Raw genomic sequence first — 72,089 nt, 5'->3', positions numbered from 1 at the left:
TAACGTTGCTTTTACGTCCTTACCTAGCGTTGCCCCAATCTTAATGTTTTTGGGTTCCTTATCCACTAACCTTGACAACTCTTCCGGAAGTTCATCGTCTTCCTCATCCCCTCCTTCAGCCTGATTAGCGAGAGCCTCGAATTTGTATAGATTCTCAGCAGTATTATTATCGGTGGTGTCAGAAAGTGATCTGCACATGTTTTATGTTTGTTTTCTTTTAGTATGCAGATGTGAACGTGCTTTGTTTGTGCAAGAAATTTATTTGTCATTTTCAGAAATGGGAAAGGAATAAATGCGAGAAAAGACAATATTTTCAATACCAAAATGCAAAGACAATTTTATTAATAAACTTCGAACTTGAAAGTAAATGGGGCCCTTACAAACTAGCTCTATGCTTCGGGCGAGGCATGAGCGTTATTGTTTTTCTTTATCAAAAAGGGGAAATAAAACACACAAAAGCAAATCACTTTGAAATGAAAACTATCTCCGGTATCTCCAGGCTTGTCCAATTCTGAAGCTGTTCTCCTGGCCTGATCTCTCGAATGAAATTGGATGTCCCTTCTTGAGAGTCCTGATTGGACACCATAGCCACATGCTCATAACCGCCAGTCACAAAAGTTTGCATTATTGGGGGAAATGGTCGTTCTTCTTTCTTAATGCTTGTGACCTTGGTGGGTTGATATCCTAACCCCAGGCGATCCTTCTTCTCCAAAACTTCTGGCAGCTTGCCCCAGCCTTTAGTATCTGCGTCTTGTAGGTCTTTCCATGAGGTTACCGCCCTTCTTATCTTCTCCACTGGTAGTGTGATAGCAGTTGCAATTTCTAGAGCTTGAAATGCGGTACCCAATGCTTCGTCTCCAGCCTCAATATATCTGTATGAGTTTAGATTGCTGACAAATATATCCTCTTCTCCATTGATAGTTACTATGGAGTTCCCATTCACAAACTTTAGTTTCTGATGGAGGGTGGAGGTGACTGCCCCAGCTGCATGGATCCAAGGACGCCCTAGTAGGCAGGTATAAGCTGGCTCGATTTCCATCACTTGGAAGTTGATGCAGAAGGTGTGGGGACCAATTATGACAGGAAGGTCTACTTCTCCAAATACCGGACTCTGTGATCCATCGAAAGCTTTAACCACCAGACGACTAGGTTTAACCACGAGTCCCTCTAAGGCTATCTTATCAAGTGTGGCTTTTGGCATCACGTTTAAGGATGACCCTGTGTCGATCAAAACTCTAGCCAGATGAGCCTTCCCACACTGCATGGAGATATGCAAGGCTTTGTTGTGTGACTTTCCTTGTAGGGGTAACTCATTGTCACTGAAACCCAGGCATGCCCCAGCAGTTAGATTGGCCACCATCCCATCAAATTGATTGACTGTGATGTCCTTAGTTACATGGGCAGCGTTTAGGATCTTCATCAAGGCATCTCGATGCTTCTCGGAGTGTATCAATAATGATAAGAGCGATATTTTAGACGGTGTCTGTTGCAACTGATCTACCACTCTATAATCACTCTTCTTAATCAGAGCGAGAAACTCCTCAGCATCTTTATTAGAAGTTTCTTTATCCTTAGGTTCAGCCTCGTCAATTGGTCTCGTGACAACTTGTTCTCCAGATTGTGTCAAGTTTCCACTAGACATTGGTTGTACTTGCGCAGTTTTGAATATGCGCCCACTACGGGTCATACCTCCAGGTCCAACGATGCTTGATACTGCAGTATTAGTATCGGTCTCGTATTCCCATGGTACCGCTTTCATCTTGTCCAAAGGATATGGTCCTCTGATTGGGATGATCTTGGTACGTTCTTGCGCAGGTATCATCACTGGCGGTCTAGAGCATGGGATAATCAATGGTTTCCTTGCCCCTTGTGCAGGTATCATTAAAGGCTCGTTTCTTTCCACCATCGCCACATATTCCTCTTCAGGGTGTTCCTCCAATTGGATCAATCCTTGATCCATGAGTCTTTGCAAAGTGTCTTCGAAAGCTTCGTTATGTTCTAGGATAAACCCCTTTATAAGAAGATACCTCTTAAGTGCATCTGTGGGGGAGTTCCATTGTCGAACCAACTCTTGCTCATTGACAACTTCTATTGCATTGACTGCGCCTTCATGGTGTGGCATTGGATTTGTTTTCACATTGGGTTTGTCAAAAGCAATTGCTCCTGACTCTATCAAGTCCTGAACCTTGTGCCTAAAGGCCCAACATTTTTCCAACGTATGTCCAGGAGAATTGTCGTGAAATTCACACCTCTCATTCGGGTTGAATCTGGGTGGAATCTTTCCTGGAATTAGGGGTGGCATAGGTCTAAGCTCTACCAATGATTCACTCAGCAAATATTTTAGTATTTCACTCTTGGAAGTGGGTAGAGGATCGAATTTCCTCGGAGGACCTTGGAACCTGCTTTGTTGAGGTGGGTAGGACACAGGAGGTCTAGGCTCTTGATGCACTACTGCGTTGGTCTCCCCTTCCTTCTTTTTAGCGAAGGTTGAGGTGGGCCTTTTTGAGTGATAAGAGTTAGATGATGCTCCTTGTATTTTCCCGCTCTTAATTCCGTCTTCTATCCTTTCACCAATAACCACTAAATCTGAAAACCCTGAAGACACACTCCCTACCATTTTATCGTAGTATGGCCCTTGTAATGTAGCCATAAACATTTTTACGAGTTCTTTTTCCAACAGGGGAGGTTGGACTCGGGAGGCCATTTCCCTCCATCTTTGTGCATACTCCTTGAATGATTCCTCTTTCTTTTGTGACAAATTTTGGAGTTGCATCCGATCGGGTGCCATGTCCAAATTGTATTTATATTGTTTCAGGAACGTATTAGCAAGGTCGGTCCAGCTTCGGATGTGAGACTTCTCTAATTGCATATACCAGTCAACCGATGCTCCACTCAGGCTATCTTGGAAAAAATGCATCATCAGCTTTTGGTCATGAGCATAAGCAGCCATTTTTCGCACATACATGCGCAAGTGATTCCTCGGACAAGAGAGTCCCTTGTACTTTTCGAAGTCGGGTATCTTGAATTTGTGAGGAATAGTCAAATCCGGCACTAAGCTCATTTCATAGGTATCCACATCGAAGACATCATATCCTTCCATTGCTTTCATCCTTTCTTCCAGCGCCTTGATTTGTCCACTCTCCTTGGAATTCTCCCCAGAATCAACGGAGGTCAGCTTTGGTTGAGGGACTTGATCTGTGTCATTAGTGTCCCCATACTGTAAATCCAAGTAGTCCTCATCCCTAAGCGGATTGTTGACTGGAATGCGAACGGTGCGAGACGCCCCTTCTTTCTGAATAGCAGGGATAAATCCTTCTTGAGAAGCCTCTCCCTCTTCATGAGTTGTGATAGTCCTTTTTGAGGAGTGGGCTTTTGCCTTGTGAGGGTCATGACCCTTAACATATCCTAGCAATGGGTTGCCATCTTTAGGTATCTCTTCATACTGATCATGAACTTCCTTAGCTTTATCTTGCTTATCTTTGAGTTCTTTCATGAAGCTCAGCACTTGGGCCATTCCTCCCTGGAGGTCTTCAACAGTACCCTTTAGTTGGGTCATTTCCTCACGAAGGGCGGCCTGGTTCTGTTCCAATTGTTCCATTGCCCTTTTCTTTTGAGATCTTGTCTGAATTAGCGGTTGAGTTGCAATGGTGTGACTGGAGATGAAGATAGTTTTTCTTTAATGCTTTGGTAATGAAATATGGCATGCATGATATGAATGTTATGCTTATGCTATGTTCATGTTTTATCCACATTATTATAGTAAATATACATTCTTTCTTTTTTTATTTTTTTCTTCCTTTTTTTTTCTCTTTTTTTTTTGCATATATTTATTTGGTGAATATTATAGGAACAACAAGTAAATGCGAAAATAAACACACTTTATTAATTGAAAGGAAACACCACTTCATTGTTGGTTTACAAAAAAGAAAGGAAACTGAAAATTAAAAATACTTAAAATAACTTGAATCAAAAGTACTTGGAATAAAAGCAACAAGGAAATAACATAAAACTAAGAGCGTCTTTGGATGTCTTCTTTGAACTTGTCCACCATGCTCCTACAAAGCTCCATAAACTCTTTGACGACTTCAGGAAGGATGATGGGAGAAGATTCTGCTCTTTCCAAACTTTTTGGAATATCCAGGATTAGATCATTACACAAGAAGACTAGCTTAGCATGATCCTCACGACATTTTTCATATTCTTCGAGCATCTTGGGAACCATGCTCACATGCTCATTCGCCGCAGAAATAATTGAATAAAGTCTTTTCCAATAATCTTTTTCTTCCAAGGCTGCCTCAAATTCCTCTTTTTGTCTTGTGAATACTTCCCTAAGTGACACCATAGCTTGAAATGCCCTTTCATACTCACCAGTGCGCTGTAAAAGTTCTTCCTCCGTGGTTAATCTTCTTGCATGTTCTTGTTGTCCAGCATTGAGGGCTTCTTGAAGATCATATTTGAGACCTCTTATTTCATCCTCTTGATCTTTAGTCCTATCAGTTAATTCAAAGATCACAGCTTCCAGATTCTTCTCAGATTCTGTTTTGTCATGGGAAGCCTTTTCGTAACGCCTTCTCCACCTTGCAATTTCCCTATCCGCTTGTTCCAACCTCTCATTATGTGCTTCCAAATTAAAATTAGCACTTAGAACTCCTTCGGTTGCACGTTTCCTCTTACCCCTTTGTCTATCATTCTCCTCCTTCATTGCTTGAAGTTCTTGATTTTTCTCTTTGAGGTCAAAGCGTAGTTGACTTTTTTCGTTGGTAAGTTGATGCAAATCAAGTTCTAGTTTCTCTTTTTCCTTTTGGGATGCCTCTAGGGCAGCCTTGATCCCTTCTATCTCTTCGATGGATAGAGGAACAGGATCGGGAGAATCAGGCTTGTATGCGGGATCCACAACAAAAGGTAGCAAAATCTTTCCAACTCTTTCTTGAACCCATGTGGTGTAAAGTGCTTTTGCAATTGCATTCTTTGGCCCAAAATATTTTCTTTGAACCTGACTCCAAGCTTGAATCACTCTTTTCAATGTTCTTGGTGCACCCTTCCCATTATCATGCAAGATCAATTCTTCTATTTGTTGCTCCGAAGGTTCACTATCCATAGAATGTCCTAATTGACGCAATGCTAAAACGGGGTTATAATTAATACAACCAAGAGTCCCCATTAATGGCACATTGTCGAAATCTCCACATTTGTAAATGATCCTATCAGATTTTAATTTCTTTGCATACCATAGGATAGAATCAGCTTTAAGAGCCCTTAGCTTTTGAGACCACTCGTTCCTAGCAAGCTCTTTGATAAAGCAACTAGATTTGTAGAGATGAGAAGTCAACCAAGAATATAGCCAGTGGACACAACAAAATAGCATTCCTCTCTTCTTTTCACACTTTGTATGGATAGCATAGTAAATATTAGCGAGGATAGTCGGAGTAGGATCTTTTCCATAAACCTTAAAGGAAGTGAAAGCATGAATGGCAGCGGGATCAACATAATCAACATTTTTGGCAATAAGACAACTCCAAAAATCAAAAGAGCTAATAAATGTCCACAAATGTCCCATTGTTTCTTTTGAGCATACATTAAAGCTTGATTTTCTAAGTAAGATCTTTTGATCCCATGCACATCCCCATCAGTTTTATAATTAGTCTTCAATTCCGTAGCAGATAACCCCAAAGCTTTTGCCAAATCTGAAAAGTCAACTTCTTTACCCACACCAGTATAGAATTCTTTTTTTAATTTTTGAGAACCCCAAAGTAGCATCCATCTCTTCCAAAGTTGGAGCCAACTGAAAGTCTTGAAAAGTGAAGCACCTAAGCGGAGGGTCATAAAATTGAACCAAAGCAGTAATTGCTTCTTCTTGTACTCTCACCCTTAGCAAGTCCAAAATATTCCCATAGCGGATTACAAACCTATCCAAGGCACTTGATGGTAATTTCTCCTTGATTATTTTCAGCTTCTTGATATCCGGAGTGGAAACGGAAAGGTGAACAATGGTCTTCTTGGTGCTCATCCTTCCTACACATTCACCAAATAGAATATATATTTTTTACATTTATATCATATTTTTTATTTACTATTTTTTTTTGTGGATAAAACATGATGAGGATGCAAATGAGAGATGATGCATGCAAACACACAAAAAAAAGGAAATCATAGTAACAAAACAAATATATATATATATATAAAACAAATCAAACATATATAACACAATATTTTAAGAAACCCAGGTTCATAGGTTCGACGTAGGGGGCTCTAGGGAGCCAACCTTTTATGGGGAGTTCTAGAAGGTCTCATGGGGTCATTCGTAGCCTCCGAGACTCTTTGTCTCTTCGGATTTTAAAACGACTCATTTTATCCATGAGGTTCGAATTTTTGGGGTAGGTTCTCGGAGAGATCAGCTAAGTATCCAGTCCAGCCCTCAACAAAGTCAAGCCTCGTTTTGGACCTTTCCGAACACTCAACCCACTCCGAGTGGAGTTATCAGTGAGATTCGTAGGAGATTCGTACTCCCCTATTGATCTCAAAGTTAACTCCCACACTTAGGGTTTAACATAATATAAAGCAGCAATGCATATAATAATTAAACATTTCAAAGCAGAACAAATAAACAAAAAACAAAAACAAATAAATAATAAAAACATTAATATTTATTAAAAGATGAACCTCCCCCCAAACCCTAAAAATAGCAAGTTTGCCAAACCCTAAAATGCGCCACAAACCCTAAACCATAAACACGAACCATAAACCTAAACCCACTCAAGCCTTAGGAGCATAATAATTCACTAAAAGTGTTGTCCCCAGCAGAGTCGCCAGCTGTAGCAACCTGCCTAAAAATTATACTTAGAGAGTCGCCACCTATTCTGAAGGGCGAATAGGAAACCCTACACAGATAAGAGATTGAGGGTAAGTTATTATAATCAAGCTGAGGGAAGGTATGAGGCACCCTCAGCCCTTTCCTAAAGGCTAACAATCAAAGATTAGGGTTGCATGGCAGAAAATTAGGGAGAAATGTGGCAAACAGAATTTTAAGACATGATTGAGATTTTGAAGAGGGGGACTCGCCTTGTTGCCAAGTGCCTACGTACCTCCTTAGGGAGGATCAGAGTCTACGTAGTTCGGGAAGGGTTGTACGCCATTTAGAGTTTGAATTTGATTTGATATGGTTTTTTTTTGGAGGCTTTTTGGTTAGCCTATCGCAGTTTGTTTTGTCTTTGTAATTTGAATGGATTTTAGAATTATTAGGGTTTGTGGGCGTACAACCCTGATTTGTCACTATTAACCGCAATGATCAATAGGTTTGATCACCATGGTTAAAAGATTTGAAATTTGCATCACTACCAATTTTAATCGATTGATTCGATTATCACTAATAATGAATTGAGGTATATTTTAATAATTTTTATGGAGTTTTATATGCATTGTTACCCCTCGTAACCGATTGATTCGGTTAAAAAGAATAACAAATTAGATCGAAGGGAAGTCGATTAATCATCACAATCAATAAAATAATTGCAACCATTTAACCAAAATAATAGAAATTGATTATATTTAATTAAATAACATTTTAATAAAAAAATATTGCTAACCATAGCGATTAATCGATTTAATCGGCACGAATAACAAATTATAACTTTTAATAATAATATCAAATAATATTTTTAATTTACAAAAATAATTGTTATACATAATTAATTATATAAAAGAATTAATAATAAAAAAAACAAATATATTAATTAAATGGAATTAGTTATTGGGATTAGATTCAATGTGGTTGGTTTGAGGTTTATAGCATGGGGACCCAGTTATGGGCGTCAGATCTGAGGCTAGTGGAGGTTGAAGGCCAGATCTGGGAGGGTGTATGGTGAACTCCATAGGCATAGGCGCACAGGATCATGTTAGAAAATTCAGAAAAATAAATGGTGGAGGGGAGGCTCGAACCTGCGACCTCACCCTCCATGACACGCTTGGAAACCAACTCAGCCAGACGCCATTTGCGTTATGGAAACGCAACACTCACGCTATATACAAAACGCAGTAACTGAAAGTAAAACGCCCGCGCGAATTCAAACTGCCCAGTGGCACGCGGACACCTCATCATCGTCCCCACCCCACCTGAGAAAACCTGCAAAAAACAGCTACGAATTTGCTACGATTTTTCCGTAGCAAATCAAGAACACCAAAATAGCGAATCGGACCTGGGAGTATAAAAATACTTCGCGACACCCCTGTTCCATTCGTCTCGATCATACGAGCCTCCCTATATCCTTAATTCGTTCTAATTTTATCTCTATTGGAAAACCCCAATTTAAAACCCTGAAAGCTTAAATAGGCATCAATGGCAACACACAAACGAAACATGAAAACAGCCAACCAATCATCCAGAAATGTTCATGGCATTAAAACAAGCAAGATTATGCAATTAAATTTTAATGAGGACGCATATATTGTTCAAATCGAAGAGGTTTTCGAAACGGCTTACCTTGCCAAATATGAGGCAATTCTGGGGGTGTTGAAGCAGAGCAATGATCCAACCACGTTCAGAATCCCTCAATGAATCTTTTGCAACCGTTAATTCTTCTTGAAACCTCTTGAAACTCCAAAAACGAATCCAACCTCCTTGGTGATTTTTCTTGTTCTTGCAAGTGTGCCTTTCTTTCCGATTTCCTCCCCTAATCCCATGCTTTAGGTTCAGTACTTATAGGGGAACGAATTAGGTTTAGAAAAGAGCCCAAAGAATCCTTGAATCCAATCTTGCCATGTTGAGAAAAAATTGATTTTATTTTTTGGTATATAATCTTTCTATTTTGGTCACAATTTTGTATCAATCTTTTCTATTTGATTTGAGCACGAAAATCATACCATATTTTGCCATTAATGATGATTGGAAATCAGCAAAATATATTTTCTACCAAAATATTTGATTTCTTACTTATTTAAATCATTAAAATCAATTTTAAATGAAATAAAATTGTGTAAAAATCAAATAAAGTGATAGAATTCGTGGGACATGTCTTGGATAACTTATGGGCCAAGTTCAAATTATAAAAGTATGGGCCTATTTGTAAAAAACCCAATTTGAACCTCCTTTTTTCACATTTGGTCCTCCAAAATCACCCAACTTTGATCAAGCATATCTCATTCAATTTTTAAGCTATGAGGGAGATCTAATACTTTTTAGAAACCTCAAGAGGTCCTCTACAAGCCACTTTGGAATATATTTTTCATTTGAAGCTTTTATCTTGACCATATTCTCTTTGGGAAAAAACTGTTTCTGAAGGATGCCTGAAAATGACCTGTAATCTTTTGCCTTGTATCTTCTAAATGAAGCATTTCTAGCCTTGGCTTGTGAGACACAAAGTTGTAGAGAATTCAATTTCCTTCAAAATAGGCTTTGAGTGGGGAATTTCTGATGTTCCAGGTGAAAGTTATGCCCAGTCAAAGTTGGGTTGACTTTCTCCTAAGAAACCCTAATTTGAACCTTTTCATATTTGTTCATCTCTGAGTTTCTATTATTGGAATCATGATCAATTCTTGATCAAATGATGGTTATGCACCCCATACTTGATATTTGCCCAAATGGTTAAAGTTTGGATCATGCCTTGATTATGATTGGCCTTTCAATTTGGATCAGTTGGCTGTGAACTATCTGGATTATGTGAATGAGCCATGCCTTGAGATTTGAACCTTGTTTCTGTTGTGAGAAAAGTGTGGGAGGTAAATTTTGGGGTATGACAACGTGTTTGTAACACACAGAACCAAAAACCTTCAGATGACTAACACTCTGTTTCTCTTTAGTCCACTTCTCTAAAGGAACAATTTCCTTCAGCCTCTTCGTTGGACACCTGTTGAGCACATATGCTGCAGTAGCAACAGCTTCTCCCCATAGATTATGAGGAAACTTCTTCTCTTTAAGCATACTTCTCGTCATATCAAGCAAAGTAAGGTTTCTACGTTCAGCAAGACCATTGTGTTGAGGAGTATAAGGAGCAGTAACTTCATGCTCAATTCCATTATCATCACAAAACTTCTGGAATTCTGTAGAGTTATACTCGCCTCCACCATCCGTTCTGAGAATCTTTATCTTCTGACCACTCTGCTTCTCAGCCTTCACCTTGAACTTCTGGAATTCTGTAAACACCTCATTCTTAAACTTAATGAGAGTTACCCACGTCATTCTTGTGAACTCATCCACAAAAGACACAAAATACCTATTTCCTCCAAGTGAAGGTTCTGGAAATGGTCCATACACATCAGAGTGCACTACTCCCAGAGCATGCTTTGCTCTTGGAGCAACTTCTGATACAAATGGCAATCTGGGTTGTTTGCCTTTCATGCATACCTCACATGACTTCTCAGGCTTTACAATCTTAGGAATGCCACGTACGAGCTTCTTAGAACTTAGATGCCCCAGACTTCTATAGTTCAAGTGCCCCAACCTCTTGTGCCATAGCTTACTATCACCTTCTGAGCCTTCAGCACTCAGACACTCTGTTTCAGCTGTTTCTACAGTCACCTTGAATGTTCTGTTGATTCCCTATTCAAATTGCATAATCAACTTCTGATTTGAATCATACAACTTCAAGAGGTTGTTCTTCATAACAATTGAGAAACCTTTCTCAATGAGCTGACCCAAACTCATCAGATTGCTTCTGATTCTAGGAACATACCAAACATCCTTGATCAGAACAGTCTTTCCATTCTTCACTTTGGCTTTGACATTTCCCATACCTTCTGCATATAGGTACTTATCATCAGCACATCTGATCTTTGTCCTCCTTTCAGAGTCAAAGTCTATCAGCCATTGTTTGTTTCCAGTCAAGTGATTTGAACACCCAATGTCCATATACCACCATTCTGACGAACATCTTTTGTCCGACTCTGAAGCCATCAATAGCACAGGTTCATCATCTGATCCTCCTCTGGCTATATTTGCTTCTTCTGATCTCCTTCCTTTGTTTGCCAAACAGTCTCTAGCAAAATGGCCAAACTGTTTGCAACAGTAACATTGAACTTTCTTCTTATCCTTTCCCTTCTGATATCTCTTCTCATCAGAAGTTGAGGCTTCCTTCTGGAATCTATCACCATGTCTATGCTTCTGGTCCTTCTTGACAAAAGAAGCCTTCAGAGCTTGCTCAACTTCTCTCTCAGAAGTTCTCTCAGTCAGACGCAACTCTTGTGCTTCTAAACTGCTTTGCAACTCTTCTATTCTCATGGTTTCCAGATCTTTAGAATGTTCAATGGATACAACAATATAATCAAATTGAGGAGTAAGTGATCTCAATATCTTCTCTATGATTACTTGTTCAAAAAGAGTTTCTCCACAAGCCTTCATCTCATTAGTGATCACAATCACTCTAGAGATATACTCAGAGACTTTCTCATTGTTCTTCATGTTGAGATTCTCATATTGCTTTCTCAAGGATTGAAGCTTCACCTTCTTCACTGATACGTCACCACCGTAACACCTGACCAGTATGTCCCACACCTCCTTTGACGTCATAGAATCAACAATCTTCTCAAACACATTCACATCCACACACTGATGGATGAAGAACAACGCCTTTTGGTCTCTCTTCTTCGTCTCTCTCTGCACTTCTCTTTGTTCTTCCGTTGCATCCGCTGCAACCGGAATATATCCTCCAGTGACAAGATCTAGAACATCTTGAGCACCAAATAATACACGCATTTGAATCATCCATCTATTCCAGTTTTTACCATCAAGAACTGGAAGTTTGGTATTCAAGTTGCTTCCACTCATCTTTAAACTTGTGCAGACAAAAACAGATTTCACTCACAGTCACACAGTGTTTCCCAACCCACAAACAATCAAGAAAAATGTGATTCAACACAACTTTGTTTCCCAGAAACAAAATCAATCACACAGTCACACAAACTCACGTTCACTCGTGTTTCCCTGTGTTTGGAACCGGAGCTCTAGATACCAATTGTTGGTGCTCAATGAATAGAGATGGTGACAAAGAGAATAATAGAATAACGGCGCAAAAGAGATGAGAGAATAAATGTTGTATTCTACTATTAATGATAGCTATTACAAGGCTATTTATAAGAAAAGAAAAATCTTGCCACATAAGCCCTAAAACAGTAAACTTAGTGAACAAGTCTAAGGTACAAACAGTACAGTACTACAAAAATACTAAAGTACCCTTACTACTAAACAGCTAAGCTAATGGGACCCAGATAACATTTTCTGGTCAATACTATCTTCTGAGTAACCATCAGAAGATCAGTCCATCTTCTGAATATTGAATTACTCTTCAATAATTATAAATTGAAAGGATGATAAATCAAAAACTAAAATGTATAAAAGAAACAACATTCATTATATAGCGAGCAACTAACTTGGTTTTGAATAGAATAAAAGAAACATGTGTTCAATTCTCAGTTGTCATTATGTAAAAAATATTTTGAACCTTTAATTTAGGAGACAGAGGAAAGAATGTGAGGTTGAGGGTGCAAATAGAGGTCAAGGGTCCAATTTTTTATTTTCTCAAAAAATAATTTATTAATTTATTTTAAAAATAATTAGTTAAACAATTTAATTTTTTTACTTAAATTTGATTAATTGAATTGTTTATAATATGTGGTTAAATTTATCTATGGAGACCTACAAGTATTTATGAGAAACACTATTGATGGTCCTTGGATATTGATTGAAGACTTTAACGACATCATTCATTCGAGTGAACAAAAAAGCGGTAATTTTAATCATTTTAGGAAAACTTCTTTGTTGAATGTCTTTGATAAATGTAATTTAGTTGAAGTAAGCATGATTGATGAGAAATTCACTTGCATTAGGTCTTGCATTGGTAATCAAATGGTCTCTTGCAAACTGTAAAGCTGTTAAAATGGGCTAGCCCATATGGGCCGGCCCGCATGGCCCAAAAAATTATAGGGTTTGGGCCTTAAAATTAGAGTCCATATTTTTTAGGGCCTTTTTAACGTAGCTCTGAAAAGTCCACTACCCATTAGGGCTAGCTCATATGGGCCGTGGGTAGCTTATTAGGCCCGCATAATTTTAAAATTTTAAAACATATATTAATATTTATATTTTCTTACTCCAAAATAGCGTATTGATTTTTCTCACTTCACTAAATGTTATCTCTATTCTATTTAATCTTTCTCTTTTAAATATTATACATTAATATAATCAACATTTTTTCATCGTATTATATTAATTTTTCTCTTATAATAAATATTCAAGTACTTATTTTATACAATTTAGACATATATTGTATTTAGAAACACATTATAGTATTTATAAGAGATAATATAGTACTTAAAAATAGATTATGTTTAAAATAACATAATTTTTAATTTTATTTATAATAAATTTTATGGAGTTTTTATTTTAACTTTTTAAAATAAAAAACCCATTTAGGGCGGCCGAAGCCCATCTAGGGCGGTTTCGGGTAGTAAATCTCAAGTCCACATTACACAGGGCCTTTTTGGCCCAGCTCGAAAAAGCCCAGGACCCACCAGGGTCGTCTCATTTAGGGTCGGGTAGCCCTTTTTGACATCTCTAGCAAACTGGATATGACACTAGTCGACGTTGCTTAGTGCATGGCTTTTCCTGGTGTATATGTTGAGGTGTTATGTAAAATTCATTATGATCATAACCCAATTCTCCTTTTGCGTGGTCTTCCCCTCAAAAATCACATGTCACATTCTTTTAGGTTTGAGGTAGCTTGGATCACTCACCTGAAATACTTCAATATAATCCAGGCTGTTTGGGAAAAATTCCTAGAACGGATTGTAACTTGTCTAAAAGATGTGAAACGCGATTTTATCATTTTTAATGAGGAAACTTACTGAACAACTCCAACAATCTTTACTTAATAGGTGACGAAGGAAGAAGTTAATTATGAGTTGAATCAAATGCACCCTTTCAAGGTTCCTGGCCTTGTTGGATTCTAGGGTCTTTTCTTTAAACAATTTTGGGATATAGTTGGAGATGACGTTGTCCACCTTATATCATACTCCCTCCATTCTCTTTTATAAGTAAATTTTTATTTTTAGATTCATTAAATAATTGATGTATCTAGTCTATATATAGTCTAAATACATCACTTATTGGATGAATCTAAAAGTCAAAATTTGCTTATAAAAGAGAATGGAGGAGTATGCTTTTGTAACAGGTAGCTTGCACTCATCTCTTTCTAAGGCTATTATCGCATTAATTCTTAAGGTAGATTGCACCTTAAATTTTAAAGAATTAAGGCTCATTAGCTTGTGTAACACTATTTACAACCTTATTACAAATAGTGAATTTCTTATTCTACCAAATAGGATGAAAAACACCCTATGGAATTTTGAAAATGCCCCGTGGAAACAAGAAATTTCATTTCCGGTACGCATGCTTCACAGTACAATACAAGTCCAAAAGTCTATCCACCTTATTTTAAATAGAAAACATAATCAGAAATGCATTTCCGGTTCACACCCTTCACAATACAATACAAGTTAAAAAGTCTATCCACCTTATTTTAAAGAGAAAACAAAACTAGAAATACATTTCCGATACACACCATTTACAATACAATACAAGTCCAAAAGTCTATCCATCCTATTTTAAAGAGAAAACAAAATGCCCCCGCAGAAACCGAAAATGCATTTTCGGGGAAATAGATTTGTTATCAATTCTTGGTGAGTCCCAAAAATGTATTTCTGGTTTCCAGGGATATTTTTTGAATTTCACGTGGTGCGTAATAAAACCATAGGGTGAATTAAGAAATTCCCTTACAAATATTATGGTTAATAGATTGCGTTCTTCTCTAAATCAGATAGTTAAATCCTTATAGAGTAGTTTTTTCTCTGCTAAAGGGACAACTAATAATACCATTATCCAGGGTCGTCCCAATTAATCCGGGGACCCTGTTCAAATTTTTAAAAACGGGCCTAATAAAGATATTTGCGGCGTAGTTTAAATCAATTATGAAGTAAAAACACATCTAATCTATGAATAAAATTATTTGGCGATTCAATTTGATTTTGAATAATTAGTTGAAAAAATCAAATCTTATTCAATTTCATGTAATGTCATTTGAATTAATTTATTAATTTTATCGATCAATTTAAATTTGAATAACCTTAATTATACTATATATTACACATAAGGATTTATACTTAAATGATTTGCACTTTTGACTTTTAAGATTTATACTTTTTAAAATATACAATACTTTTGAAATAACAAAAAAAGTGTACAATTAATATAAGAATTTTTCTTAAGTAATAGAATTATGAATTTGTTTCTCTATGAGAACTCAGAAGTATTAGAATTCCAACTGTCTTCACCATTGTTACGCTAGTTTTTCTTGTTGCATAGATTGAGGGGTTTAGCTCATTACATATTAAAATAAGGCTTAAATAGTCCCTTAGTCCCTGTATGTTAGCGAGTTTTTGAATTTGATTCATGTATCTTTTTATTTGTCTGAATCCTTATATCTCATGTTCATGTCGGCGTTAGTCCCTGGGGTTAAATTCCCGTTAAAAAAACTGACTAGGATAACGTTGCTAATGTGGAAATGATTTATAAATTTATGTGGTTAATACGTGGAAACATAGTGAAGGGGCCATAATAATGAGGACGGAATCAAAAAGGATACATTTTTGCATCAAGTTCATATCTTCTTCCTCTCTTATTCCTCTCTTCTTACAGATTTCCTCCTCATCTCAAATTCTATCATGGCAGCATCATCAGTAGGTAATTACACTGAGTTTCAAATCCCATTTTGTGGTTGCAATAAAGCAATGAAGATGTTCATCTCAAATTCAACCGAAAACCCTAAAAGAAGATTTTGGAAATAGTCAAATTTGGGATTAGGTTGCAAGCTATTCATATGAGATGATGAACTTGAACACGTCACATCAACTGAACCCAGAAGATCAATTGGATGCAATTACTTAGAGGTAGTTCAGGAACTAGGTTGCATTATTAAAGAAATTGAAGCTAGGAAAAAAAGAGAAGATGAAATTGAAGTTGGAAAACAAAAGGAAGAAGGCCAAACTGCTCAAGCTTTTGTTGACTCTTTCACGATGTTTGTTCCTTGTTTACCAGAAATGATAGTGAGATTCAAGTTCATGGTATCTGTAATTTTTAATTTTATTTTAGTCCATAGAGGAAGATTATATGTTTGCATTTCGTCCCTGTAAGGATCAATTATTGAATCAACCAGTTCTTATACTAATTTTGGCTATCGTCCCTATATGTTTGGAACAATTTGTATTTCATCCCTATTTACTAATGTTTTTATTGTATTACATATTTGTTGGTTAATGGTTTATTTGTAATTCATCCCTGTATATCATGTCTTTACATATTAATGTAGAACATAAAGGCTTATTAAATACAACAACGCCAAACCATACTTAAACCATGATGATGTTTGAAGTCTCAGAATTATATAAAGCCAAAAATGGTATATAATTATATCTAAAAATATAACAAAAAGACATACCATGCATAAACGAGTTTGATGGTATATATCTCATAATTGAACATAATCAAAAGGTTACAAAATACACCATAATAAGTTGCTTAATCAAGACAATTCCATAGGTTGTAATGGATCACCTCCTTCTCCTTTGAGTTTTTTGGTTTTAAGCACCCTTGTCCTGTCACTTCTTCTTAACTCCAACTTTCTTGCAACTTTTGTTTTGGTGTCTTCTTTTTCTGTAAAGTATACAATATTAGAGATACAACAACATCAAAGAATAATTCCAAATCATAATCAACATGTATAATAAACTCGACTGATCTTGAGATGGCATCCATTAACACCAATGAAAGGCCTACAAGATTCCGTGAAGCCTTTCTTAAGCCCATTGAAGCTAAAATAAAAACTGCCAAACCTTGGTTGGAGTGTAGGTGCAATCCTTTCCAGATTAATTTTACAAGTATTCCTCGGGTTAACTCTCCTTAACTCTGCAGAGTATCTCCATAAAAGGTTGCACTATTTCACTACATCACCTTCAATCAATACCTTTGCAATTTGTTTGGCCTTCCATGCCTTGCTCATAGTTATACCAACAATAAAGTTACTCCTTATTTCAGAGACAATATCATGAATCTTAACACCATCAGAAGATGCCATTCTAGCAGCCTGTTAATAGATAAAATTAAAGTTTTTGTATTTCGATTATCAACAAAATACATGCAACATGTTGATGGATGTCGAAGGAATTTGAGTTGGTGCTATAGATAGTAAGATGCTTTTGAAGGCTTTAATTTAACAATAAATGGCGTATGTTATAAGATATTCAAAAAAGCATTCGGAAAAAGATATTCGAAGAAGTCAGTTAAAGAGTCAAATATTGACATATTGCGTCGATCAAGCAAACAACCCCTACAAAGAAGTTATCAGAAGTTATTAAAAGTAGTTATCCAAAGGGACATGTGTCAATCTTAAATTAATGAAGTTATTAAATAAGACACTTGTCAAAATATTAGATGTAGGAAGTTATTTCTTTTTCTCTATAAATAGTTGTAATTACTATGTATTAGGGGTTGGATCCTATTTTCTGAAAAAACTTGTAACACCAACGCCGCAGGGGCAAATAGGTTCAAGGTTGAACAGAGATGGATTCCAGCCATCCTTTACATTTCTAACCAATTTAAGATTGTTTTGTTTATTTTCCTTTTTATCTTGCAATTTTACATTTCTTTTCTTTTTCTTTCCTTTGAATGCTCACTTTGGTGTTATTTCTTTTAAGTTGCCTAGGACAACTTGTCTTATAAAAGTTGTTGGAAGCAATTCTAACACTAATAAGAACGTGATTTTGTTCTTAAAGAATGCATGAAGTGATATCATAAATCGCGAGACTTGAACAAATATTGTAAAAAGACTTTTATCCAGTCCTAAAGTGTTGATGGATAATGATTGTTTACATTACAAAAAATTGGTGTAAACATCGCCACCGTTTTAGCAACTTTATATGCGTAAATCTTAAAAGAAAAAATAAGCTGATATGTTATTTAAAGTAGATCTTAAAAATGACTGTGATCATGTTAATTAGGATTTCTTAGATTTTTGTTTGAAGTGAAATAAGTTTCTTCCCATTAATTATGGAGTGTGTAACTAGATCCTCTATGTCAAGTGTAGTGTACCTCCAACCAATCATATGATTCCATCTCATTTAACACATTTAATTATTTATTAAAATACTACAAATATTTGTTGTTTTCATAGTATTTTACAAAGGAGGTAACCTTACCCAACTTTTTGAGTTGGGTAAATAAGAATTCACCTTCTATATATCTTCACATCTCTTCTTTTGATTATGGGTAGTGTACCTCCAACCAATCATATGATTCCATCTCATTTAACACATTTAATTATTTATTAAAATACTACAAATATTTGTTGTTTTCATAGTATTTTACAAAGGAGGTAACCTTACCCAACTTTTTGAGTTGGGTAAATAAGAATTCACCTTCTATATATCTTCACATCTCTTCTTTTGATTATGGGTAGTGTACCTCCAACCAATCATATGATTCCATCTCATTTAACACATTTAATTATTTATTAAAATACTACAAATATTTGTTGTTTTCATAGTATTTTACAAAGGAGGTAACCTTACCCAACTTTTTGAGTTGGGTAAATAAGAATTCACCTTCTATATATCTTCACATCTCTTCTTTTGATTATGGGTAGTGTACCTCCAACCAATCATATGATTCCATCTCATTTAACACATTTAATTATTTATTAAAATACTACAAATATTTGTTGTTTTCATAGTATTTTACAAAGGAGGTAACCTTACCCAACTTTTTGAGTTGGGTAAATAAGAATTCACCTTCTATATATCTTCACATCTCTTCTTTTGATTATGGGTAGTGTACCTCCAACCAATCATATGATTCCATCTCATTTAACACATTTAATTATTTATTAAAATACTACAAATATTTGTTGTTTTCGTAGTATTTTACAAATGAGGTAACCTTACCCAACTTTTTGAGTTAGGTAAATAAGAATTCACCTTCTATATATCTTCACATCTCTTCTTTTGATTATCTCAAATGAGATGATGATGCCTAAATATGTGTTTGGATTGATGGCGAGATGACGATGATACCATTTTTATATCACAATAACAGAGATTAATGTGTTTCACAATGCTAAAAACTATAGTAATGAATTTTTTTATCCAAACAACTTATTTTTGATGCATTTGAGACAACAATATATTTGACCTTTGAGGTAGAATCAAAGACATTTGTAAATCCGTATAGAAATGGATTAGCTATTGAGTTCAGTCCGCGTGGAACGTGTGTGCCCCCTCCGACTGTGGTCCTTATACGAAACCATTACCGACCAACAAAAGAAAACAGTACATGTGTGGCACATAACTCCAATCCTCTTTCAAGCATATGTTAGGTTTAGTGGTTACACTATCTTTTCATTTCATTCAATGCATTACTCACACACACTCACTCACCGTCTTCTTCTTGTACTCTTTCAATTAATACTACGTGTCCTAGAATTCAAATATTGACCCACCACTTCTACACACAGTGTCCAATCAAGATCTATGGTTTAACGGCTTAGATATGCATTCCTCTATTAATGTTTCATTTTAATATTAGTTTTAAGATTTTCCGAAAATCTTACCTACTCAAGTAGTACAAATCATACTATAAATAAACATGAGATATGTTAGACATGATATATGTTTCAAACTCAATGAATACTTGAGTGATGATATATTTTATTTTTATTTATTTTATGTGTGAGCTGTGTTTTAGTGGTTCACGAAGACTTTTGCAAATTTTTGGAAGTATTTATAGCTGTCTACTAATGTAGTTCACATCACAATATCTTATGAGAGAAAATAACGTATCTATGTATCTAACAATATACTTAAACACTGCACAACTAAAGCTAAGATAATCATGAGTCATAGTTAAATCGAGTGGAAGTTAATAGAGTTAAGATTTTATTTTTTATTTTTAAAGTAAATGTATATTTTTTTATAGAAAGATAGGTATAAAGAAGTTTAAAAACAAATAATGTAGTAAAATTAACTTGATAGGGAGATTTACTACCTAATAATTGTATCTCTCTCTTGGCAAATAAAGTTCTCCATTTATTTAAAAAATATAAAAATCCTAACATATTTAATTAAATAAAACATTCTTGGTTGAATGTTAGATCAATAAACTTAAAAGTAATCATATGATCTAAAATAAGAGATGTATGGTTTTTTTTACAGATAATATAGTTCTACTCGGTGTTCGGTGAATCGAAAGAGAATTTAAATGAGATATTGGATAAGAGCTTTAGAAACACATAATTTTAGCTAAACTAAAATAAAATAGAGTATATGAAATGTAAGTTTAACAAAAGAAGAAACCTTTCAAATCTAAAGTGAAAGTTGAAGACCATATGTTCTCTTAAGTCACACGGTTTAAGTATATTAATTCCATAATAGAAAACGATGGGAAAATAGAAAGGGATATAAATCATCAAATTTAAGTTGGGTGACTAATTAAATGAAGAGGAATTTCAGGGGTTTTATGTGACATAAACATATCGCTCAAGCCGGGGTAAATTTTTTATCGGACGACAGTAAAATCTATGCTGTTATACATGACAAAATGCTGGACAGTTAAAAATCAACACGAGAATAAAGTAAGCTGTGTTTTAAAAATCGGACCGGACCGGCCGGTCAGACCGGTCGAACCGGGAATCTGCCAGGTAACCGGTCTGGTTCAATAGTCGGATCGGATATGCTATCAAACCGGTGGGAACCGGTGAAAACCGGCGGTTTAATTTTTTTTTTTTAAACTTTTTTTTAACATTTCTTTTAAACTTTTTTTATTAATATATTTAGTAGTGTATTACTTAAATAGCATTCTCACATAGTTTTTTTCATTAGTGACAAGTTAAAAACTTTATTGTCTATTTGTTATCTTTGCTAATAAATTTTCTTAAATAGCATAAACATATTGAATTTTAGTTGATTTTCTTTTTAGGAGGATCCTATTTTGAATTAAATTTGGTACACATTGGAGTTATTTTGTTATAAACTATTCAATTAGATTATGTTGTAATTAGACTTTGTAATTTTTTACTATTTTGTTATGTGTGATATCTTTGTTTAAAATTTAAATTTAAGTTATGAAATTGTGAATTTATGATATGATATTTTTAAAAAATTTAAAAGCTAGTTATATTTTTTTAGAGACTGAATCATCCGGTTCGACCGGTTTTATACCTATATAATGACAGGTCTATTCAACCAAGTTATCCGGTTTAATCCGGTTTGATCGTGCGGTTCGACCAGTGACCCAGTGGTTCGACCGATAAACCAGTGATCCAGTACCTTCACCGGTTCGATGACCGGTCCGGTTTTTAAAACACTGAAGTAAGTATAACAGAGATAAGGATGTTGCATTGAATATGTGTTAAGACTAGACATGATATGATTATAAGTGAAAATATTATATAGAGTGTTGGGGTAACACTTTTAGTAGAAAAGATTGTGAAAAATATGTGGTTTGAGCATGTAGAGAGAAAACTAATAAATTATATGGTAATAAAGAGAGTAGATCAGATGAAGAGAAGTCAAACAACTAGAGAAAGATAAAAAAAACTTAAAAAAACTATAAGAGAAGCTATTTAGAAATATCTTAGATTAACTATTTGAATAAAAACATTATGACAGAAAGTTAATTCACGTAACCGATAATATCATTTAGTAGAATAAGACTTGATTGTTGTTGTTGGTTGTTTGTTTTATACTAATAAGTTTGGATATTTAATTGTTAATAAATATAGTTTGTTATTAAAAAATAGAATTAATCAATCAATTTTTTATTATCATAATCACTATTAGAAAAGTTTAAATATAATGAAAAAAGTTAAATTTAGTGATCAATTTTATTTTTTATACATTTAATTTTTATCCTTATTTTAAAAATAATATAATCTCGTATAGTCTTGCCTTGAATGGAGAATCACATTAATATCATTTATTGACTTTGTCATTAAAATCACCACTTTTTCAACTTTAAAGAAATACAAATTAATATTATGTGGAATGAGATATAATTAAATTGGTTGATGGTTAGATGAAGAAGTTGAAGAAAATCAAATAAAAATGTTGAAAATTTTATTCACAGCTACAACACGTACTAACACATATTTACATTTGTCATTGAAATAATGTGTGGTAGGACTTTTTTGTACAAAATATTTGTTTGCACCTAATTATTGAATAGTTTAAGTATTTTAATTTCATTCCAAAATATTAGTAATAATTTACCTTAATACATACCTAAATTGGAAATATAATTAATAATTAAAATAATAGCAACTTTTTCTTTTTTCTTTTTTAAATTTAAGTGAAATAATAAAATAGACCATTTATCATTATTATGGAAATTCTTACACATCTTCGTGTCCAGACTCCAGACCATATCAACCAACTCACACCATTGATAAATTCAGAGCGTACGCAATAATCCAAATTAGTAGGTGAAACTAAGTATAAAAAATATGCAACCACAAAAAAAAAAGAGAGTAATATCCACTCCTATTAATATTATTATTAAAAAATAAAAACGTATACAATCTCATCACAAACTCAAAGTCTATTTTTTTTCTCCAACTTTGTTGACAAAAAAAACACAAATTGGCATTTTCCTAATAAAACATAATTATTATTAGTGATTGTGTCTGTCTTCCAACAACATGTGCCTAATTTTCAACCTCGAGTCATCCACGTCAGCGGGTAGCAAACATCTCTTTGGAACAGAGTTGAATTTTAATTCTCTAGCTCTGTTAAAATTTAGAGTAGGAAATGAGAATTGTTTGAGGATTCAAATTTAAAAGAGGCAAAATTCGGCTTCGGCCTGCATCGTTGCCATGCCTATCTGTTCAGTTTAATCTTGTTTAGTAAAAGATTGAAAAAAGTGGAACGAGGCAGGTGGATATAGTTGAGACTGCGGATTTAAAATTTTACTCTATCCTGCAAAATATAAAGGGTGGGGTTATATGGACTCCTAGATACTGCAATTTTAAAAGTTTAAAATATAAAATTTTATATTAATAAAAACCTTAAAAAAAAGATAATAGTGCAGAACAAATATATTAGAGGGAGCTAATGTAAATTCGATCAGTTCCACATTAAAATGTGAATAAAACAGACATGTCTAATAGAAGGAATCCATTTTACCATCCAAAACTGACGTGGTATGTGATCATAGCTGAATTTTGCTGCTTAGAGTCTTCTCTTCATTCCCCTTCACACGAACCTTCCTTTTATTTTAATTATTTATTATTTTGACTAGACTCAATTAATTCAAATGTCTCAAAATCAACATTATATTCCCACATCTACAACCTATAAATAACCACCCCATACTTTATTCCTACACATCATTACAATCAATCTCTAACCATTCTCTCAAACTATAAACACAACAACTTCAATTTCTTTGCTATATAACATTACATTTACATTCTCACACTACTTTAATCATTTTTTAAAACTATACAGTTAATAATGGGAGTGATGAACTTGGATCAACCACAATTGTTGTCAAAGATTGCAATTGGTGATGGCCATGGTGAATCATCATCTTACTTTGATGGATGGAAAGCCTATGACAAAGATCCTTTTCATCCATCCAAAAATCCCAATGGAGTCATCCAAATGGGTCTTGCAGAGAATCAGCTTACTGCTGATTTGGTTCAAAACTGGATAATGGATAATCCAGAAGCTTCAATTTGTACCCTAGAAGGAGTTCATAATTTCAAACATATGGCCAATTTTCAGGATTATCATGGTTTACCAGAGTTCAGAAACGTAAGTAGTTAGTTAGTTAGTTACAACAATACATAGAATTAGGGATTTGATTAGTGTTAATTGTTTGATTTTGTGATCTAATATATAATTGGATCTGAATTTGAACAGGCTGTGGCGAAATTCATGGCAAGAACAAGAGGAAACAGAGTGACATTTGATCCCGATCGGATCGTGATGAGCGGCGGAGCAACCGGAGCTCATGAGGCTACGGCGTTTTGTTTGGCCAATCCTGGTGAAGGCTTTTTGGTGCCTACTCCTTATTATCCAGGGTATGTACATTCAATTCAATTCAAATTCAACTCTCTTTCTTAGTCTTAGGGTTTTCAATTATAATTAATCTCTGCAGTTGCGTGCAGACAATACCTGATTTCTGCTAAAAAGAATTTAGTAATTTACACAATAATGAAGTGTAGCTTTCATATGTTCAACTTAAATAATCTACCTATTAATTTAAAATTCCATTTATAGTATTGAATTTTGATGGCACTGACTTTTTCTCAAGAGAATAATTTGCAATATTTCAACTTCAACTGTGTTGGGCAGCCCTAGTAAACTATCATATTCAAGCCATCCATGCAATTTTTTTGTTGTTGACTTTGTATTCATCTTATGCACACCAAAAACTTTATGTTAAATTAATCATTATCATATACTTTGCTGACATCTACAACTTAACTATTTTTCTAATGAAATTTTTTGATTTCTTAATGCAGTTTTGATAGAGATTTGAGGTGGAGAACAGGAGTTAAACTTGTTCCAGTTGTCTGTGAAAGCTCAAACAATTTCAAATTAACCAAACAAGCCTTAGAAGAAGCTTATGAAAAAGCCAAAGAAGATAACATCACAATAAAAGGTTTACTCATCACAAATCCATCAAATCCTTTAGGCACTGTCATGGACAGAACCACATTAAGAACTGTCATCAGTTTCATCAACGAAAAGCGTATCCACCTAATCAGCGACGAAATTTACGCTGCAACGGTTTTTAGCCACCCGAGTTTCATAAGCATAGCTGAGATAATAGAACACGACACAGACATTGAATGCGACCGTGACCTCATTCACATAGTTTATAGTCTTTCAAAAGACATGGGATTCCCAGGGTTTAGAGTTGGAATAATATACTCATACAATGATACTGTCGTTGACTGCGCGCGCAAAATGTCGAGTTTTGGACTAGTTTCAACACAGACACAGTACCTGATGGCGAAAATGCTGTCTGACGATGACTTCGTTGAGAAATTTCTTGCTGAGAGTGCGAAGAGGTTAGCACAAAGGTACAGAGTTTTCACTGGCGGACTAATCAAAGTCGGAATCAAGTGTTTACAGAGTAACGGTGGACTTTTCGTGTGGATGGATTTAAGAGGACTTCTTAAGAACGCTACATTCGAATCCGAACTCGAACTATGGAGAGTGATTATTCATAAAGTTAAGATCAATGTTTCGCCCGGTGTTTCATTTCATTGTTCTGAGCCAGGTTGGTTTAGAGTGTGCTATGCTAACATGGATGATAGAGATGTGCAAATTGCATTACAAAGGATTAGATCATTTGTGACTCAGAATCACAAAGAGGCTATGGTTTCTGAGAAGAATTCTAAACCATGCTGGCATAGTAATTTGAGGTTGAGCCTTAAATCAAGAAGGTTTGATGATATTATGATGTCACCTCATTCTCCAATTGCTCAATCACCTCTTGTGAAAGCTACTACTTGAATTAATTAGCATGTTTTTTACTATCATATATAAATAACTGATAGAAGATTTTTTGGTTTGATTTGTTATTTTAGGAGCCTAATATTAGGTCCTATAAATGTTGGGGCATTTTTTCTTTTTTCACTTATTGAAATCACATTGTAGTGAAAGAAGTTTATAACACTTGTAAGGTTATTATTTGTTTGTTTGAAGGGTTCAGAAAATATCTGTAATCTGTTATTAAAATTTGTATGGTGAATTGTGAAATTGTTAATAAAGTTGTTCAATTGTACTACATGTTAAGAATATTTGGATTAACCAATAACACTGACTTCGAGTTCAGTCTTAGACAATATCAATATTAAATTTTAATCATGAGTTTTGTAATTTATTGTGGTTCTCTCTAACTTGAAGAATTAGTCTCTGCAATTGCACGCAGAAGATATTCGATTGATAAAAAAAAAATTAGATTGAAAATGAGGAAGAACTTTGTAGTTTATTATGATTCTCTCTAATATGAAAGATTAGTCTCTGCAACAGCGTGCAGAAGATACTCAATTTATAAAGAAAAATTAGATTGAAAGTGATTCAATTTAAGTCTTAGTGTCCAACTTGCAAAGCATATGCTACAAAAAGATGCAGAGATTTAGTCCAGTCAAAAAATTATAAAATAATATTAGTATGCAGTCTCAGTTTTACAACTCATATTCCATATTTTGAATATGACTTAAGGTTGCTTAAATTGAATATGAGCAGTTTGATTTTCATCCAGAGACTCAAAAGGTTTGCATGAATTCTGTAAGGTCTCTGCTTGATGTTTGACCATGTAATTTTAATGGACAGTTTTAAAATAATATCCTCTGCACGCAATTGTCGGGATTAATTTCTCGAGCCAAATAGGACCACAACGGATAATAAAACTCTCTTTTAAAAGAATTTAACATACCTACATACTAGTTTTGTATTCAAACTCAAAACTTCTGATTAAGTAGGAAGAAATCCCTTTATATTTTATCAGAGTGTTGTTGGATTTTAAAATGACTATTTATTGTATTTAGTAACATTTTAATTAATTAATGATAGATTTATTTATTTATTTTTAAAAACTGTACTATAATAAAAAATTTAGAGTGTTGAATATTGTTGTTTTAGACTTCTAAGAATATCTTCAACAGAAGAACTTTTGCAGATTCTTTAAAAATAAGATGAGTTTATTGTGTTTTTTTTTTTTTTTAATATTGAGGTATTTTGATGTGTGGTTTGAAATTGGAGGGGAAATCTTCCAAAATAAATTTAATTTGATTGGTTAATTTTTTTTAAAATAATATATAACAATCTTAGTCCACAAAAATTAAGTTAAGCAACAATTAAATTACCCTGCATTAGAGATGTTATATCATCTATGGCTTCTTGATCTAAAAAATTCACCCCATACACACCCACAAGTATATCCCCCTATTTCCATAGTTTGATTCAACTTTTTATTTAGTCGTCATATATAAAAGCAGATGATCTTCTTCACATTTTTATTTCATTTTTCTTCATGTTCATTGGAGGAAAAAAAAATCTTCACTTACATTATTTTCCAATTTTAAAATAAATTTACCATATTATAATTTTGAAGGTTTAATCACTTTTTTAATTCTTTATATTAACTTCAAGATTTATTTTAGTCTCATAATTCTAAAATATTTATTCGGATCTCTCAATTGTTCAAAACGTATCAAATTAAATTTTTTTTCATCAATTTTGTTCAAACATTGTTAAAATTGTATATGTAGTGTCCCACTCATCATCACATGGCGTCCTTGTCAGCACCATAGACTCTTAATCATCATCTTCTCCCATGTTCCAAACTTTGTTTGGTCATCATATTAGCCTAATTCAAAACCTTTTGCCTTCATCATCTTTTCTGATATTCATTTTTCTTCAAATTCGAAATCAAGTAATTGCAATGCAATCTGCACATTCTTCTCTCACTCCATAATCGTCAGCTAACTGCAAAGATAAAGATGCAATTTTATTATACCTTCAAACAACTATTTAGTGTGGGGATTTCATCATGCTTCGAAGGGCCGCCACATTTCCGAATTTTGGAAATTAGAGTTGAGATTATCAATATTGTAAGATAAGTTTTTGTTTTGTTAATTGCAATTAGGGGCGGGAATAGGTCAGACCGGCCTACAGGGGCCTATGGTCTAGTGTATATAAGATCAGGTCAGATCAGACTTATTTAACAAAAAGGCTAGGCTTAAGCTTTTTTAAAAGCCAATTTAATAAAATATGTCAGGCTTAGGCTATTAAAAAAGTCTATCAAGTCTTATAGGCCGACATATATTTTCATGTATATTAAAAATAGGCTAAATAGATCGCATGTTTATTAGGAAAAAAGACTAAATAGGCAAACCTATATATGCACATATATTATAACTATGGGTGCTCGCGGTGCGGTTTGGGCGGTTTTGACGAAAAAAATCATCCGAACCGCAAGAGAAAAAATAGTGCGGTTTGGTTTGGTTCGGTTGGCTTTTAAAAAAAATCCGAACCAAACCAAACCAAACTAATGCGGTTTGGTTCGGCTCGGTTGGTTCGGTTTTTTACAAATATTTTATTGAGTCATACATACACATATAGATGACAATATAATTTTGTATTTAGACATTCATACACTATCAAATAACAACAAAACTCGTCATATTTTGACAACAATTTTCCATTTAATATGTAAAAATTAAATTAGACAAAAGTGGAATATTAAACATAAAATAATAGCATAAAATAATATAAAAATTATTATAATGAAACAAAAAATTGAAGAGACGAAAGATTACTGATGGTGAAAAAGAAAAAAAAGTGTTGAGAGATTAGATAAGAAGATGTGCGATAAAAATGAAACTGAAATACAGAACATTTACATAAACATGAGAAGTTGAAAAAGAAAGAATATAAGAGAGTACAGAGACTATAGAAGAAGAGAGAAGATGTATGTGGCAAAGAAGGTGCGATAATGTTATTAGAGATTTGAGAAAATCAGGACTGAAAATTATATGTGTAAGAATGAGAAAATTGTTCGTAATCATAAGGCTAATGTATAATTGGTTTAAGTTTGGGTTGGATGTGAGTTAAGTAAATTTTAGGTTGTGACATAATGCGGTTTGATTCGGTTTGGTTCGGTTTACAAAATACAAATTGCAAACCGAACCGAACCATGCGGTTTTGTTAAAAAATGACCCAAACTAATCCGAACCAAATGCGGTTTTTTGCGGTTTCGGTTTGGTTTGGTTTGCGATTTTCTACTGGGTTGGTTTGGTTTTGAGCACCCCTAATTATAACAAAGGCTAAATCGGTCGGCCTATATATGCATATATAGGATGACTTATAAGATTTCTTAAATAATATAGATTAACTGAAAACCATAATGAAAAATAGGTTTTTAAGTAGGCTTTCAGGTCAGGTCAGACTCTTAAAAAGGCCAGACCAGACAAAAAAAAAGTCTATTATAAGCCACAGGACAGGCTCAGGCCTTTCAAGTTTATCGTAGGCCAGGTCCAGGCCTTATAAAGCCTAACCTATTTCCATCCCTAATTGCAATATTCGATAGTTTAATTTTTTTTAGAGTTTTAAACTCTTTTATTATTATGCCACATTTTTTTCATTTATTGCATCAACAACAAAAAGGGTAGTGTTTAATTCTCTATCCCAAGGTTGTTAAAATCTTTAATTCTATAGATTTCACGGTTTTAGGTCAGTATATCGTGTTATTTTTTTTATGTAAAATCGTATTCCGTAATGATTTTAAGTGATTTAAATCTTTTTGAAATCGTGTAAAATTATATAACATCGTTAGATTTTACTCTTTGACCTGATTTTATTTTATTTTTTGTCAAAATTTATAAATTATATTTTATATTTTAGTCTATAAAATTTTCTCTATGAATTTTTAATTTTATTCACACTCATATCTTGATTATAATATTAAAGAATCTTTAACATTTGGAGATAGATTTAATCAAGTCGAATATAAATGTTTTAATGAAGATGATGTTGTAGAAGGATTAAACTTTTGATTAAGTTGAAGATGAAGATGAAAAGATTTATTTTTTTGAACTTGAAAAACTTATGAAACTATTGTTTTTTTTATAATCTTTTGGATGTTACATTTTATGATTTGGGACAATGTATGTAGTTTGATACAAGTTTGTGAATATTATATTTTATTTTGATAATATAGTATTTTTTGCTTTATAATTAAGTTAAAATTTTAAATAATTAATGCATATTTTAACATGAGTTACGAAACAATTTTATCTAAATAAAATGAGTCAAGGTAAAAACTCGATTCTTAAAAATTTTCTCTATCCATCTTTTTCTCTTTCTCACCTTTCTTTTCTCTTCTCATTCTTTCTTTATTCTTCTTTTTCATTCTCTTTCATCTCATTTTCAATGATCACAAATAACATAAAAAATAAATTAGAAAGAAAAAGATGTGACTTCAATTTAAAGTTTGAAAAGTCGGGAAAAAAATTGAAGAAAACTGAGATTTGGATTAAATGATCAAAAATTAAGAAAGCAAATAGATACTTTTGAAGATTTGTGGGGTATAGAGATAATTATAGGAGTATATGGTACATTTTCTGTTGATATATATTATGAATTATTTTCAAACTAAAAATTTCTCTAATACAAATTTAATTACTGTACAAAATCCAATTTTAGAAAAGCTCAAAGAATATTTTTAAATTATCCTCTAGCTAAAATTATTAATGCTATTTTTTCTCTATAATTTTTTAGATGCCTTGGAAACACACAACTTTTTAATGTTTGATCGGTTACCAAACATTCGCCAAATCCAATTTGAAGGATGACCTAAGCAACTTTGGATTAAGAAAGTTGTCAATTCTTAATATCATATTTATTGGGTTAACAGATCAAATTATGCTGATTATAATATGAATGAATGACATTTTCATAAAGGATTACATCATATATGTGTGATATGATCATAGCATCTCAAAAATATAAAAATTGTCTTGCTTCTGATGGTTATCATAATACGTACCTAGAACTAATAGTATAGATATTTGTGATTCATTAGGTAGTAATACTGTCATAGCATGATAGTTATATTAAATAAATAACTCATGGAAACAAAGTGCAATACACATCATTGGCACCAAATAAAAGGTCACATTTTAACTTAACACATATATACAAAACTTGTAGGTTAGTTTGGTGACCCTTCCTTCATATGGGCCATGCTAGAGAACTGCAGAATTATTTATCTACTACATAGATAAAAAAAAAGCAGGGCAATATATAATGTCTAAGTGTAAATGTGGAGTACAATTTAACATTGAAAATGACAATTGATTGTCGTTTACAAAAATGGATCACTATGTAAATTTATAAGTTAAAGACACACTCTATGTAAGATAGAATAAAGTACAATTTTTTTTTTAAAGATATACATGAAAAGTCATATAAGTATGTCTTAAAATGTCTAAGTGATGAATAGAAAGAAACTAAAACCTCAAGTGATTAATAGAAAGAAAATATATTTCGAGATCGTGAGAAATAAGAACGTCATAAAGAAAAAGAAAAGTCGACATAGGATGTTGGAGCCGTCGTCCGTGGCCGGCCAGAAAGTCGGCGGAGGTGGGTCATGTTGGCGGCGGCGGAGCTATGGCAATTTGCACAGTTATTCACAATGTCTGTGGAAGGGGGTAGCGAAGCTCAGGCGGTCTACACGGTGGTTCACAACAGAAGCGGAGCTATTATGGTAAGTCGTAGATGAGTCTAATTTGGAAGTTCGCATGTATCATGCTTGGTCGTTTTGGTTAATGGATCATTTCGTTAATATTGTGTTTTGGGACCGTCAAAGATCTGTTGGGTTTGAGTAGGTATAAATATGTATATTTATCACTTTTGTTATCACAACCTTTAGAATGTAATCTAAAAGGCATAGGAAAAATATGACAATCTTACTATCAAAACCTATGGAGGCAATGGTAGAAATTCGTTGAGTTTTTTGGAAATTGAGAATTTTTTTGAGGTATCTAAGGGGATTGAAAAATATTTTTGACCACTATTAGAGAGATAGGAAACACTTGAGGATAAAAACTAAGGTTTGTCTGGGAACTTGGGTAAATATTTTCTTGTAACCTCTTTTATAGTCTCATGTAACAATATTTAGAAGTATAGTGAATCAAAGAGTTGTTCTCTCTTCGGAAGTAAACTAGTTTGATCGAATTGAGTAAACAAGTTCTTTGTGTTCTTGTCTTTTATCTTCTTTTTGTTTGTTCTGATTTTGCTTACATTGATTGTAGTTTAATTTGGTTTCTTTAGACTATTTACTTTGGTTTCTATTATTCTTTGTCCTACACACCTTTAATATTAATGAAATTAATATTATTGTTAGGCTTCACCGGTAGCGTGGTGTGTTTTAACCATTCAATTTCACAACAAAAATCATATTGATATTGGCAAAATTTAGAATTTTTTAAAAGAAAATCGAAGTCAACATTTTTATGACAATTCGGAAAATTAAAAAACAAGAATTTACTAAAACAAAGAAGAATTCAAAGAAAATCGCAAGTTTGGTGACAAAATAGTCGACATAAACAAAAGAATTAGGCATGTCGAACCACAACTTCCTTTTCAGGTGGTGTTGGTTAACTTTCTTTTACCCCTTAACTTTTCTCACAAGGATCCTCCATTTTACTACCACTTCTAGCTGTTACTGTTGGAATAATATAGCAAGTGTGAGTAAGTGGGGAAATAGTCCCACATTGGATAGGAATGTGGAGACTTAAGCATATATAAGTGGGAGAACCCACTCACCTATCACCTTAAGGTTTTAGGTGGACAAGTGGTGTGTCTTCTACAAAGGTGCTTGTTCCTCAACTTTGTATTAATGCTCCCTACTAAAAATAACTCCCCCCCAATAGTTACAACATTCATTTACCCTTTGGGGTTAGGCTCAAGTTTCTCGAAAAGCTTATGGAAGGTACTTATTACGATGCATGTTATTGAGCAACTTGAAGTGTTTCAGTCTCCAACATCTTATAATGGGTAACAATGTTCTCAACTTTTGTGGTTAAAATTTTTAGGAAATGGTTTAAGCTCTAAATAAGGTGTTTGTTTAATGGATGATCTGTTTCGGGTAGCTAGAATGTTGAGAGCTTCATCTGTAGAAAGAATAAAAATATGTTTGTCTACGGAGGAATCTATGGAAGAGTCAGAAACAATATCAATATGCAAGACAACTTCTATCTTAGCACAAACAAAACAAAGGTGAGTGTCATTACATGCATCACAAGTGTGAGTATCATCAAAATCAGACAATGATAGAAATTCAGCTGAAAACAAGTCAGAATATGTTTCATCAACTAACTCGGAAAGAAAAACAATTTGAAAAACAAAATTCTCTTCCATGGGATATTTCCTAACATAAAAAATGTTAAATTTTGCAGTAATATCACCAAATTTCATATCAATTTTTTTTGAAGTTTTCAAGAACGACATTTATAAAATGATGGGTGCCCTGCTAGCATTTAAATTAGTTTCTCCTTCCATGTCTAGAATGTGAAAATCTGCAGGAAATCTCAAATCATTAACTTGAACAAGTACATCTTTCACTACTCTAACAGGGTAGGCATTTCTTCTATTTTCCAGCAAAATGGCCAGATTTGTATTCCCTAAAGGGCCGAGATCAAGATTTTTATAAATAGAAGTAGGCATAACATTAATGGAAACTCCTAAACCTAACATGCAATTTTCGAATTTACTATCCCAAATGGTACATGGAATAGAGAAAGTTTTTGGATCATTACACTTTTCGGGCATGGTCTAAGTGAGGGCAGAAACATTTTTCCTCATTTTGGATCTTTCAAGTACAAGCATAAGCTGAACGAAGACTGAAATGCTTCGTCCCTTGTTAACTCTTTCATTTCCTTTTAACCTTGTTTTGTGTGTGCAAAAGTCCTTCAGGAATTTGACATGTTTCAGAACCTTCTTAATGACATCAAGAAGTGGAATATTCACCGCCACCTTCCTAAATATGATCAATATTTCCTTATCCCTATCTTCCTCATCCATTTTTTTAGTTTTCACTGCTCTTTAAGGGGTATGCATTGGTTTTACATACTCTCTATCAACAACAACTTCAGAATCAAGCATATGCTTAACAATGTTTTTACTTTTTCTGAGACTGGTTCACCCGCTTCAACACTTTTTTGGGTCTCAAGGAAATTCCACTCACATTAGGGACATTTGGATTCATTATTGTTTAGGTAGGTAGTTGGTTCAATCCTTGAGTCTGCTTGGTATTTATCGAAATGGCAAGCTATCTAATTTGTGTCTCCAAATTTTGAATACTAGAATCATTTTGTTGCTAAAATTGGAGATTATGTATGATGAATTTCTTGACAAGGTCCTCTAATGAAGGTTCGGAAGCTGCAGAAGTAGTCATTGCTTGTGGAATATCTTGTGGAGGTGGAAGTTGTGACAGTAACTATTGTTGTGGCCTAGGTTATTGTTCTATGGGTGGATTCCCATACCAAAGGTTTGGATGGTACTTGTTAGTGGATAGATCAGGGTTGTTATACATGTATTGGTTGTTGCTTTGATGATTGTAAATGTTTGTTGCATACGCTCGATGCAACTCAATAATTGAGTCCTATTGCAAGGTAGGGCAGAAATTTGTTGGGATTTCAGGAGAAGTGAAAATACCACATAATCATTCTATTTGAGCCTTACTTAATGTTAATTGTTTAACAAGTGAAGTCAATTCGTCAAGTCTGCGTTCTAGGTATTTTTTGGATGAAAAAACTTGAATTTCATGCACTCTTTTGGTTAGAACCACATCATTGTTTCTGGTTGTAAATTGTTGGGAGTTGGGTGACATGTTCTTAATTAAAGCTTTTGTTGCAGTTGGGTTCTTATCAACAAGTGCTCTTTCACTAGGAGCATCCAAAATGTTTCTGTCCATAGGTAGCAATCTTTCATAGAAATACTGGATAAGTAATTTCTTAGAGATTCAGTGTTGAGGACAAATAGACACTAACTGCTTGAATCTCTCCCAATATTCACCCTAAGATTCCATGTCAACTTGTCTAATTTCACATATTTCCTCTCTTGTTGATGCGCCTTTTGAGGCAGGAAAGTATTTCTCTATGAACAACTTTTTCATATCGTTCTAGCTTGCAACTGTGTTCAGTTGAAGGTAGTACAACTAATTTTTCATAGCTCCTTGAAGTGAGAAAGAGAATGCTCTCAGTTTGATATGATCTTATGTGATTCCTTGAGGCCTCAATAGTGTATAACACACTACAAATAATTTTTTTTCATATGTTTATGGGGATCTTCACCTCCAAGACCACTAAACCTTGACAACAAGTGTATTAAACCAGATTTCAATTCAAATGGTACAACAACTTCAGAATATGCAATACATAATGTATTATGATTAACATCTGGTGCAACAAGGTCTCTTAAAGTTCTATTTTGATCAGTCATGATATGATTATAAAATTCAAAATAAGAATCAAATCAACATAAAATCAAATAAAATCACTATCAAATATGACAATTTAAATCACTAATGAAATCAAAAATCAGAAACAAATCCATAAAAAATAACACAAAATTAAATAAAATCATAAAGCACTGTTATACAATAATTACGAAAATGCCAACAATTTCCATATTCACTCAAATAAATGATAAAAATAAAATCTAATAAAAACGATTAAAATAAAATCTAAAAATCATGAAAATATGACTAAAAATAAAATAACGAATCTTCAAAAAAAATTGGATTATTTTGAAAATACAAATAAACCAAACATAATAGAGAAAAGAGGAATTTTGGATTTTTTTTAGGTGGTGTCCTTTATTTAGTCCAAAATAAGGGAGTTGGATTCCTGATTATTTTTTATGAATCGGGGCAATCTGAGATTTTTTTTCTTTCTAAAAACCGATTTTTTAAGGCAAGATTGCGAAAAGGCCATAACGCTAGGACAAGACTTCAAGAACGCAACACCTATGACTCTAATATTGGTCAAAATCAACAGAGAGTCTCCGACAACAACGCCAATTTAATCTGTTGTCGTACACAGATCAAAAACGAATTATTAAAGGGGTAGTATAAAGAAGTGACACTCGAGACGTATCGCAAGGACTCTAAGTTAATTTAACCGATTAAAACAGAATTTAGGTGTTTAGATTTTTAAAACAATTGAAATAAAAATAAAGAGAAACTAATTACGATTATGGTTAACTGATTAAATCTAATGCTTATGTAATTTGAGAGATATCATTGATTATTATATCACCAAATCTCTAAGAGAAATTAATTCCTATGTGATAATAGCATCGTTAAACAAGCGCTACCAACACTATGTGAATTATATTCTTATTTACTGCAATAAGCATGACAGTTAAAGATAATTTGAAGTTAACGAATAAACTAAGTTAACACACAATTAGATTAAGAAACACACATCGATCAAATTTAATCAACCATATTCTTTGAAATTCGAATTAAGCAAACAAGATACACAAAACATGATTGAAAAGGAATTGAATAAAAACTAGATAACATAATAATCTCAAAGTCTGAATGAAATTTCAAGACAGTAATCATAATCCCTTTCTAATTTGTAAAAAGTTGTGTCCAGTTCTCTAATACATCGTTTAACTTAAATAATATAAAATAAAATAAAAATGGACTCTATATATATATATATATATATATATATATATATATATATATATATATATATATATATATATATATATATATATATATATATATATATATATATATATATATATATATATATATATATATATATATGACTCAAAACTGACTAATTTATTTTTATTAAACCTGAAACGAAAACTAATTATTTAACTCATATGTCCTTTATATTTTTAGAGTTAAATTATAATTAAATTGAACTCCTTAACTAAACCTCTCATAACACATCCTTGCACTATATTTTTAGAGTTAAATTGTGATTAAATTAAACTCCTTCACTAAACCTCTCATAACACATCCTTGTCTCTTCCCAATAGTCTAATTACATTGGTTTCTTCTAAATTACAAGCAACCTCTAAAAAATTGGCAATGGTATTTAAACATCACCATCATCAGCACCTGGTTTAGCAAACACATTTTATACTACAAGTTAATATTTCAATTCAATCTCCATAAAATAATTATTCTTTTTGTGTGTGACAGTAACATCAAACATTTGTATTCATTCATAACGTCATAACCTTGTCTGCATCAATTCAATCTTATCGATTATAAATTCTACCCTCATCCATAATACATATACAATATGCAAATACAAATACTATTAAAAGTTAAAACTATAGCCCTACAAACAAGTATAATATAACTTTATTAATGCATTAAGAACTTTCAAAGTTACTTTTTATAATTTTTGAAAAATATTAATTTGATTTAGACCGCGTGTGGTTGGATAGTCCGTAATGTAGAGTTTAATGGAGATTGAGACGGTCATGGCCCATCCAAGAAAACAAGTTAATATATAATTTTTTTAACATAAATTTTTTATTTTAAAATTTCTTAATATGTGTCCTTATGACACAAATTAACATGTCCTTATTTTAAAATCACATATTGGTGTCGAAGTGTGCATGTTGTAGTCGAAGATGGGTATAACATGCAGGTGCCGAAGATGCTAGGTTATTAGCATGTTAAATTAGGTTTTAGTGTTTAAACCCTAATTTGTTAAGTTAGCTTGTTTATTAACTTGACTTGTGTAATGGGCCTTGTGGAAAAATCTCATTAGTTAGTATGTTAGGTTTTATTATAAATAGCATACAAGTCTCTCATCATTGCAACGCAGTAAATCCTGATTTAGGATGAGAGGGGTTATTTGTTATTCTTGTAAATTTGTAATCTTGTTTTTCTAAGAGAAAGTAAAAGAATAGCAGTTATAACCAATTATTGTATTCTTCTTCTTCCTTGTTCTTTATTCTTCCCTTGTATTATACTTTGTTCTTAGCATTGAATTCACAACACATGGTATTCCAAAAAGAAAATAATTTTTTAGAGAACAAGTAAGCAATGGCAATATCACTTTGACATACTACACATTAGAGGATCGGATAACTGATTTTCTAACCAAGTCAATCAAGATAGAGAGATTCTAAGAGATTAGAGACATGTCACTACGCCATAAAAGACCTACGAAAGCGCTTTTTATAGCCTTTAAAAGCGCTTAAAAGCGCTGTGAAAGCTGGCGCTGGCGTAGCTAACAAAAGCGCTTCTGAAAGCGCTCTGGTAGGCTCCCCCTATAAGAGCGCTTTTTTCCAGAAAAGCGCTCTTATAGGCCCCCCTTTAAGAGCGCTTTTATGGAAAAAGCGCTCTGGTAGGCCCCCCTTTAAGTGCGCTTTTTCCAGAAAAGCGCTGTGATAGGCCCCCCTGTGAGAGTAAAAAATAAAATAAAAACGCAACATACTAAAACGCTTTTGGAAAAGCGCTCTTATAGGGTGGGCTTTAAGAGCGCTTTTCCTGGAAAAGCGCTCTTAAAGCCCACCCTATAAGAGCGCTTTTACAAAAGCGCTTTAGTATGTTGTTTTTTTTTTTTTTTTTGCTTTTTTATTAATCTTTGGCAGCGCTTTTGTATTAAATCTCATTCAAAAACATTAGAAATCTCACATATGCGTTAAACTTATTCTATAAACTATCAAATTGTGATGCCACATTAGAAATCATCATTTTAAAATTTAAAAAAACGGGGAAGGGAGAAATTACTATTAATTCAAATGGCACTAATGACAATTTTACAATCTACCCCGAGCGGATTTGAACTTTGTCTCGAGACTACACTTATAATGTCAAACTCTTACCGCCGAGTTAACACCTCGGCAGATGGTAACAAAACAAGTAAATCAAGGCTGCTAATATTTGCATAGGCTGATGCATTCCTACGAAGCTTAGTCGGAGTATAAGATCCTTCAGCCTCCCTGCATAAACAAGGGGAAATTTTCAATATTATATAAATAAACTCGAAGGAAAATTTTCAAATATTACTATATACATAAACTTGAAAGAAAATAAATGTATTCCCAAAGTTAACTGATAAAGATCTAGTCTCCTAACAAGATAAAAACTTTTCTCCTAACAATATATACAACTTTTCTTCTAACAATATATAAAAATTATCCATGAAACTCAAACAAGATAGAATATTTATGTATTACAAGACTAATTGAGCATATTTTTATTACAGAGAAATAAAGTTCTCCACACTGAGTAGAAAATGCTCATCGATTTGTACCTTTATTCTCTTCTCCTGGTGGAAAGATTTAAAATGAACCAAATATGTCAGATAACCGAGCCAAGTGTTCCTATTTTTAGCAGCTTCAGTTACTGGCTCATTAAGTGCTTGGGTGAGATATAAAATCAAATTTGTACCCAATCCAATATTTGCAAATTGTTCTGCAGCTTCCATAACTACAAAATAGAAATTGTATAATCCTCAATTAGACCATCAAAAATGATTAGAAAGAACTATTCTCCAAGTTCAAAAATTTATGCAAATTTTTTATAAAATAAAATAAAAATAGAACTAGAAAACTTAAAAAAATGAAAGAGATTATTTAGGGTTACTCACCTATGATGAAGATGGCAACATGCCATCCTCCTTTTTTGGTTTTGGTAGATTGTTCTTTCACATCACATTTGTTTTCTTCTACAGCCATGTTGAGAGTTTAATTGTAAATGAATTGGAAATTATATATAAACAGTCCCTCATTACACAAAGATCTCACATCAAATATCTCAAAAAAACGAAAAGGGATTGGTCCTAACTTTCGCGTCCTTCATGTTGAAATCATCCACAACACTTTACTATATATTTGCACAGCCCTGTATGAACAAGAAAGAAGTCAAACCCTGCATAATTCCATACACAAAAATACCATGTCCAATCCTACAATCAGCCCCTAATTGAACTCAAGCTTACTGCTGCCCTATCAAGTGATAACCAAAACAGTTCACAATTGTTTTAAATTAACTTACAAGCATGCCTCAATTTAACCAATGTCTGCCCTACACAAAAAGGAATACACCAGTTCAGAATTTTCAAACAAAGCTCACATAACCACTCTCTAACAGAAGTCAGCAACCACCTTTTCCAAACCATTCATAACAGACTTTTTCTAACCCTTAACCAATTCATAATTAACTTTCAGAAGTGTAACTAACTGTTTTCTAACCATAACTACCACCTTGTAACCAACCAATTTCCAATTTGTAAATAACTTAACAACCCTACCAAAAATAGAATTCAACCATACTCTAACCAATTTACTGAAAAAGATTGGAAATGGCCTTGTACTGAAATAGATTTGAATTGGCCTAGTTGTAGTTGAAATTGAAAAGTAAAGTAAATACAAACCAAAGTGCAGAAACCTTCAACCCTCCAAACTCCCTCTTCAGCCTTACCATTCACCAAGAGAAGAAATCATAAAAACCTTGCTCAAACATAGCAAAATACATACACACAACCTGAAAAATCCAACACAAAACCTTACCAAAATCAGTCCCTCCCAGCATCAATTTCCATAAACCGAATCTGCAACAAAAATCACAACAGCAACAAGAAGGGAAACGCTTCAGCAACGCACCATATTTCTAAACCAAAACAACTAAATGGGAAACAACTTCCGAGTTCTTATGCAACCAATGTACGCTTCCTGTATTTTCTGGAGCTATGTTGTATTGATGCTTTAGTGGAGAACCAGTAGTCACCTGAGCTATGTTGTATTGTGTCACAGAATATGAATCAAATAACTGTACCCCGAACGATCCTGCCACAGAAGACTTCGGGGTACATTACTTGATTCATATTCTGTGGAACATAATCGGCAGGGGCACATTGTGTTCTATCCTTTACCAGTCCATCCACTGTTTGAAGCTCAACCTACAATAGAAAAACGTGATTATTACTAACTACATATAGAAAATCTTGAATCATGTAAAAGTTGATGAAACAGATATCCCTTGTAGGTCTCATTAACCACATTATTTAGTGGTGGTTCTAATTCAGTTTCCAATTACACAACATTCACATTCTCAATATTTTCTCTATCAACCAAAAATTTCCTCATCTCCGAACAAAAGACAAAATAGTTAATAAAAATAGTGCTATACCAGAACAGAAACCAATTTATAAGAAATCAATTAACAACCACATGCACATAAAAATAGTTTTTGATAAAAGAACAAGTCAATTGAGCCAACAACCAAAAACCCTAAAAAAAATCAGCCGTAGAGCCAACAACCAAAAACCCTAAAAAAAATTCTGTTCATCATCTTCGAAAAACCTCTCCAGAAACTGTAAATACATTGTTCATATTCATCCAACAACAATCACAATACACAGCCGCAAACACTAACCAAAACCCTAATTGTTCATCTTTCTCATACACGCAAACCATTCATCAGAAACAAAACCATTCACAAATCATCATCAAACATAACCAGACAAACATTCATCAAACCCAAACATTTGTTCATCACTTTCCTAATCAAACAAACCCTTCAGAAATTTGAGAGAGGAAGAGAGAATAAGAAATAAACTCAGAAAGGTCTCACCTGGTTTTGGTTTGTAGATTCAGAATCGAAACCGAACTCAGCAACAACACGAACCTCAACTCACCATAAACTCGTGTGTTTTGGATCTGAAAGGAAGAAGAACGGCGGAGGTTGCTAGGGTTTCGGAGAGAGGACGGCGGAGCAACGAAGGAAGAAGAAAGATCTGAAACAAAACGCGTGTGTTTGTAAAATATATAATTTTTTAAATGGGCTACCAGAGCGCTTTTCAAAAGCGCTTTAATAACACCCCCTACCAGAGCGCTTTTATCCCAAAAGCGCTTTCGTAGCACCCACCCTATAAGAGCGCTTTTAAAAGCGCTTTCATAACCCCCCTACCAGAGCGCTTTTTAAAAGCGCTCTCATACCCCCCCTACCAGAGCGCTTTTTAAAAGCGCTCTCATAACTCCCCCTATTAGAGCGCTTTTTTTGCATCATTTTTCCTTGTTTATTGATTTTGTTTTTAGCGAGCCCTACGAGAGCGCTATTGCTAAAAGCGCTTTAGTAGCTGCGCTGCTACAGCTTAAATTTGGCGTAGTGTGTTTAGTAATGTATTTAGTGTAAAGACTTTAAATTAAGAGCTTTGAAGAGTAGTTTAAATTTCTAAGGTATTAATTAAGTTACTTAATTATACTAGTAGTGTATAAATAACCATCATTGATTCATTAATGAATAAAACACAATTTCAAATAAATGTGAAATCAATAACACAAAAATAATTAAACTTTCTCTCGTTCTCAATATAATTCTAACATGAATTGAAATCTACGGTGTTTTTTATTTTTGAAAGGATGTGGTTGGGTCATACTTGTTATCACTTTGTCGCTCGAATTTTAGGCTTTATTTGAGAGCTTGGAGGGAAAGAGGGGAGAGAAATTTAAAAACAAGATTTAATGAAAAGAATAACGGGATTTAGGTGGAAATGGTTTTGAGGGCTTGTTTTTATTCAAAATTCAAAATCCTCGTAATTTTTTTTGACAAAAAAATCCTCATAATTTAGAAAACTGAAAAATTGTGGTGTAGGGTAAGGGTGAGAAGAGGCTGAATTGAGATAGGTTTTTTCAAACCTAAATCTGGCCAGCTAAAAAATTAAAAGCCCAAGTCTAGTTTGTAACTAATTTTTAGGTTTAAGTCTAACGTTTTCGAATGTGTGACTGGCCTACTAGACTACTTAAAAGTCTACTTCATTTGAAATTTGTAAATAAACAATTCATCGAATGTTAAATAGACTAACAAATTAAAAGACCAATGAGGCTGAATGTTTTGTTTCCATTTACTCATTCGGCTTTACCTATTCGTATAAATTTTATGATACTATTTGTTTGATAGAACTTATGAAAATAACTTCTGAGATTGCTCATACGATTTTTTCTACTTATTTTCATAATTTCTTCAAGATAACTAAGCTAAAAAAAAATCGTATTTTAATTCAAAGTACAAAATACAATATAATGATAATAACGTTATTCATGTTTATTTAAATAGACCGATCTAACAAGTTTAAAAGATTTTTTGTATGGGTCATGGCTTAACCTTTTTATGTAGACAAGGTTGTAGTTATTTGGTCTAACTTATTCTCATCCATAATAGAATGGTTTGGAAGATTTTGAAAAATTCAGACAAATTATTCAAATATAATCTACCTTATTTTATCATTTTATATAAAATTATTATTTAAAAAATTATTAAAAATTTCTTTATATTTTTTAAAAGTCTTTTTTAAAGTCTTCTCTTCGAGTCTACTCCAAACTTTTTTTCTAGTTACAAAAGTTCAACATGTCAACCATGAAGCTTATCATGAAATTGTGGATACTTTCACTAAATTAAATTTAAGACTTATGTCATTTGAATTTTGGATGCATTTGTCAACAAGTACTATATCTAAGCTTCTCATTAGAAATACAAAATCACACACTTGACAAGTATGATAACACAACTTGTCCAAAAAAAAGTGATAAAACACATCAAACTATTCTTCCAAAATCTTCATAGCCTAATACACCATTAATCCTCTTTATGTCTCAATCTCATAACAATCTATTATTAATATATAAAAGCAAAAGTACCTGGAAATTACACTAAAAGCCCTCTGAAAAAACTACTAAAACTTTTCTTATTTCATGGGTATAAAAGACTTTTAACAAAATAACTCAATATTATTGATTTGACATTAATTACGGGTGATGTGTCACCCTCTTAATTTTTGTTGGTATTTTATTTTTATTTTTATTTTCTAAAATATATATTACAAAACCCTATTAGCTATTAAATGTTAATGTTGCTATTAAATGTAATGTTCAATACATATACTTTTCCCATGATTTTGATCAAAAGTTTTTACGTTGAAAACATAAAATCCTCCTCTACCTAAAAATGCAATAACTTTTGGCCTTCCAAATTTCTATATTAAATGTAATGTTTAATACATATACTTTTCCCATGATTTTGATCAACCGTTTTTACGTTGAAAACATAAAATCCTCCTCTACCTAAAAATGCAATAACTTTTAGCCTTCCAAATTTCTATACATTTCTTATGTTATATATCTACTACTAAACCAATGGAAATTCACTCTTCACTCCATCTTTTTTTCAGGCTTGAATTTTGTTTTGTTCTTGCAGCCTTTGTTTTTCAAGATGTATTTTTTTTGTTATTGCATCGGTTTGTTGCCGCAAATTTTTTGTAATTCCAAAACTTAATTTGTTCCCTCTTCCATCTCTTTCAATTTTAATCTATTGGTTGTTCTCGAATGGTTTTACAATTTTTTTTCTAAACCTATCGATTTTGTTATATGTTTTAGGGTTTGAAGCTCTATGAAGTCATAACCCATGGCTACGGAAGGAACGTAGGATGAGAAACTCCCAAAATTGGAGGCTGAAGTACAAACGAGTTTTTATTATAATTGGATTTGCTATATTTTCAGATGAGGTGACAAGGCTACTATAATTATCAGAAATTCCGGTTTGTCCACAATCTGCGATCTGCGGTTTCATTTCTTCTATCATGGTTTCGTGGCTAAGATTTATTAGGATTGTTTTTTTGGAATATTTGGTTTTGATTATTGTCTTAAAACTAGGTTGAGAAAATTTTGAGATTTGTGAAATTATAATTTTTTTTATTTGTTTATTTTGAGGTTTATGAAATTATAATTTTTGATTTGTTTTTTTTGGCATTTAGTTGTTGATCAGAAGGAAGTTCCATTCTCAAACACTACTACAATGAACCGATAAATCCTACAAACAAATGCATTAACTGTGCATTAACTGTGTTTAATTTTTAATTAAAATTATATTTTTTTAACTATGTTTAATTTTTAATTAAAATTATATTTTTTTTAAACTTATAAATAATATTTTTTATTTTATAATAAGAAACTTTTAAGCATTTGACCGGAGCTGTCATACATTTTATATTTGGGAAAATAGGCTAATATCTTAAATAGGTTTAAATTTTTTTTAGAATTAACTTATTTGGATTCAACTGGGGTTTCTTAATTCACCTAAATTGACGGGTAGATGTGAAAGTATCTATGAGATACAGTTATTGACATATCATTTTGACGGAGCTGTCATACATTTTAGGTGTGAAAAAATGAGCTAATATCTCAAATAGGTTTAATAAATTTTATTCTCTAACTATGTCTAATTTCTTAATTAAAATTATATTTTTTTAAACTTATAAATTATATTTTTTATATTATAATAATATGCATTAAATGTAGAAACTTTTAAGCATTTGACGGGAGCTGTCATACATTTTATATTTGGGAAAATGAGCTAATATTTTAAATAGGTTTAAATTTTTTAAGAATTAACTCATAAAATTAAAGTTATAAAAATAATTGACCGGTAGATGTGAACGTATCTATGAGATACCAGTTATTGATGGATCATTTTAATGTCTATCTTTTAACTATTTCTTTTGTTACTGTTTTATAAAATTGAAGTTATAAAAATGATTGTACGATTTATTATAAATATGAAGTTGGTACATATTATTAATATAAAATTGAAATTACGTGAATATTTATGAACGACATAATAAGTTATATTATGTTTGATATTCCTAACACGTGAATTAAAATTTGATAAATGATTATAAGTTATAAATATATTAATGTTACTCATTATTTGTATCTATATATGTTACACACTTTATTTATTTTTTTCTAAAGTTTTGATAAATATACATCTTATTTTATGCATTTTACTATGCAGGTATATGATGCAGGTTTTCTTACTGATTGGTTATGATAATTTAAGAATATAGCATTTGAAGATTGTACCTTCTATATATTTTATTGTTTTATTTAAAGAGCTAAAAGTTTAGATGTATTATTAGCACTTTTGTTTTTAACTATTAAGTTTTTGGAATTAACATGACTAAGTTTGGGTTGCATTTTGGTTAAATATATATGTTTGATATATATAAAAGAACTTTTCAAGTCATAATTAGGTACATGTAATGTGAAGTCCCGCCAGACCCGTGCGATAGCACGGGTTTCCTACTAGTTATAATAATAATAATAATATATCAAACAAATTCATAATTTACAAGCAAACATTCCTGACTTTTTCCAACTCAATTCCATGTCCCTTTCAAACCATTATAATACTCAACAAATAACACAAGCATTTGGATTCTCTTCAATACTCTGAACATGATAACATGTAGTCATGTAAGGATTATATGCTCTATATTGCCTAACAAGCTCAGCAATTTGTTCATTTGGATCTTTCTTCTTATCATCTTCTTTCTTCTTATTATCATCTTTTTTTCCATCATCTTTTTTCTTCTCCGGCTCTTTCGCCGGCCCGACTGTTAGAATTTCAGTGTGCCATTTTCTCAATTTGCTCACAACATCCACAGGGTCTATGTCACCAACTACTGTTAACTTCTTCTCTTTCATATCCATGGCGATTGAATCAATGCCTACACGTTTATCATTCATTATTTATCCTTTGCATATAGTTAACCAAAAAAAAATAGTATTTGGAGTTTGGACAACAAAATTGTTTTGTTTTCTAATATTTGGTGTATAATACAAAGTTATATTTTTTTAATGTTGAAATAACATTACTCTTAAATTAGAGCATAACTAAATAATTAAATAAACATATGCTAGCCGTCCATTTTTGTACAAATTCATATGATTATGATATGAGAAATTTTTAATGGAATTTTTACTAAAAAGACAGTCTAATAATTTAGTGTTACTAATTTTTTTGTCCGTAGACGAAATGATAATAATCATGAGAAATCTAGACAAACAATTATGAGATTCAAAGTTCGAATTCTTGTGATGTCATTCAACCTAGCAATATCAGTTTTTGTCAGTTAAGGAATTTATGGACAAATAAACTATATTAGTAGAGTAAGGTGTTCCCTTAATAGTAGTTTATTAGTGACTATAGTGAGTACCTGAAAGGCTAGAAACTGATTTCATGGCTTTCTGTTTTGCTTTATCATCATGCAAATCCAACTTCACCACCACTTTCTACAACAAAACAAAACAAAAAAGACACCAACAAAACATGTTAATTAGGATTTAAACTTCTATTAAACCTTGTTAAGAAGGTTATGCACCAAGTATCATAGTTTTATTGATGAAACAAGTAAGAAAATGATGAAGTTGGTGTGATATAAATATCTTAATCTACTATAAGAAATATTAAAAACTTGAATTTTCTAGCTTATTTTGAATAGGTTGAATAGGAAAGAATCAAGAAGGAAATTGAATAGGAAAGTGTCATGTAATTTGGAGGAAGAAACTCTCACCTTCATTTTGAGTGTAGGAAGGGGGTGTGAATAGAAAAATTGAAGAGAAAGGAGGATTGAAGTGAAGAAAGAGCAGAGAAAGATGGAATGAAATTTGGTGTTGGGAGAATATGTAGAAAAACAGAGTCACAAGGACGTTTAAGATACTCCAAAACAAGTCAATACAAATGCTTGATTTCAATATAAACAAGAAGAAGAAAAAAACTCCCTTTAAAAAATGAGTTAAGGACATTTAAATCATGAGTAGAAAACACTATTTCCAATTTTACTTTTATTTTTTTGCTTTGAAAATTTAAAGATGAATTTAGAATAGTGATAATAAATATTAATAATTATAGGAGATTTTTTTTATATTTGAAATTATTGAATTTTTTATTGCTTACTTGTGTATATTGAAACGGAGAAAATAATTGTTTGTTATTTATTAGGCGTGCGCAACAAGGAAACCAATTAAACAACTTCCCCTGCACAACCAAATACTACTTTTCTTTCTTTTGGCTTTTTGTGTGTTCTCACGTTGAAATACCAATGTACATGTTGCTGTCAATCAATCTAGATGGTTGGATATATGAGACATCACATTAATATGACTCGTGTCTAAAAAAATTGTTAACGAGTAAAATTGAACAAAATCCGTCACACTAAAACTTAAGTTGGCGAGTGAGTCTTTACAATTATTCTCATGTGAAAAATTAAAAAGTGAAAATATGATGTAATATTTATATAATTGATCCATTTAATGCAAATTTATCAAGGTACTATAAATGGAGGGTTGAAGGCATACAAATGAAGTTGAGTCTCTTTTTTAAAGATATGCTAACAATTCTTATTAACGAATTTTATGATTTTTATAGCAAAGTTCGGTGATAAAGAATTAGAAACACTCAAAAATTTATAGAAAAGAAATAAACTATTATAGTCTCTAAAAATACCCCACAAACGAAATTTTGGAGTTATTTAAAAACATGTCATCGCGATTAACACTAATACAGTTCCACATAGGCAGCTATCAAATTATTTCTAAAACTTCTAACATTGAAAATTTTCAAAACAACAAAATCTTGCATACTAGTAGTATGCAAAGAGACAACAAAATTGTTACCAGACAAAGACAAAGAACATGTAGTAAAATATGTAATTAATGGAAGAAAAAACATGTATGAACTTCTCATTGAATCTAGCTCTATTTCTAGCAATCTAAACTGCGTTAAATAGATGAATAACTACAATATTAACTATAAGAGCACAATGAGCACACGAAGCTCTACCACAAATTACCCAAATCGTGTCCCATTTCTAAATTTAAACATGGATTAAGTCAACCAAAATCAAAGTTTAGAAACATACCTTCTCTATTCCACAATGAGTGGTTCATTTAGTATAATAAAATGTTCTATGACTCGTTTCAATTTCCAATGTAGTAATAATTAATTTTTTTACTTCTACCCTCTAATTAATACTACTTTCACAATCCTCAATACTTGATAAGTGATACTTTAGTAAAAATATTATTCTATCTTGCAATTATACATTTTTCTTAATCTGTGTGAAATGGTCAACTAGATCATTCATTGTGGAACAGATGGAGTAAATATAGTCAAAGAATAAATGAGAAGATGTTTCTTCATTGATTTTACACAGGCTACATCTCAAAGCAATAAAGCAGCTTCTCCTTATTAACTGTTCATCAATTGGGACTTTGTTTAGTAAAAGTCTCCAAATCGAGAAAGATTTAGAATGGAAAATTATTTGATTAGGAAAACTTGCACCAATATTTTGTATTACCCGACTATCTCTTGTACTCTTATGCTTTCTTTAGGGATAATTCACCTGTTGGAGACTGCTTTCATATTAGCTTATCTGGCTTGAGATAGAAAGGTATGAGACAGTCGCAATTTTTTTCTTTTATGGAACTTGGTATAAGAGGATTTCTATCAAGAAAATTCCATTACCTATTTAAAATAAAATTTCTCGCGAGAAACGTTGGAGGCAATTCTAGGAGTCAACGAGGGAGCATTTTACACTTGGGACACATCTTTGTGAAAGACACACCACATACTCACCCAAAACCTTAAGTTGATAGGTGTGTGGATTCTCTCACTTATAAAGTGTTCAATCTTATATTTTCTAATCAGTGTGGGACTTCTTCCTCACACTTGATTCTTAACACTCTCCTCGCAAGTGTGAGTGCACAATGTTCTCCCTCAAGTGGAAGCTCTTTCTTCCGCATACACTTGTACCGACGTTGAAACTCTTTCAACGAGACACTCTTTACCCACATGCAAGACGCTTACCCATGCCCATGTGGGGTACTTTTCAATACAAGTAAGTTGGTCACTTTCTCAAAACCAGACTCTGATACCACTGTTGGAGGCAATTTGATGGGTCAACGAGGGAGCATTTTAAACTTGGGACACACCTTGGTGAGAGACACACCACATACTCACCCAAAACCTTAAGGTAAGGTAATAGGTATGTGGGTTCTCTCACTTATAAAGTACTCAATCTTCTCTTTTATAATCAATGTGGGACTTCTTCTTCTTACTTGATTCTCAACAAGAATGTCTTCCACAATAATGGAGTCGTGCATCTCAAGAATAAAGGAGAATCATGTCAAGAATCGAACCAAAACTTTATAAAAGTGTCATTACGAAGGATCCAGGATATGTGTGTTATATTTAATAAATGTGTTATCAAAATTAGAAATATCTATAATGTAATATATTTAATTTTTATAAAATTTATTTAAAAAGAACTTACAGGATTGTTGTTTTTAGGATCTGGATACATTATTTACTCAATAAAAGATATTATTGGATATTCTTCCGATAAAAGTCAAAATATGGTTCTTATGGGCGGTTTAACAAAACATGAGCCAATTAAAAAAAACAGATTTTTTTTAATAGGTACACTTTATGTTGGTGGTATCCCATATTTTGCTTAATTTTGATCCATGGATGAAATAGTTTATGATAGTTGATTGTATTCATCAATGATCGTAATAATAGCTTGTTCCATTAGTCCGGCCAGACAACAACATCTACCTAAACAAGCCCGATTAATAGATAGGAAGATCTGATAAAAGTATGAAATTTTAAGAATAAGATTGGTTCTATTAAGGACATATTGTATTGACGACAAATAAAACCCTAAAAAAGAAGCAAGCTTAAACGCTAACCTAAAACAACACAGCCATAGTTATGGGCAAAGTCAAGAGCATTCAATTTAAAGCAGTCTTTCATTTCCTTGTACCCTCTCCTACACACATAAGCATTCCACAAAGAGGGATCAGAAACACCTTTTATTTTTCCTCTTTCTTGGCTTTAGCCACCTTCCTTAACAAGTTCTCAAACCTCTTTTGTGTTGCCTTCTTCGTTGTGTTGCCTTCTTCGTAGAAGTTGATGGAGTCGAACTGGTCCCAAAGGCCGAATTTTATAGTAGAGAATGATGATTTAATAAAATTTTGGACATGAGAGACCTTAGTTAGTATTACAAAAGAAATGACTTATTGATAGAGTTGAATGGGGAGGCGAGACTAATTATCGAGCTAGAGACAAGCATGGCTCGTAAAGTGTTGAGGTCGAGATGACCATTTTACACCTCTACCAAAGTGCACCGGATAACTTGCAATCAAGTTTTTTGGTTTGTAATTTTTTTTCACCGGATAACTTGCAGTTAAGTTTTCCGGTTTATAGTTTTTCTTCACCGGATAACTTTCAGTCAAGTTTTCCGGTTTGTAATTTTTCTTCACCGGATAACTTGTAGTCAAGTTTTTCAATTTGTAACTTTTCTTTACCGGATAACTTGCAGTCAAGTTTTCCGATTTGTAATATTGTAGATACCGATTTTATTTACTTTTGGCCACGATTTTTCCTTGTTTCCTAAACTTTTTATTTTTTTAATTTCTGGATTAGTTAAAAGCTATGCACCATCATCATTTCTAAATGGTTTTAGGTCTTTTTCCTAACAACCCTTTTCATGTTTCCATCACATTTTGACTTCATCAAGATTAAATGAGCATCCTTCAATATTTTTTATATCGTATCACTAATTTTAATATATAGCTACAAAATTGACAAAATAACGTTCCTTTATTAAAACCCAAAGTGTACAAGTAGTATGTCTCTCACAAAGTGTATCCCAAAATTAAAATTCTCTCTCGTTGACCCCCGAAGTGCCTCCAACAATGTTGTACAAACTTTATCCTTATAATCATTAGTTATATAATGAAAGCTCAGTTGACACTTGTTAGCTGAGTTGGTAGCAGCATTTATTTGTAAACAAGTTGTTGATACTTATAAATCAATTATTAGTTATATAATGAAAGCTCAGTTGACACTTGTTAGCTGAGTTGGTAACAGTATTTATTTGTAAACAAGTTGTTGATACTTATAAATCAACAACTTTAAGTAAAAAAAAGTTATATAATGAAAGCAAGATTTATGAATTTAATAAGTGATTGTAATGTTTGTTACATGTAAAAGTTTGTACAAAAATTTATGTTACACGGTATCGTTTTTTTTTTATGTAGACCAGACACATCCATTACTCAATGAATCTAAAAAAAGAATATTTGTTTATAATTCAGGCCGAATGGAGGATGTAACACAATGATAAGTTCCAATCGTGTGTCGCATCTATCAATAACTAGTGCCCTTTCCTTTTATTTTACCTTAATTTAAAATAAGTAAAAAAATAAGTTATATCTAACATTAAGTTAATGTAAGCTTAACCATATGGTTTAGTCAAATGCCCCATATTTTCAGCCCTAATTATGAACAATCTTTTGATCAATCTACTATAACAAACAAACACTAGTAAAATAAAATACTATAGCAAACATAATTTCCATAGAGACGTCCTTAAACAAGAATATAAATTAACACATCATATATACATGTATTATAACATGCATTTTTTCATACGTGTCGTGTCGCCTTATCAATACCCCTTTCAACTTATTTCTAAGTTGGCTCCTACTTTGCTTAAAGGTTAAATCGTAATAAGACACTACTCTTCAAATCCATTATTACATAATACATGATGCCGCGTAACAAAACCATAAAAATTATTCGCTCTCCTAAGGGGCAAGCAATCCTAGTAGAGGATGAAGACAGATAATCACGGGTGATCTATATCCGTAAAAGATAAATTACAGCATCCTCTGTTCTAGACAGCGGCTTGCAAGGATCCCCGAGCTATGTCTAGGGCCTCTTCCACTGAGGTCGCCTTTTCAAGTTTGGCTTTATCAATAGAAGGTTGCTTTCTGGCAAGTTCAGGCAGGAGCTGAAATTCCTGATACATATATTCAAACAAACACTACTCAGGATTGACTAAATAAACACAGGACTAATTCTGAATATAATTTATTTGATTCGTCAGTGCACTTCTTCTATAGTAATAAAGCCAAGTTAATAATAACATTGACGAGTAAATATCTAATTCAAATAGAAAAAACGAGGCAATCACCTCAGTGCTCCCACTTTCAAGAAGAACTCCCTTCAGCTTACCTGTGCGGAATTAACACATTTTTTAGTAATAATAATAATCAAGATAAAACAAATAAATACGAACACAGGCGTGGAACCATCCTCCCCTCAAGCTCAGAGATAATTCACACACATCTATACAAAAAATAAAAAGAACAGTAAAACAATCTGTTACCAGATTCAATCCAAAAAGTAGCTATTTTAGGATCAAAGTTTCCGATTTCAACCGTTTCTCCAACTGTTCAATGAAAATTTAACAATCTGAGAACTATGAGATGAAATAGGGGGAAATAAAAGGTAAAACAAAAGAAAGGTAGTAAATTGATATTATTTCAAACTAATATTTTACCATTGTCTCCGAAGAACTGCCACCATACTTTTCTAGTGCTTCCTTCATATTCAAAAACCCTTGAGTAGAAGTAAGGAAGATAATCATACCTGAAAATCATCAACGAAATTCAGCAATATAAGAGGGACCAAAAAAAGAAAAAGTTATTCCAAGTTGCAGGAAATATGATCCAATATACGTGCTAGTTTGTGCACTGAGTAATGCTTTCACACAGTGCTGTGCCGATCTACGAGCATGATCTACATGTTCAACTCGAGCAACACGGTTGTATATCTGCCCAATTTTCCAAAAGCACAAATGTTAGATCAAGAATGAGTTGAGTTTGAAGATTTGTCTAGTTTTCCTAAAACGTCAATGTCAGTTCAAGAATGAATTGAGACAACTCATCTCAACAAACTAATAGTATACCTTTAAAGGGAAAGCGGCTACATCACCAACAGCAAATATTCCTGGAATGCTTGTCCGGAACTGACCATCAACCTGAAATACAGGATACTAACATATTTAGAAGTCCTTGAATTTATTATTTTGGCTACCCCTCTTATTTTATCTGCGAACATGGGATTTTAATTCATGGAACATGATCTCCAAAAATTGATAATTAACATGTTCAAAAACAACGCTAAACAGAAAACAATGCAATCATGTTCAATTAATTACCCTCTAAATTGATGCAGATATTTTAAGAACCAAATAACATGTCTAATCTTGAATACTATTCAAGATATTTGAATATCCATTGGCCTCACCTGTATACCACCAACATCAGTATTCAAACCCAACCTCTCAAAGGGACCAACAGCAGGCTTCGCTCCAATGCCTATAATTACCTGCAAATTAGAAAGAAAAAGTAATTTTCCATCGATTGATCTTCTTCTCTAATGTAAACGCAACACTTCTATGCTTTCGCTAATCATGTGATTATTATAAAAGTAAAATTTCAGCAAGTAGCTGCAGCCACATATTAAAGAAAATGGAAAAAGAAAAATACAGTATCTGCTTCAACAATAGATCCATCTTCAAGTTTGACAGCAGCTACACGTCCGTTACCATTAGTACTAGCTTCCAAATTCTTAATGGAGGCACCCTGAGGAATAATAGGTTCAAAATAAATACTTGTAGCAAACAACTCATCTGAAGAGTAAGAGAATAGAATGATTGAAAACAATATTAATCATACCCATTACAATTTAGTACTTGTTGCAAATTACAATACAGGGAAGAAAGATGGAAGAGCGGGGAAGGAGGAAATACCTTCAATATTTTAACTCCATTCTTTTGGTAGAGTTCTTCATATCTACGGGCAAGAGAAGGAGTGAACAATCTTTGTAAAAAGTGATCATCTGGAAATATGATCTATATTTTTACAGGAACATATTTCAGAGTCAGTATATCAAAAGCTAAATAAAACAGCAATCAATTTTCATATATAGGTATAAGTTTAATGACAACATATGTATGGGATTATGGATTGTCAAAGTATCCATGCATGGGTTTAACTCCCCTGTCACTTGCTTACCAATGTTTGAAATTTACAGGAAAAATGACACTAGAAGCATGATAATAGTCAAGGTTCTTGGTGGAGCAATGTGGAACGAGCATAAGCAGCTAATACAAGAAAATCTTGTCATACCTGTCCTAATCTAGTGCAGGCAAATCAACAAAACCAGCGACTAGAAAGACTTAATATGGCATTGCTTATTTATACTTCACTATTCAGCATATAGGACAAACCATAATGTAATAGTCCCTCCCAAAACGAGTGATCTAGTTGACCGTTTCACACACATTAAGAAAGAGTTTTGCTAGCATTCCCCAATGAAAAAAGTGTAGGAAAGAAACATACTGTAGTATCAAGTTTCCAAGCAACAGCTGCAGCAGCAATCTCCATTCCTATATAACCACCTCCAACTACTACAACCTTTTTTGCTTTTTCCTGGAAATTAAAAACAGAAGAAGAAGAAAACATAATGAGGAACAAACTTTATGCCTTAATTAATTTTTTACAGGTACAAAAATACAACAATGTGGTTCTTGGAAATAGCTTTAGCAGGAAATATCCAGAATTTGATTTTGCAATTTATATGAAAGGATGTAAGAGCAGGATCGTGTCATAACAACATATCCATATGGAAAGCATTGAAAATATTAAATACTAGTAATAATAGAAAATAATTTGAATGGCCTTATATCAAATGATTGTAAGGACTGCAAAAAGTTTCCCATTTTAAACGTAAATACCAGAAATAATCATTGGAACAATATGTCATGTTAGAAAGGTGTAAGATTACCAACGATGAAACCAGCGAGTCAGCATCTGCAACATCCCGAATATAGTGGACACCATCAAGGTTTCCCCCAATTTTCTCTGGAAACCTAATAACAAGATAGCAGATGAATTGGATTTCCAGCACCATTTTTTATGGAAACAGCAGAAGCTCAAATGAGGTAAATACACATATACCTTGAGGATGTACATCCTGTAGCAATAATAAGTGATCCATACTTAAGAAGCTTTCCAGAACTCGTTGTCAAAGTCTGCTTTTCAATATCAATGTTTTCTACCGGATCTTCATACAACGTCTGCAAAGCAAAACCAACAGCGTGGAATTGAGTATTTCAAGCATTTCATTAACTTCAACGGATGAGAATTGTTTCCTGCCTTACTCCGTTACTCAGTTACACTAAACTAAGACTCTCCTAGGATAGAATATTTCCATTTCATAATAGCTGAGATTAAGAATATGAGTTCAGTTTCACCATTCCATTTCAAACAATGCAATGTCCATTGTATCGTACGCACTTAACACAGCAAGAGCACTCTAAAAGAAGACAAAACCACTCAACCATTCGTTTTTTAATCTCTTTTTTCGTGTGAAGTAGGAAATAAGTAACTAAGGCCTAGTTTCGATAAACACCTAAATTAAGTGTTTATAACATAACCATATAGTATAGAAGTGTTACATATAAGCTATTTCTATAACAAAAGATAAAATAAGTGGAATTGTTTTCATATAACTTATAAGCTATTTTCATCATGGAGAACTTCAGAAAATAAGCTGAAAATAGTTTATCAACGTGTCATCAAATGTTTTCATAAGCTCTCTTAAATCGTCCCGCAAATTTTACGTCAACACATAAATTTAAATAAGTTAATCTCACAATACCTAAAACCGCATAAAATAAAGTACCTCTATCCCTTTCTCTTTATACCACTCTGGAGTTTGCCTTTCTCCACCAGATCCAACACAAGTATGAAACCCCTAAATAACAGAGAATATGAACATAATTAATCACAAAACAGTTATTCTTTGAGTAACTAATAACAAATTCGCGATAATATTCTCACCGGAAGACGCGCCGGTTTCTTATCCGGAGGAAACAAGTAAGCTTTCGTTAAAGCAGGACGCTCGTAAGGTGCAACCGCCTATTTCCACGAATTCAGTAGAAAAAGTCACAATCACAAACACATACACTAAAATTTGATCATGATTCATGTTCTTGCTGAAGAAAAATAATAATAACCTCTTTAGTCACAATACAAAGACGGCCATCGGCGACACCGTGCTCGACGAAAGTACGAGCGGCGTATCCGGCCGCATTTCCGCCGCCAACAATCACATACCTGCGAATAATCAATAATCAATTAAAAATAATCGATTAATTTAGAATCGATTAATAAATGGTGAAAAGAGTTGAAAGTGTTACTCGCGATTTTCATTAGCGTAAGAAGCGTAACATCTCTGGAAGGTTCTGGAAGTGGAATAAAGACGAGTTCGCGTTGTTGTTTGTGGAAAGCGAGTTGCGAGAGTGTGTTTGAGTGATAAGGAGTTAGCGATAGCTGCCATTGTTAATCTGTGAACTGTTGCAAAGAATAACAAAACAGAAACCAGTTACGGAAAATGACACAACAATCAAATACTTCAGATGATGATGATGATGATGATGATGATGAACGAACCTGAAGAAGGCATTGATGGATGAGTTTATAGATAATTAAAAGTTAATTATAATAATAATAATAATAAGATTAATTAATGTGATAATGATTGTTTAATTACTGAAGAGACGGTGTTAGGTTGGTAGTGGCTCTGGAAGAGGGCGAAGGGGCAATGAATGAAGATTCAAAACAAATTCAGTGAGATTGGAGTTTGTGTCTGTATTTGTTGCATTTTCTTCACGTAGGTAATCGACGTGTCCTTTTTCCAAAAAGAAAAATGAATGGTTAGTTCGGAGTTGGTCCAAGCTTATTGTCGACAACAACAAAAAAAAATCTATCTTATACCACTCTATTTACACTATCACCTCTCCAAATCGTAAAGAAATGGAAGATTTTCTTAACGCACCCCACACGCCATAGGTATGAGGCGTACTATCGAATTGACAAAACTTTCACTGTGTTTTCGTAGATGCATCTTTGGAAGTATCTCTTTTTTGATTAATGTTGTTTTGTTCCGTAGATGCATTTACGCAAGACTTCTGTATATGCATCTATGGAACCAGAACAACGATATTTTTAACCATAAAAGACTCGTGCATTGATTCATTGATTAATCGGCATTACAACGAAATTTCCAACAAAAAAATTAAGAAAACTAAGAGATCTAAGAAATTACAACGGTTAAAACAACGTCATTTGATCCATGCATCATTTGAATGCAATCTATGTCGAATTTCACTTCATCCCACCAACGTTCTTTTTTTCTCCGGTCACTGAAGAGGTCCTTGTTCTAAGCCTCTGGATCCTTCTAATGACTTCGCCAGATTTGTACTCGCCCTCTAAAAAAGACATGATAGTCCTCTTGAGTTGGTCGAATGAATGGATATTCCAAAACTTAATCGACATGGGGGATTTGACGGGAGAGAGAATGACATGCCATTCTCTTATGTGATATTCCGGTTCAGGATCGGAACGCTTGGATGATGTTCGCTTCCATGATTCTGGCCTTATGCGAGACATTTTTGTGTTTGTGTTTGTGTGTAATGCAAACCTAGAAACCCCAAATTTATAGAAGCCTTTGGAGACTATGTACCACACAATCTCTGTCACAGAACGTTCCGTAGATATATCCACGGAAGGGTCATAGATTTCTCCGTTCCGTAGATGCATCTACGGTAAACACCCATAATTTTCTATATAACACCCTTCCGTAGATGCATCTATGAAAGTTTCCCTGCTATTTTTTTGGCAGAATTCAAAGCAGTATAGTATAAAACACATAAACTACAAAAAAGAATTATTCGTCCATGCACAAACAAATTTCTCCTTCACCTTGTCAAGAATGGTGCTATCAACGTATTTCAATAAATCGGGATATTTTTCACATATTTTTCGAAATTGCAATACGGCATCGGCGTATAATTCTTTTGTCGACGAACTTGCAATACAGGCCCATGCATCCATTATTTGGTTAACAACCACTCCGGGCTTCAACGATTTTCCACCTTCGGTCCCTACTTGTTTCGTTCTCACGGTGGGTTTAACCTTACTTCTCACATCACATGATATGTGATATCGACAAAGTAATGCATCGGAAGAAGGAAATACCTTTGCAACCGTATTCACCAAAGCAGGGTCACGGTCCGTAACAATCGCCTTAGGCATCTCGACTTGTTTCTTCAAAAGTGAGCGACACACCTCCAATGTCCACAAAAAATTATCTTCTTTTTCACACTCCAAAAAAGCAAAACCAACGGCAAATGTCTTCTCAGTAGATGTAACACCGACCATCTCAAATAATGGGAGTCGATACTTGTTGGTCTTGTAGGTAGAATCGAGAAGGAACACTGTCGAGAAAGTGTTGAACAACATTATCGAATTTGGATGAGTCTAAAAAATATCTCGGACCGTAACCTCGTCATCACAATTTATGTACGGCGACACGTATTTGTTATCATCTAACAATTTCAACAATTCTTGCATCTCGCTCCTATCTCCCCTACTCGCCTTATTATTGCGGTACCGTTGATTATACACTTGCCTTATATTTGATATGTTGTCGGGTTCCTTCCTTTTCAATGTGGCAAGTATATTTTTCGGTTGGACAAAATTCAAGGACATGTCTTTAATAGACGCCTTCTCAACTGGATTGAGCCGACATGCCATAGGATGACCTTGTAATTTTGAGCACAAAGCATGGTTATGCAAACCACTAATAACAGATAATCTCCATTTCTTGCTAGCCAACATGTAATAACGGATTTTAAATGGACACTCGCATTTTCTAGTTCTCGTGTCGTCTCTTTTAAAATTCTTTAAAGGAGGATGGTATTTCCCGCTTCTTTCGCACAATATTGTTACAAAAGGGTTTCATCTTGCCATACCATTATCCGATCTTCCTATCACCACACCAAAACCAAGGTTAGTTACATCCCTACGAATCCATGTTAGCATGCTTTCACGATCATCAAAGTCTTGCTTGCTACTAAAGTCACCTCCGCCATCTACCATATTTGCGACTACCCCATTGATATTCGTACAAACATCGACTATTGTAGCTAATTCTCCTGAAATATTATCGGGGTGCACCATACTTATTTTGCCAAAGTCACACAGAATTACAAAATGCTGGAAAAAAACTGCAGGGATTATTTTGTAGATGCACCTACGGAAGTGTTCTTCCTCAACACGTTCCGTAGATGGATCTACGGAAGCTACGTAACCTTTTTATAAAAAAAAACATTAATAATGTGAACAATGTAATGGTTGAAAGTGATTATTTACCTGAAATTCATACTCTTCTTGCTCCCTTTGATTTGTTGCACCAAAAAATTTGAGTCTTGGAGTAAAATAGAGTATTGATGATGTAGGGTTTTTAGAGTGTGGAATATGAAGAGTTTTAAGAAATGAAACAATGGGGGGAGTGATTATGCTGGTTCAAACTATATCAGACACTTCCGTAGATGCATCTACGGAAACGTCCCTGAATTTATTTTATGTGTATTTTTTCCCATATACACTAGTTTATTACGCTTCCGTAGATGTATCTACGGAATGAATAAATTTTTTTAAAAATATGGAATGCTTCCGGATGTGCATCTACAAAAGCTGGGGGCAAAAATAAAATTTCGTGTGGTGTTTAAGAGATCCATGGAATTGGTTGAGAAACTTTCAAGATATTTAATTTTTATATTTTTTGTTATTTAATTTCATCACCATAAAATATTTATGATGGTGAAAATTACGGAATTGAATAAATATTCGGAACATTTGAAATCTGCCGTAAAACCATAGGTTTTTTTATTGAATTTTTTTTGCATGTATGAAATTTTGTTCTCTACGATGATTTTCACTTCACTTGACTTTTATATATAAATCTTCTCATTTGATTGCTTATTAACTTTTATAAACAAATTTATATATATATATATATATATATATATATATATATATATATATATATATATATATATATATATATATATATATATATATATATATATATATATATATATAAATTTGAGGAGGGATCAAATTACACTCGAAGAGTTACACCACGAGTTACACTCGTTCAATAACTACATCTCGAATTAATATTTTTTAAATTTAACCGTTAGATTGAAACATAATATCATATAGATCATACCTATAAATTTTGAGCTTAATCTATAATGATTTACTATGTCATTGAATTACATCAAAATTAACGTTATATGAAAGTTCATTTTGCCGTTAATCTTTGGATATCTTGATGATATAGTAAATCATTATAGATTAAGCTCAAACTTTATAGGTATGATCTATATGATATTATGTTTCAATCGAACGGTTGAATTTAAAAAATATTAATTCGAGATGTGGTTATTGAACGAGTGTAATTCGTGGTGTAACTCTTCGGGTGTAATTTGATCCCTCCTCATATATATATATATATATATATATATATATATATATATATATATATATATATATATATATATATATATATATATATATATATATATATATATATATATATATATATATATATATATATATATATATATATATATATTCTAAAGTTCAAGCGTCATACTTGCACTCATATTCTATTTTAGATTAAATGTCACCAATTTATCGTCTCCTTTTCTTAAAACATGTAGTGTTGAACCTTGAATTTTTATTTGTTTTTGTTTATGGAATTGCGTTCTTACGCAAGTACCTGAATGGGGCTTGAGTTCACAAGGCTTCTCTTTATTTGTTTGTCTTCAAGGCATATCTTCTTCACTATCTCCTATTTGTATGACTCTTGTTTCATCTTTAATAAGGCTTTCTGAAGCTTTTGAGAAAAGAGATACATCTAATATTCTTAGAATAATTAGGGTGTTCTTTGGTTAAGAACATGTTAGATTGAGTTAGCTAAGTTAATGGACCTTGAAAAAAGAAATGAGTTTAAAAAGAGAACCTTGTCGCCTATGGGTGCTTTTCGACGTTAATGTGTTCTTTTAATTGTAGAGATTTGGAGTAGGATTAAGAAGAGTAAAGTGAGAGATCTTATTAAGGCTTACTCCTTAGATTTCATAGTTATCTAAGAGACTAATTTGTTTGAAATTTCTCCTACTCTGGTCCATTCCTTTTTGGATAATTAGTTTTGTGATTGGAGTTTTAATTCGTTTGTGAGGAGTAATGGTGGTCTCCTTTCGATTTGGTGTAGTTCAAAAGAAAGATCTTTATTTTCTTTCTCTTGTTCTACTTTCCTAGGTGCTTGTCTAGATTGGGGGGTTATTTAATTTTGTGTGTTTTGTAATAAATCTTTACTACAAGTGTTTTTTAGTTGAGAAAAGAGTTATGTGGACAGACTTAAACTCCATGAAATCTAGCTTTTTAGGTGTTCTTTGGTGTGTTGTGGGGAATTTCAATTCCACATGCTCTTTTGCGGATAAGGTATGTGTGGGGATTTCTTCGACTTCTTATGGAAGAATGGACTGTCTGGATTTTTCAAATTTTATCTCTTAGAAGAAGGTTATCGATTTACCTATCTTCGAAGGAAAGTTTTCTTAGTTTTAGCCTAATGGAGGGGCGAATAGTAGGATTAATCGGATTTTGATTTATAATGGGTGATAGGATAAGTAGGGGAGGTATCTCGGTGTGTTCAATCGAGGGATGTCTCAGATCATTGTCATATTATCTTGAAGTACAACAATCAGTTGTGGCACCTCAAACTTTTTAGATTTAATAATCACTAGTTTTCTCACAATAGTCTTCCTAAGTTAGTTACTAATTTCTGGAACATTGTTGAGGTTCATAGTTGGAAAGCGTTTGTTCTACTTGAGAAGCTTCAAACTCTGAAAATGGTCCTAAAATCTTGGAATATAAAGGTTTTTGGTAATCTTGACTCTTGGATTGATAGGTTGAAAGAAAACTAGTAAGGTTGATTCTTTGATTGATATTGGTGAGTTATTTAGGGAGGAGATTAAGACTAGATCCAAAGTAATAGCAAATTTGTGGTCCCTATTTAGGATTAAAGACTTCTAATTGATTTAGATATCTAGATCTAATTGGCTCAAGGTTTGTGATGCTAATTATGGATTCTTTCATGTTTCTGTGAAGTGTAAGAGTAGAAGGAATATTATTTTAGCGTTGAAAGTCAATGAGGTTTGGATTGTAGGGGTACTCGATATTAGACAAGATGTTGTGAATCATTTAATTGAGATTTTTAGAGAACCTGGTGTGGATAAACCTCGTTTGAATGGTGTAATCTTTCGCTCTCTTTTGGATGAGGAAAACCTTTCCTTATCAGCTCATTTTATTCTCCAAGAGCTTGATGTGGTAGTGTCCCAGTGTGAGGGAGATAAAAGTCTACGTTCATGTGGATTTAACTTCTCTTTTTTTTTTAAGATTCTAGAACCTCCTTAGAGTTGACCTTGGGATCATGTGTGATCAATTCTATTGTTTTGCACTCCCTGCTTTTTATCTTATTGCAATACTAGAAGTTTAGGATTTTAATGTGTCATAACATACCTAGCTAAGGTGTAATTACTTTAAAATTTTGTGTTGGACTATACCCTTAAAATTATTTATGTTTAGATGAAATATTGAAACTCACTTACAATAATGTGCATGACATAATATTACAAATTTAAGAATTCGTGCAACCTCTCATTCTTTAAAACAAAGAAATGCAACAAAAATGTCAATGGATTGTTTGGTTAAAGCAAATACATAACAAAATAAACTTGTTTGCATTTATTATATATATTTTTTTCTTCTTTTTTTATGTAAAAAATTGTGTTTCTCTTGATTGAGTCTCATATCCATTTTTCATTAAAAACAGTGCAAAAGTATAATTACAAATTTATAGCCATTACATGTGAAAACAGTATTAAATGAAAAACTGAATTAATTAAAACAAAAAAGTTATAAATGTGTGTTGAATTTGTTGCCTATATAGGAAAATGAGAGGATAATAGTGAACCAATTTAGCCAAAAAAAGATAGAGAAAAAAATAGAGAAACTGTATGGTCTTAGAGAACGTCTTACCTTAAATCTTGCGCGTATATATGGATATAATAACTTCCAAAACTAATGGCAATGCTTTATCTTCTACAAACCTTTCCATTTTACTTACACTTTAGATCATTTCTTTCTTCTTCCTTTTTTTCATTTTCATTTCTCTTCACCGCTTTCATTTTCTCACTCAAGAGAAAACAACAATAAACAAAATGCCTGCAACAACGGAGAACAATCAAAGTTCTTTTTTGGGAAGAATAAGCATTCGAAGAAACCAAGTTATGTCAATGGACGGTAATCATGATCAAGAGCTAGAAGACCTTGAACTTTTCCAAAAACATGTTGGTGATAGATTCACTGATCTATTATCTTCCACAACAGAAGATCCTTCCAGCGATGCTCTTCTTTCTATCGGTTGGTTGAGAAAGCTTCTCGATGAACTTCTTTGTTGCGAAGCAGAATTCAAAGCAGTTGTTATGATGGGTCGTGACCCTTCTCAAATCTCCAAACCACCTCTTGACAAACTCCTCCCGGAACTCCTTGATCGTGTCGTCAAGTCGCTTGATGTTTGCAATGCTGTAACTCTTGGTCTAGATGCTATTAGGAATCTTCAAAGGCTTGCTGAGATTGCTGTGGCTGCTCTTGAACCTAGACCCATGGGTGAGGGACAAGTCCGAAGGGCCAAAAAAGCACTGAATTCTCTTGTTACGGTAATGGTGCATGAAGACAAAGAATGTGGAAGTACCAAGGGAACAGAAAGAAGCAGGTATATTTAACTTAAATTGAGAGAATTTGATTATAATAAGAAAAGTAGACATTTCTTATGTCGCTATGTTTGACATTACTAAATAATTTTCTTGTATAATATATATAGTATATATAACTAGTTTGAGTATAATTTATAACTAATTTTAACAAAACTTAATTACATTTAATAGGTCATTTGGAAGAAGAGGAGGAAATGCTGGGAATAAGGATCGTGTCAGATCACTGTCATGGACAATGGCGAGAAACTGGTCTGCTGCAAAACAAATTCACGCCATGTCTTCAAATTTGGCTGCACCGCGTGGTGCTGATTTAACGGGTTTGGCTTTGCCACTATACATAATGAGTACTGCATTGGTTTTTGTTATGTGGACTCTTGCTGCCGCGATTCCTTGTCAAGAAAGGAACGGGTTAGGAACTCATTTACCTTTTCCAAGGCAACTGGCTTGGGCCCAACCTATGATTGGTTTGCAAGAGAAGATTGCTGAGGAGTGGAAGAAGAAGGAGAAGAAAGGTTCTGTTGGATTGTTGGAAGAGATGCAAAAGATGGAAAAAGTAGGACAATTGCTTATTGAATTTGCTGAGTCTTTTCAATTTCCTGCTGAAAATGAGCGTTTGGATGAGGTAAGAGTACATGTGGAGGAATTGGCTGACATTTGTAGGAAGATGGAGGAAGGGTTGGAACCTTTGCAATTGCAAATTAGAGAGGTTTTTCACAGGCTTGTTAGGACCAGGACTGAGTTTCTTCATGTTTTGGACCAAGCTGGGAAATTGTCTACACCTACTGTGTAAACTTAAAGTACTTTTTTAATCTTTTTTTTACTGAAACTTTACCAGTTAGATCTTGAAAATGAAGGTTTTCTTCTTGATACATATGTATGTAATGGCTCTATCTTAGCCTAAAATGCACATCTACATCACTATAGATTTTAATATGTTTTAATTGTTTCTGAAGTGAAAGAGGATGACTCAACTACACTCACTAAACATGTGGTGACTTGCCAAGTTGTTTAATTTGATATATGAATTACTGAATTTTGTATTTTTGTTTTCTTTCAGTTTCACCAATTCTTTGCTTGTTGTCAATATTATAAAGCCATTATTATAAAAGAGAAAAGAAACATAACAAAAGAGAAAAAAATTGATATATTTAAAAAAGCTTTGAAACACAATGAGGTTTCAAAGATATACTTAAGCAACTAAAATACAATTCATTTGTATCAACATGTAAGTTAACAATCGGAGGTAAGATTGAACTTGGTCAATGATTAAATAAGTTTCATTCTAGTTTCTCAGTTTCAACAACTTTTATTATAGTGCCATGTTTGTTTTTCAAAAGACTACAATATGATTTTTCTTAATTTTTATGGCTAGAAGATCTACTTAATTTCGTAAAAATTTCACTCATAAATATGATAGCAAGGCTAGATGTGTAAGTCATTACCTCAGATTATTTCATATAATATTTATAAAAAAAAAAATCTTCATCCATATTTAGGAATTAGGAAGGTTTTGATAAGAAAAAGTAAGAATGTAAACAATTTATTTAGACGAGCATAATCATTTTGTTAGACTCATGCAAATGATTAATGAAATTTATCTATAGGCATCAATGCATTCTACCTTATTTTAAGGTCTTAATATTGATTGTTATATACACTTTTTTGTTTGAAAAATATAAATAAAAAAATTATTTTTATTAAAAATTTAACCATTTCAATTTCTAATATATATTATATATATAATTTTTATTTAAAAAAGTACTATTTTAAAATTTTAAAGCATTTTTAAGCCACTCATTATTTGTTATGATGTCCCTAAAATTTTTTAATAGAATGTTGTTGTTTAAATTGAAACTGTCAAAGTTTTAGAGAGAAAACACTTAAATGCATTAATAAACAGATGCTTTGTGTAGGCATAAAGTGTTGATAATTAAAATGGATTTTGATAAATACATGAAAATAGTAAACAAAATTCATTAAATTGTTGATAACCATGGGCGAAGCCAGTGCCCGACGAGGTTGGGCAGTGCCACTCTTGCTATTCCTTTCCAAGCGTAACCACCATTCTCCACAACATCCGATGCAAGTTGGTGATGGTGAAAACAAAAGGGCATGTTGAAGTGGTTTGGCTTTATCAAAAGGGCATATTAAAATACATTCTTTTCTATGCCCACATAAAAAAAATGTGAAAAGAAAATGGATGAATTTTAAAGAAGGGGTGGGGAGGATCCACGTTGATTCTTCTATTTTAAATTAACTCTTTTTTAAATTTTAGAGAAATTTTAGGTTTTTGTTTTTTTGTTTTTGTTTATATGATCCCATGTATTCTTTATTATACTCCTAATTAACTCTTTTTAATCAATTTAGTTATTTTAATTAATTTAGTTATTTAAAATTATGTTTTTTGATTTAATTAATTTAGTTTATATTAAATTTTGTTTACTCTCTTTTAATTATTATTTAAAAATATTAAAATGTCTTCTTTTCCTTAAATATTTAAAAATATATATAAATTATCTTCTTTCAGTTAGATTTTCTTAAATTAACAATGTTCTCGGCGTCATACACAGTGTTTTCAGATTCATGGTAACTCCTCTTTCAGCTCCCTTTTCGTTCTCTCGTTTTCAATTTCAGTTAGCTAGGGTTGTTAGTTACGGTAGTTTTGTTGTTACTAGTTTAGTTTGAATTTCAAGTTGATTTTAATTTCACTGTTGTTAGGTTAGTGAGAATTTCATGAATTTTTATTTTGTTCAGACAAATAGAGTTGTCATGTTAGATGAAATTGTGGATTATGTTAAGTTCTTAACGCTTTAAGTGAAGGTAAGCGACTACTTTTCTCCCTATTACTCTTGGCCAAATTTGTAATTACTCTCACTTGCATTGTATGTTAAATTTGTTTCCCTGTGTTTTTTAATTCTCACTTACGAAGTTCCATTAGTTAAGTTTCAGCTTATGTGAATTTGTCGTCTTTAAAATTTTGCCCAGACTTTAAAATTTTTCTAGCTTCGCCACTGTTGATAACTTATGAGTTATGAGTAATTCAATGTAACTCAACTTCAATGATGTATTTGTTAGGGTTATTTTAGTCTACAACTATATTTTTTTTATAAAATCAAGTTAATGTGTAAGAGTATCAATGTATACAATTTTATTATATAATAACTACTTATAAAATGAAATTCACGTATACATACTTGCAACATTTAATATTTCTAGTACAAAAATATAAGTTCTTGAGCTATAATATTACTTATTTACTATCTCTGTTTTTTATTATAAGTCGTTTTGACTTTTCACATATATTAAAAAAAATAACGATTGTTGTATGAAAATGAAATTATGAACATTTTTACAAAACTATCATTTATTAATGACATATGAAAGAAAAATTTACATAATCAAAATGACATAATAATAAATATTTAAGGATATAATAGAAAAAATATCATTAATTATTCATTGGAATTGTAAAAGACTTATATTGTTAAGATCCATTTGGTTTTTAACTTCACTCTTTTTTGTTTTTCAGGTTCTTTAGGTTTGATATATGGGTTTCTAACTTCCTTCGCCGTCAACAACAACAAATAATTTGTAGGTAAAATAAAAATGTATGTTCCGATCTATCAGTTTTGAATTGCTTTTTCAACTTTCGTTTTTATGGTTGTTTCATTTCCGATCTATCAGGTCTGAATTGCTTTTTTAGTTTTTGTTGTATGTTTTTGTGTTAGTTCCAAGAGAAAGATGTGATTTTTACTGGTTTTTATAGTTATGGTGTTTATGGACAAGATGACAAGTACCACTGCCTTCAAGTACCATAGTAAATGTGCAAAGATTGGCATTACCCACTTGGCCTTTGTTGATGATGTGCTTTTGTTTAGTAGAGGGGAAACTCAATCTGTGCAGATCATGATGAATACTTTTCAGCAATTCTCAGACTCTACCGGCCTCAGTGTGAATCCACAGAAGTGCCAAATTTTTTATAGCGGCATGGAGGAAGAGACCATTAACAAAGTCCATGAGATGACTGGTTATGGGAGAGGAACCCTCCCAGTCAGATACCTTGGAGTTCCTCTTGCTAGCAAAAGAGTGAGTACTAATCACTACTTGCCACTGATTGAAAGAATACTAAGTAGAATAAGGCATTGGTCCTCGAATTTACTAAGTATTGCTGGCAGAATTCTTCTGGTAAAGAGCATTTTCCTGGCCATCACCCAATATTGGATGATGTGTTTTCCCATACCCAAGACTGTTATTCACAAAATAGAAGCTATATGTCGTGCTTTTGTCTGGACAGGTACTGATAAAAGTAGAAAAAGTCCCATTGCCTGGACCAGAGTCTGCAGTTCTATAAAGAATGGTGGCATGAACCTCATACATATGGAGACTTGGAATAGAGTAGCTATGTTAAGGTGCCTCTGGAGCCTCAGTTTGAAGGTAGACAGCCTTTGGGTGAAATGGGTACATGCATACTACATTAAACACGACTCTGTCTGGAATATAAATCTGCCGCAAAATGTTACTTGGATCCTTAAAGATATAATGGCCAGGAGGGAGGATGTTTCACAACACATGCAATTCTGGGAAGATATGCAGCGCAGAGGAAAGTTTGCGATGAAGAAACTCTATGATCAATTGACCAAGGATGACACAATTGTGCAATGGAGTCATGTTATCCAGCATAATGGCGCGCGTCCCAGGGCAATAGTCTGTTTATGGTTAGTCTGCCATAATAGGCTGGCTACGAAAAGTAGATTGAAAAGATTGGGTTTGCTGCAGGAGGAGACGTGTAGCCTTTGTATGGAGCAACCGGAGGACATAAATCATTTGATTATTGATTGCAAGGTTACTAGGCATATATGGCTGGAAGTGTTGCAATGGCTTGAGCTACATCACCACCCAGTTCAATGGCAAGAGGAGATCGCATGGATCATTCACCATACCAAAGGCAAGAGTTTCCAATCATATATGCTAAAAATTGCCATTGCCGAAACTGTTTACGGAATATGGAAGTATCGCAATGAGAGGATATTTGGTACTAATGTGAATGTAGATACAAACCCAGTTGTGTCCAATATTATTGATTCTATAGTGGTTAGAGGTTGGATTAAAGTCAAACATAGGAAAAGTATAGCTTTGCTCATGATGTAAAGTTTGTTGTATGGGCACTTGATAGAACTTGTACATAGTTTACTTTGAAATAATATATATTCTTTTATTTCAAAAAAAAACATGAAATTACAAAAGGCAGTTTAGATACAATTTAATTTTGGTGCTTTCAATTTCGTTTCCTATTTTTTAGACATAATTTAATGTTAATTATTCTTTTTTTCCATAAAATGTTAATTACTTTTAATATACATTTTTTCTATTAAAAATATATATCTGAAAAAAATGCGCGTCTCGTACCAGAACCCGTGCAAGCGCACGAGTTTGTTACTAGTTGTGGTATAATTTTTTTTCCAAAACGACTTATAATAAAAATAAGTTATGTGTCACGTAAGTCTCCTTGTAATAAATACTTAGATATTTCTATTGTCAATGTTATAACTAGATAAAATGGTTTGTAAATAAGGGAATAAAAAGTATTTAAATTTGAATATGACTAATATAATTATATATCATGGTTTAACCTCTCAGTTAAATTTAAGATTAGGATAGAAGAAAAAGTAAATAAATAGATAGCAGAGAAAGAAAGTTTGATACTTCGGTGTTGAACTATACCAAATGGTAATATTAGTATTGACAAAAATAATTAGATCTTATTTATTAAAAATTAGTGAATAACTAATAACTAATAAACTAATTCTTTTAGAGATGAATTTATAGTAGATAATAAATAAGTTAGTCCATTGCATTATATTTGATAAAATCAACTATTTAATTGGTATATAAATATGAAAAAAAAATATGTTTAATTAATATCTTATTTTATCAAATAAGATATCATATATACTTTGGGATAGAACTATACCAATAATATTAGTGCTGGCAAAAATAGTTAGACCTTATTTATTAAAAATTAGTGAATAACTAATAAATTAATTCATTTTAGAGATGAATTTATAGTAGATAATAAATAAATTAGTCTATTGCATTGTATTTGATAAAATTAACTATTTAACTGGTATATAAATATGAAAAAAAATATGTTTAATTAATATTTATTTTATCAAATACGATATCTGAAATAAAATTAAGAGAAACTAAAGGCATATGTGATTTGGTTGCTCTTCGCATAGAGAAACTAAAGGACTCCTTGGATTAGGCTCGCGTCTTAAATTCAAGGGATAATCTGACGACTATTTGCATAAGTGTTGAAGGCCACGTAGAGATTTTAAATTTTTGTCGTAATTTTTTTACCCATTCTATGTTTTCTCCATGAATGTTTATTAGTTTTTTTTAATCCTAAAATGTATTTTTGAACATTTGTGGTTCATGGTGTATATTTGGTCCAACCTTGTGTGTGTTATTGTTTTTTATTTATGTTGCATTGGTGTTTCTTTCATGTATTTACTTGTAAAGATGTTTTTCGGCCAATGGTGTATCTACTTTACCCCTTCTCCTATTGAAAAGATGATGAAGAGGCGGACACATCTTTAGGGATTTTTTTCATCTAGGATATGGCTTAGTAAATCGAGCGAGGCTCCAATGTCATTTTTAGTGGTTTTCGGGCTTCATCTTTTCCTCTGTGGGGTAGATTGGGCCTTCATGTCTGACCTTTGTTGGTCCTGAAAATCGCCTTTATTATGTGTCATGTTCTCTACAGAAATAAATTTTAAAGAAAAAACAATGTTTTGTTGCATTATAGTTTACTAACTTAGTCTTCAATAGGCTTGTGACTGTTACATTAAACTATAAAACCTTTTCAACTTAATTATGTTCTGAGTTCTTGTTATTACTTTGTCAACATGTTATTCTTTTCTACATTGGTTCTTCATATGACTAAGTCTTAGGAGCCAAACTCTTAGAGGAATACCTTGTTGTTTTACTTGTTACAAAAGTCATATTTAAAATTTTTATAATTAGAGGACTACCAAGTTTAGATTACTTGACCAATAGTCTTACAAACTATAAATTAGTTAAAGACTCGAAAAAATACAACAAATGATTTCCATGTAGTATCAGGTATCAAAACACATACTTAATGGGAAGCAATTGTCACAATTAGGGCTGGACAACGGGCTGAGCTGGGCGGGTTCGGGCCCAAAACCTCCACCCAGCCCAAACCGCGGGTAGCAATAACAAACCCATTTCCGCCCAATTTCAAAATCGGTTTAGACGGGTTTGAGTTATTGCAGACGGATATTTCGGGTTAATGGACTAATCCAATATTTAGGCCCAGAAATATTTAAACTAATACTCATTTAATTCATATTAATTTAATACACACTAATTCAATATAGTGCCCTTAGTATTATCAAATATTATTAATAATCTATGACTTTTAATGTTAAGCTAATCAAATATTAAATTGCCAATACAAATATAAATTGTAGATCCAAAACTACAACATTGAAAAATATTAATAAACAATTAAACACTCCATTAATTTTGGATAAGAGTTGCTCTTCTTCAACTTTGTATTATTGATTCTTCTACATCAATCTGAAAAATGAAATAATGCATTTATGTCAATGGAGAATGTTCAATTCAATTGCACAAAAACTAGTTTCCAATGGTAATACTAAAACTCTGTGAATATTCTACATCAAATTGTAACTGCAGGATTAAAATCATCAAATTGTTTCAGACATGCAGAGATGGATCAAATGATTTGCAAATTGATTTATCTTACTTACGAAAATTGAATCTATTATAAAATTTTTAGGCAACATACAATTCAATGAAATAATAATTAAAACTCCATGTAAACTCCATGTAAACATACAACAACTGCGGACCAAAATAATGTCAGCTCTAAAAAGAGCATACCTATTCAAAGTTAAATTAATGAGATGCTTATTTAAAGTTAAACAACAACCTGTGTTCACTCGTAATTGAATAATGTCACCTCTAAAAAGAGCATACCTATTCAAAGTCCTGCAATGATGAGTAGTGCCGAATGCTTCATTCACATAAAGATCAGCAAGGGAATTTGTGCAACCA

At 32.7% G+C, this 72,089-nt stretch overlaps 5 protein-coding genes across 6 annotated transcripts; 3 read left to right on the top strand and 2 right to left on the bottom strand.

The window, feature by feature from the left end:
* The first annotated feature begins 23,392 nt into the window (after nt 1-23,392).
* LOC131603669 (1-aminocyclopropane-1-carboxylate synthase-like) lies at nt 23,393-25,828 on the top strand. Its single transcript, XM_058876081.1, has 3 exons — nt 23,393-23,841; nt 23,950-24,110; nt 24,555-25,828. Exons 1-3 carry the CDS (start codon nt 23,539-23,541, stop codon nt 25,552-25,554), a joined length of 1,464 nt encoding a protein of 487 aa, XP_058732064.1. The 5' UTR covers nt 23,393-23,538; the 3' UTR covers nt 25,555-25,828.
* Nucleotides 25,829-45,557: 19,729 nt separating this feature from the next.
* On the bottom strand, nt 45,558-47,156 carry LOC131608068 (heavy metal-associated isoprenylated plant protein 39-like). The gene is made up of 3 exons (XM_058880008.1): nt 46,950-47,156; nt 46,593-46,668; nt 45,558-46,103 (listed from the first exon to the last, which is right to left on the bottom strand). The coding sequence occupies exons 1-3, from the start codon at nt 46,953-46,955 to the stop codon at nt 45,787-45,789; spliced, it is 399 nt and encodes a 132-aa protein (XP_058735991.1). The 5' UTR covers nt 46,956-47,156; the 3' UTR covers nt 45,558-45,786.
* A 4,611-nt stretch (nt 47,157-51,767) lies between these two features.
* On the bottom strand, nt 51,768-56,997 carry LOC131603667 (monodehydroascorbate reductase, chloroplastic/mitochondrial-like). Of its 2 annotated transcripts, none has more exons than XM_058876080.1 (17): nt 56,849-56,997; nt 56,496-56,649; nt 56,313-56,412; nt 56,137-56,214; nt 55,979-56,050; nt 55,252-55,370; nt 55,079-55,163; nt 54,634-54,723; nt 54,042-54,143; nt 53,779-53,874; nt 53,537-53,617; nt 53,196-53,267; nt 52,966-53,060; nt 52,788-52,876; nt 52,614-52,676; nt 52,419-52,459; nt 51,768-52,244 (listed from the first exon to the last, which is right to left on the bottom strand). In XM_058876080.1, the coding sequence occupies exons 2-17, from the start codon at nt 56,633-56,635 to the stop codon at nt 52,119-52,121; spliced, it is 1,449 nt and encodes a 482-aa protein (XP_058732063.1). In that variant the 5' UTR covers nt 56,636-56,649; nt 56,849-56,997; the 3' UTR covers nt 51,768-52,118. The 2 variants fall into 2 exon arrangements, with proteins under 2 accessions (XP_058732063.1, XP_058732062.1); XM_058876079.1 differs by having other exon boundaries at nt 56,749-56,913.
* A 6,309-nt stretch (nt 56,998-63,306) lies between these two features.
* Nucleotides 63,307-65,027, top strand: LOC131608067 (protein ROH1A-like). The gene is made up of 2 exons (XM_058880007.1): nt 63,307-63,982; nt 64,155-65,027. The coding sequence occupies exons 1-2, from the start codon at nt 63,429-63,431 to the stop codon at nt 64,771-64,773; spliced, it is 1,173 nt and encodes a 390-aa protein (XP_058735990.1). The 5' UTR covers nt 63,307-63,428; the 3' UTR covers nt 64,774-65,027.
* A 2,724-nt stretch (nt 65,028-67,751) lies between these two features.
* On the top strand, nt 67,752-69,131 carry LOC131605928 (uncharacterized). Its single transcript, XM_058878216.1, has one exon. It carries the CDS (start codon nt 67,752-67,754, stop codon nt 69,129-69,131), a length of 1,380 nt encoding a protein of 459 aa, XP_058734199.1.
* Nucleotides 69,132-72,089: the final 2,958 nt, after the last annotated feature.

The sequence above is a fragment of the Vicia villosa genome, linkage group LG5 (assembly GCF_029867415.1).
Source record: "Vicia villosa cultivar HV-30 ecotype Madison, WI linkage group LG5, Vvil1.0, whole genome shotgun sequence".
Taxonomy (NCBI): Eukaryota; Viridiplantae; Streptophyta; class Magnoliopsida; order Fabales; family Fabaceae; genus Vicia; species Vicia villosa.
Note: the sequence above shows the minus strand (reverse complement) of the source record. Positions and strands in the feature narration are given on the sequence as shown.

Excerpts from the sequence above, each read along its gene's own strand:
- LOC131603667 (XM_058876079.1), bottom strand. Across the intron at positions 54,144-54,633 it reads CTTGGAAACTTGATACTACA|ATCATATTTCCAGATGATCA; the intron begins GTATGTTTCTTT and ends GTAAAAATATAG. Across the intron at positions 53,268-53,536 it reads CTGATGTTGGTGGTATACAG|GTTGATGGTCAGTTCCGGAC; the intron begins GTGAGGCCAATG and ends CCTGTATTTCAG.
- LOC131608068 (XM_058880008.1), bottom strand. Across the intron at positions 46,104-46,592 it reads ATCAGTTTCTAGCCTTTCAG|GCATTGATTCAATCGCCATG; the intron begins GTACTCACTATA and ends ATAAACGTGTAG.
- LOC131603669 (XM_058876081.1), top strand. The coding sequence starts at position 23,539 with ATGGGAGTGATGAACTTGGATCAACCACAATTGTTGTCAAAGATTGCA. Across the intron at positions 23,842-23,949 it reads GTTTACCAGAGTTCAGAAAC|GCTGTGGCGAAATTCATGGC; the intron begins GTAAGTAGTTAG and ends GAATTTGAACAG. Across the intron at positions 24,111-24,554 it reads CCTACTCCTTATTATCCAGG|TTTTGATAGAGATTTGAGGT; the intron begins GTATGTACATTC and ends TTCTTAATGCAG.
- LOC131605928 (XM_058878216.1), top strand. The coding sequence starts at position 67,752 with ATGGTGTTTATGGACAAGATGACAAGTACCACTGCCTTCAAGTACCAT.
- LOC131608067 (XM_058880007.1), top strand. The coding sequence starts at position 63,429 with ATGCCTGCAACAACGGAGAACAATCAAAGTTCTTTTTTGGGAAGAATA. Across the intron at positions 63,983-64,154 it reads AAGGGAACAGAAAGAAGCAG|GTCATTTGGAAGAAGAGGAG; the intron begins GTATATTTAACT and ends TACATTTAATAG.